The sequence below is a fragment of the Lycium ferocissimum genome, chromosome 9 (assembly GCF_029784015.1).
Source record: "Lycium ferocissimum isolate CSIRO_LF1 chromosome 9, AGI_CSIRO_Lferr_CH_V1, whole genome shotgun sequence".
Lineage (NCBI taxonomy): Eukaryota > Viridiplantae > Streptophyta > Magnoliopsida > Solanales > Solanaceae > Lycium > Lycium ferocissimum.
This window is the reverse complement of record NC_081350.1, coordinates 48,386,354-48,458,442: the sequence shown is the minus strand read 5'-3', so window position 1 is coordinate 48,458,442 and position 72,089 is coordinate 48,386,354. Positions and strand designations below refer to the sequence as shown.

General features: G+C 37.4%; 2 protein-coding genes and 1 long non-coding RNA gene across 7 annotated transcripts; 2 read left to right on the top strand and 1 right to left on the bottom strand.

Annotated features, from left to right (window-relative positions):
- Nucleotides 1-48,117: 48,117 nt before the first annotated feature.
- On the top strand, nucleotides 48,118-55,841 carry LOC132031146 (probable disease resistance protein At4g27220). 5 transcript variants are annotated; one of them, XM_059421016.1, is made up of 5 exons: nucleotides 48,118-48,338; nucleotides 50,917-53,934; nucleotides 54,186-54,272; nucleotides 54,850-55,211; nucleotides 55,341-55,841. In XM_059421016.1, the coding sequence occupies exon 2, from the start codon at nucleotides 50,928-50,930 to the stop codon at nucleotides 53,922-53,924; it is 2,997 nt and encodes a 998-aa protein (XP_059276999.1). In that variant the 5' UTR covers nucleotides 48,118-48,338; nucleotides 50,917-50,927; the 3' UTR covers nucleotides 53,925-53,934; nucleotides 54,186-54,272; nucleotides 54,850-55,211; nucleotides 55,341-55,841. The 5 variants fall into 5 exon arrangements, with proteins under 5 accessions (XP_059276999.1, XP_059276998.1, XP_059276996.1 ...); XM_059421015.1 differs by lacking the exon at nucleotides 54,186-54,272; XM_059421013.1 differs by having other exon boundaries at nucleotides 54,186-55,211.
- A 6,828-nt stretch (nucleotides 55,842-62,669) lies between these two features.
- On the bottom strand, nucleotides 62,670-63,107 carry LOC132031149 (uncharacterized). Its single transcript, XR_009408176.1, has 2 exons — nucleotides 62,875-63,107; nucleotides 62,670-62,844 (listed from the first exon to the last, which is right to left on the bottom strand). It is a non-coding gene; the product is annotated as an uncharacterized LOC132031149 (long non-coding RNA).
- A 7,624-nt stretch (nucleotides 63,108-70,731) lies between these two features.
- LOC132032001 (probable E3 ubiquitin-protein ligase HIP1) lies at nucleotides 70,732-71,404 on the top strand. The gene has a single exon (XM_059421834.1). It carries the CDS (start codon nucleotides 70,838-70,840, stop codon nucleotides 71,402-71,404), a length of 567 nt encoding a protein of 188 aa, XP_059277817.1. The 5' UTR covers nucleotides 70,732-70,837.
- Nucleotides 71,405-72,089: the final 685 nt, after the last annotated feature.

The window sequence follows — 72,089 nt, the reverse complement described above, 5'->3', positions numbered from 1 at the left end:
ATCATCTTACATTCACCATAACACATACACATATACATCTTATAGTACCGTATCTGTTTATACTCGTCTAGCCATTATCCGTATTCGGCCACGTAGTGGCTCGACAGTATACATGCACGTCTGCCGTACCCGGCCCTGACGAGGCTCGGTACATGTCTTATCATCATCACTATAGTTACATACACCTTACAAACGTATCATAACATTTTTATTAATGCATACATTGAAGTTTAAAGACAATTTATGAAAAACCATATCATACTCGTAGCGTGAATTTCGTATGTGTATCGTATGACAGTTTTTATAACCTTTAGGCCTAAACTCATCATTACCATTATCATTTCCCTAACCTATCCCTTGCCTTTATCTCATATGGAACCCCTTTATGAACATAGACTCACTATTTGCGTAACATTGGTCATATAGCATACATTCAAGTTTAAGGATAGCCTAAAACAATGTCGGGGTGACGTAAGGTCGAGAACCTCTGATTCCTTTATGGAGTATTCATAAACGTTATGCCTCACCTTGAAGGAATTAGCACATAAGGTGAGTGTGGTCAACGAACAACATCAAGGATCTATGGATGCCTTCATTAGCTTTATAGGAACATCATATCATGGGCGATAGTTTCTTCAATCTTAACTTAGCATCATCGATATCGTGCTTGTCTCATATCTATTATCTCGTATGGCGTATTCACGAATAAGGACTCATAGCTTCTTTGGGAATAGGAAATTCATGAAGAAGGAGAAAAATCATGCCTTAGGATTCATGCCTTTGAAGGAAGGGATAAACCTTACATACCTTCGACGTTTACTATTCTTATCGCTTGCTCGTTCTCCTTTAATGCGCTTGTATATACCTTCAAGAGAATTCATGTCGTCGTTAGCTAAGCAATCATAAGAACGGCTACTATTTCTAGGGAAAATCGGGCAGCATTCCTTTTGTTTCTACTACATTTCCCATATTCTATTTCATCTCCCAAACTATTTCTAGGGAAAATCGGGCAGCATTCCCTTTTTTTCTACTACATTTCCCATATTCTATTTCATCTCCCAAACATTCGCAACAGTAATCACGATATATAAAATCAACAATATTCATTTATATACATTTAGCAAAATCCACCAATTTCCTCCAATTTCTCCATATTTAATGGTTTTAACTTATCATCACATTTTCTCATACGTCACACTTATTCCATGGTCTAAACGTTATTTATAATGTATTCATGATTTCCATCCAACTACCATTCAATAGTGACACTACTCATCCTTTCAAAACTCAATTTCCATGCTTTTCTACAATCCAAGCATCTTAGCTTTCCAATACCTTAAACAACATAATACAATCATGAAACATACCTTAGATGATGGTGGAACAAGTCTTGAATGGAGTTACTCCTCTAGCACCAAAACCTTACTTCACTTCCTTTGGGTTTTCTTGAGATAGATGAACTTTTACTAAGTTTCACACACTTGTTTTCATGGATTTGAAGTGGTTGACCTTGGATTTCCTTTGATTTTTCTTGCGGATGAAGAGTGGAGGGATATTCTAGAGGTTTCTTGGCCAAAAATGGTGAAAATATGTGTTTGGGGTCGAGTTTGATATATATATAGTGGTCCAGAAAATTCTGGACCGACACAACATGCGACACACTTTGCTAGACGCAAAGCGTGCTCTGCGAGCCGCATGTTGTGTCGCAAAGCTTGCCAGCTAACCAAATTTCACTGTCACACTTTGCTGCGCAACTACGTGGCCGCATGTCATGTTTGCTGGATGCTTGTTATGCCGCAAAATGTCCCAGAACGTGAAATTCTACCAAACTTCCCCTGAAACTTATCTCCGATGATCTGACGAGTCTTAAACCTTTCCGAAGCTTACTAAACATGTTTTTTCTCCATTATATACCCAAGATGGACATATCTATTCCCATGACCTCGAAAAATTTATCCTGCTTCCCAAGGCTAGGACAATTAGCATTCGGTGAAACTCAACATATGAAAATGAGAGGTGTAACATTCTTCCCCCCTTTTGGAACATTCGTCCTCGAATGTTAAAATACTCGAGAATTCTAGAAAAATTTTGCCAGAGTTTCCCCTGTAACATGGCACTACCAACCTGTCACAAGAGCCCACAATATCATTGCCTCATAGGGCTACAGTATAGTATCAACATATCTATGGCCACACACGACCAAAAAGGTAAAAAGTAAGCATGCATACCTTAAGATCTCGGCGTATCATCATGAACTTCTTCTGGAGATTTGAATAGGTGCGGGTATTTGGCTTCCATATTCTCTTCTGCTTTCCAAGTCGTTTCTTCCCAGCTATTGTTTTACCACCAAACTTTGACTTAATCTACCACCTTATTTCGAAGTCTTCGCACTTATCTATCTAATGTGGCAATGGGTACCTTTTCATGGATCCACTTCCCTGTCATTTGAGCGCCACTTGGGACCTCAAGGGACACAACGTCTCACCGATCGGCCCCATACTTCACTAAAAATTTATCTAGGATTTGTAACTTAGAGGAATGAGGAGATAATATAATCTTGAAGAACTGTGGGTCCATCCCTACCTGTCGTCTGTGTTTTACCATCTTTGCCGACTCACGGCTCTTCTTCTTCTTCTTGCTTTTGGATGTCACCTTACTCTACAACTTTTAGTCAATACACTCCCGTAAGGTTCATCATTTCAACCTTCACACCGGTATCCTCTCTATTCGCTTCCCCCTCTTTTAAGGGTTTTACTTGTACCTTTAAATCTTGAATTCACGTACTCCTGAATACACTACGTCTTACTCATACCGTTCCCTATAATCTATGGCTATAACAATTCATGTGTGAAGTCTTAGCGTACTCACCTTACGGTCTTGTAACAAAATAATGCACCCGATATAGCAATATGAGCAAAATTGTCTTTTACTTAGACCATCCAGTAGTTATGAGTCTACATCTGAATCTGCTCCAATTAACAACTTCCTGCCCCATAAGGATGCTTACATTAATAGTAGGTCTAACTATCCATGCCACCCATCTAATGCCACTTGCCCTCTTCGGCACTCAAAATTTGCTCGTAACACCATCTTCGTTTCTCTAGGACCTAAGTCTCTTACGCCACTAATACGCCCCATGACTCCTATTCTATTACTCTTGTTTACACTTGGCACCGATTTCATAACCGCATTTGTTATAGCCTGTACTTTGTACGTTCGGATATTTCGAAGTAGTCGTAGAATGTCGAGAGCAAGACCATTTACCAAAATTATTTTAACGTACGAGTAGGTTATGAATATTGGTTATGAATATTGTTAGTGTGGAAATATTGAGAAAGACTAAGGGCGAAACGGGAAATTCATGAAATGGTTATGGAAATATTAAAAAAGGCTAGGGGCAAAATGGTCATTTCACGAGTATTCAAGAAATTTCTTGGAAGAGGCAATGTGGCGAAAAAAAAAAAGAGAAAAAGAAAGGAATTGGTCATCTTGTGGGAAATTTGAAGAAAATTCTAGAAAAAAAAAAAAGAAGAAAAAAAAAAAGAAAACTCTAGAAAATGGAGGGAAAGGCATGTGCCCCTCACATGCTTGTATATATATATATATATATATATATATATATATATATATATATATATATATGGTCATCTTTTAATTGTGTGTGGTGTAATTGAGAGAGTGGAAGAGAAAGAAAGAACAAAAAAAAAAAAAAAAAAAAAAAAAAAAAAAAAAAGGGGGAGGATTAGGCCAACTCCCCAAAAATTTGGGTCCATGGAATTGGCCAAGAAAAATTATTTTCTTCCACTTTTCCTACCTAATGGAAGGTCCTCTACAACATGGAGTAAGTGTTGAAGCAAGAAGAACACTCCTTGGTGTCATGTACCAACCCTAAACCAAGTGGGAAGTTGAAGGAAAAGGTAAGGTTTCATCTTCTTTTGTATGTTGTGGATGGTTTGTATATGTTGTAGTATGGAAAATGGATGAAAAACATGGAACACATGCATATGGTAGAAGCCGTGTGGTGTATGTGGTGGTTGATTATGTATGTATCATGTTGGTTGTTGTTATGTCAAGAAATGAATGAAAATTTATGGAAGTGTGCATGCCAAGTTTGGCCGTGTGTTGTGTTGTGTGTTGTATTGTATGAGTTGGTCGTGTGTGTGTTGTGTTGCATGGGAAGAATGAATTAATTTTACTTAGTCTTATGTTGTGTTGGAATGTGTAGAGATGGAAGGAAATGCATGAAAATATGTAAAGAAGTGGTTGTGGCCGAATAGTAGGTGTTTTGGTAAGTTATGGTAAATTGATGTTATTTGACATTTTAGTTGTTGTCATTATGGATTATGTGATGTAGAATGAAGGGTGTTGTTGAAGTTAACGTATATGAATGATAATGAAATGTATGGTTGGTGTTGAATTTGAAGGTTTCGGATAAGGTAGTGTGTTGATTGAGTTGTTGTAACATTATGAATTGAATTGAATTGAATTGAATTGAATAGAATTGAATATTGAAGTGTTGCTAGAATGATTGCTAGTATTGTTGTTGGTTTGGCCGGGTTGAATTCTCGGATTATTGTTGATTAAAATTTGCCGAGTTAGATTCTCGGGGATGGTATATTTACAGAGGAGATCTTTGCCGAAATTTCGGCAGGATATAAATGAATTTGTTTAAAGGATTGAGATAAGTATATGGTGATGAGTCTAATGATTATATCAACTCTCTTGAATGTAGACTAACAAGTTTGGATGGATAAGCGTAGCTAGTAAGGCGCGGTACAGGTATGTTAAGGCTCGTCCCTTTTCTTTCCATGGCATGATTCATACGTGAGACGTTTTATAAAGCTTCCATAACGTTCTCATTTCAAACGTTAGAAGTAATGGTTCTAAGGCATGATTTCCTTCTTGAAAGTTTATAAATGTTTTCTAAAATATTCATTTTTCTCTAAAAACCAAGTTTTATGATTTTGAAAGTTTTTATGATTAAAACAACGACTATGATTTTATGATGACAATGATGATGCCAGATATGAGAAAATGTCTATGACGAATATGTCAAGGATATGTTCTTACCATGAATACGACGATATGAAATGTTAAGCTATTTTTGGATAATGACTATTTTAAAGGTTTCAAAGTATATGAAACGATATGTTATGATCCTGTTTTATGTTTCCCGTGAAGTTACTCTTCATTGATAGTCTCGCCTTATTGTCCTAGTTCCTTCAAGGTGAGGCAAAGCGCCCATGGTTATTCCATAACATCATCGGAGGTTACCGACCTTACGTCACTCCGATAGGTACATGACTTTCCTTGGGCTCTCATGCATGCTAAATATGTATATATGAGGGGGGGGGGAGAGGATAAGGGGATATGGGAAAGGGACACATGTTGCGTTTACGGGCGCGTTCCACATTGGTTCACCGGGCGTTATCATCCCGGACGCGGGTGGATGATTATTCCGGATTCCGGGATAATATGATCGGAGGGGACCGAGCCGACGTATTCCGATATGTTATGAGCCGACTTGTTCGGGCTCTTATGACATGATATGAAGATAAGCATGCATGGCATCCGCGCCTCGCAGGCATTCACGTGTAGGCGGGCTTTACATGATATGATCCAGTTTACATGATACAGCACGATCACTTTACATGATATGATCCATATGAGATGATTACCCTTTACATGATATGTTCCATACGTACATGTACTGATGATGTTATGTGACATGTGACATGTTCCATATGTATATTACTCCCTTACACATGATATGTCTCATATGTAGATTTGATACTCTCTCTCACATGATATGCTCTACATCTCCATATACCGTTGTTGCACATGATTACGTCTCTTTCTATGTTACCATCCATGCCTTGCATACTCGGTACATTGCTCGTACCGACGCCCCTTTTTGGGCGAAAAAAAAAAAGGAATTTGCGTTTCATGCCGCGCGGTATAGCCAAACGAGTAGAAGCCATTATAGAAGATGACCCGGCGATGTTGGCAAGCTCCATTTGCCCTGGAGAGATGCCGAGTCGCGTACATGTGCTATGATTTCTCGATCAGAAGTTAGAGACTTTGCGAGACGAGTCGTGGGTCTGGTAGGATTAGAGTGTCGGTTTTGAAAACGGCCCCACTAGCCGATATGTTTTTATTATACATTATGTTATAGAGTCCTTAGATCCTATCGTGTTTAATTTGAGAAACGACAAAAAGATTTTGAAAATTTTACTATGTATTTTACTTTCATTTGATTTAAGAATCCAAAGAGAATATGTGAGTAATAAGAGATAGCGGGTTCGCTCGGCTCCGAATATGGGGTCGGGTGCCCATCACACCCTAGTAAGATCGGGGTGTGACAAAGTGGTATCGAAGCAGGTCGGTCTAAGGGTTGTCCGCAAAGTCGTGTCCAGAAGAGTCCGTTTATGGGTGTGAAGCCGGCCACATTTATAAACGGGAGGTCGCGGGGCATCTAGGGATGGTTGACCTTCTTTCTATCTTAGATCGTGCGATAGAGCCAAGTCATAAGAAATAAGATTCCCTATATAAGTCCATACGTACGACGGAAGAAGGCGAGCGACGCTATGGAAGGTCATAAAGGTAAGCTCGACGTATTTGTTCGTTACCCGAAATAGGAAAAAGATGGATGGTGGAAGGTGTCATATGGTTGTATGTTATGAGGCGCTACCGATATTTATGATGAGGTTTGGGGAGGTAAGTAATGGTAAAGGAGGTTCACAGAATAGGTACCTATCGGGAAGAAGCGTGGAAAGGAAATACGTAAACGAAAGTAATGAGTTGTGCGTTGTTTAGAAAGGTTATGGAGTTGGCATAACGACGAAGGTGCGATCACTACCATCGAGAATGGAACCAAGACGGACGATAGTCATATACACGGGCGGAAGGCGAACATTGAGGATCAAAGGGATAAAATAGTAATTGCAAAAGAAAGGACGTGTTACGAAAATGTCTCGGGAATCCGTGAAGACCTCGACTCGCTCCGAACATGTAATAAAGGTCATACGAGGAAGTGGACGCGATTATATCGGCATTAAGGCACTAAATTCCGTCAAAGTTTCTAGGTTAAGCGTGCTCGGTGGGAGCAATTTTATGATGGGTGACCCCCGGGAAGTAGGCAAAAATTCTATATATTTGAGATATAAGAGACAAATGAAAAGTTAGGGTAGCCTAAGGAAAACTAGAGTATATGGGATGGTTGGAGACTATAAGAAGACGTGCAGGACGAGGCAAACTAGCTCGGTGAAGAGACAGAAAGTGCATTACAGCCCTGGAATTAGGATAGGCTTGAACAGCGTTTGGAAGTATTTTGTGGGCTAGTGATAATAAGAATATATATATATAAAGGGGTAGGATATCCCATATATGATTGTATCGGTGGACATGTGAGTCCCAGCAACCGAAGCTATGGTATAGAAGGCATTAATCAGGCAAGGAAAGCCGCCCAGTCGTGACGTCATAAATATGGTAAAAGTTCGATGAGCGAGAACAGAGAGAGCATAATCTATAAGGATTTTGCACTAAAAGCAAAGGTAGCAGGATGCTCGAGACAATATGGACGCACAGCTGTAACGCAAAGGTGTAGTTAAAGAAAACTTCGAGTGAGTGGGCTAAATTGATAAGAGGGACTAAAAGCGGATAAGAAGGTATGAGGATGTTGACAAGAATGATGATGTAAGCCCAAAATGAAAGGAAAAACCTATGGCAAGAAGTCTCGACATGCTATATACACGAGTTGGGAAGATGGACGAGGAACAAGGTAATTATCATAGGCGAAGGTGCAAAAAGACATGGCATATAAGAAACCCCTTATAAAGGGGGGAGACCATATAATATTAGGCCAAAAAGGGATCACGAAGTAGAGCGCCGAGGAAAGGAAGTTTATTAGCTCGGGACCGAGTTCGTAAATATATCGGCATATCGCAAGAATACACGAGAGAAGTAGAAACGAAATGACAATGAGTGTACCAAAGAAGAGACACGAGGATAAAGGAATAGCCTATAGCCGCATTGGATAGACAAGTGAAGATTTCGTACCAAGGCGTGACTTCTATTAAGGCATTGCGGCGAAACAATGACGGAGAGGAGAGATGACCGGGAAGGACAAGGATAATGAGATGGCGCGGTGAATTAGGAACCTATGACACAAAGTGAGGACTCATGGAACGGTCAAGGAGTTCGATTATAAAGAATAGGGTGGACGATAAGGAACGGGCATGAGGGAAAGAGCAGTCATAAAAGAGACCCTCCCGAAGTGTTATTACGCCCCATAAGATTAGTTGAACATTCGAGGACGAATGTTCTAAAGAGGGGGAGGATGTTATAGCCCGTACTTTGTACGTTTAGATATTTCGAAGTAGTCGTGGAATGTCGAGAGCAAGACCATTTACCAAAATTATTTTAACGTACGAGTAGGTTATGAATATTGGTTATGAATATTGTTAGTGTGGAAATATTGAGAAAGACTAAGGGCAAAACGGGAAATTCATGAAATGGTTATGGAAATATTAAAAAAGGCTAGGGGCAAAATGGTCATTTCACGAGTATTCAAGAAATTTCTTGGAAGAGGCCATGACAAAAAAAAAAGGAAAAGAGAAAAAGAAAGGAATTGGTCATCTTGTGGGAAATTTGAAGAAAATTCTAGAAAAAAAAAAAAGAAGAAGAAAAAGAAAAGAAAACTCTAGAAAATGGAGGGAAAGGCATGTACCCCTCACATGCTTGTAGAGCTATATATATATATATGTGTGTGTGTGTGTGTGTGTGTGAGAGTGGAAGAGAAGAGAAAGAACAAGCAAAAAAAAAAAAAAAAAAAAAAAAAAAAAAAAGAAGGGGGAGGATTCGGCCAACTCCCCAAAAATTTGGGTCCATGGAATTGCGCAAGAAAAATTATTTTCTTCCACTTTTCCTACCTAATGGAAGGTCCTCTATAACATGGAGTAAGTGTTGAAGCAAGAAGAATACTCCTTGGTGTCATGTACCAACCCTAAACCAAGTGGGAAGTTGAAGGAAAAGGTAAGGTTTCATCTTCTTTTGTATGTTGTGGATGGTTTGTATATGTTGTAGTATGGAAAATGGATGAAAAACATGGAACACATGCATATGGTAGAAGCCGTGTGGTGTATGTGGTGGTTGATTATGTATGTATCATGTTGGTTGTTGTTATGTCAAGAAATGAATGAAAATTTATGGAAGTGTGCATGCCAAGTTGTGTTGTGTGTTGTATTGTATGAGTTGGTCGTGTGTGTGTTGTGTTGCATGGGAAGAATGAATTAATTTTACTTAGTCTTGTGTTGTGTTGGAATGTGTAGAGATGGAAGGAAATGCATGAAAATATGTAAAGAAGTGGTTGTGGCCGAATAGTAGGTGTTTTGGTAAGTTATGGTAAATTGATGTTATTTGACATTTTAGTTGTTGTCATTATGGATTATGTGATGTAGAATGAAGGGTGTTGTTGAAGTTAACGTATATGAATGATAATGAAATGTATGGTTGGTGTTGAATTTGAAGGTTTCGGATAAGGTAGTGTGTTGATTGAGTTGTTGTAACATTATGCGAATTGAATTGAATTGAATTGAATTGAATTGAATAGAATAGAATATTGAAGTGTTGCTAGAATGATTGCTAGTATTGTTATTGGTTTGGCCGAGTTCCATTCTCGGGTTTGTTGATTAAAATTTGCCGAGTTAGATTCTCGGGGATGGTATATTTACAGGAGAGATGCTGCCGAAATTTCGGCAGAATATAAGTGAATCTATTTGAGAGGTTAAGACAAGTGAATGACAATGAATCTAATGGTTATGTCAACTCTCTTGAATGTAGATTAACAAGTTTGGACAAATAAGCGTAGCTAATAAGGCGTGGCGCAGGTATGTTAAGGCTCGTCCCTTTTCTTTCTATGGCATGATTCATATGTAAGATTTTATAATGCTTCCATAACGTTCTCATTTTCAAAAGTTAGAAGTAATGGTTCCAAGGTATAATTTCCTTCTTAAAAGTTTATAAATGTTTTCCAAAATATTCATTTTTCTCCAAAATCCAAGTTTTACGATTTTGAAAGTTTTTATGACTAAAACAACGACTATGATTTTATGATGACAATGATGATGCCAGATATGAGAAAATGTCTATGACGAATATGTCAAGGATATGTTCTTACCATGAATACGACGATATGAAATGTTAAACTATTTTTGGATAATGACTATTTTAAAGGTTTCAAAGTATATGAAATGATATGTTATGATCCTGTTTTATGTTTTCCCGTGATGTTATCCTTGATTGATAGTCTTGCCTTATAATTGTTCCTTCAAGGTGAGGCGCCATAGAGCCGGTGGTGGGGCAAACCCAATGGTGGGGCAAACCCAGTGGTGGGGCAAACCTCAGCAAGAACGCTGAGTCCCAAGCGGGGGATGAGCGTAAGGCTTGTCTTAGGCGAATTCCACATTGGTTTAGGCGAATTCCACATTGGTTCAAGCAAATCCACATCGGTGGATGATTATTCCTATTCCATAATATGATCGGAGGGTACCGACCTTACGTCACTCCGATAAAGTTATAGCTTTGATTGGGCTCTTATGCATGCTTAAGTTATGACAGTCACACCGCGCCTAGTTGGCCGGGCATGTCACCGCTAAGGCGGGCTGCTATGTTTACACCGAGCCTAGAGGGTTGGGCACGATCACCACTAGTGGGCGGCATGAGATGATTACCCCGGACGCGGGAGGCCCGGACGCGAGCTAATGATGTTATGTGATTCAGACAGGTTATGTATGTATATAAAAGTAACGATATGTGATTCCGCCTTAGATATAAAAGTAACGATGGCATGCATGATTCCGCCTTAAGAAGGCAAGCGATTCTGATCGTACTTTTCTTATATCTTCCATATGTTCCATACTATGATGTTGTTCACGTTACTGTCTATTTTAGTATGTTATCATTTATGCCTTACATACTCGGTACATTGCTCATACTTGACCCTCTTCTTCGGGGCTGCGTTTCATGCCGCGCAGGTACACCCGAACGCGGTAGAAGCTATTAAAGAGGATGTTCCTGCGAAGTTGGCAAGCTCCATTTGCTCTGGAGTGTTGCCGAGTCAGAGTTCTACGCTATGATGTCAGGTCCAGAGTTAGAGGCTTTGCAGACAGAGTCGTGAGTCCAGAGTGTCAGTGTTGTAATCGGCTCCACCAGCCGATATGTTATTATGTTTCATGTCACGAGTTTCATATAACGTCAGATCCTACTTGAATCGATTACAAAGAAAAATGAATGTCTTTTGAATGCTTTATTATGTTTTTCATTTCTTATTGATGTAAGCGTTAAGAGATTAGATATGTAATAAGAGATAGCGGGTTCGCTCGGCTCCGAATGTGGGGTCGGGTGCCCATCACACCCTAGTAAGGTCGGGGTGTGACAGCATTGTACCACTATCGTTATTAATTATAACTCTACTCTATCGCTTCATTGTCGTACAGTAAACTCATAACTCATGATCATCCTTTCCTCTTCAACTCGTTACTTCATTTACTTCGCTCGTTCTAACTTGATATAGGACATTCATAGGAAATACATTCTCCTTTAATTACCACGTCACTATTCCTTAGGCATGCGTACTTCGTATACTTCCTTTTCGCTATATTCTCGCTCTTATTCCTTCCTACTCGACTTATCTTATTTCCTCCCATTTTATAATCGATCCTTGACTCTTCGTATGAGGAACCATATTCTTAACTTAGTACCGCCTTGTCCTTTAGGATATACCACCTTTGTCAATCCATCCCTTGCTGCCAAAACTGATTCTGTTCGTTCTGATCATCCCCTCTCACTCCTATCCCGTTAACCCTCCTCCTACTAATTGTCCTATTTTCGTTATTCATCTTTACTGTAGTCTTGGTCTTTTACACTCAACTAAAGATATCATTCATACTCTTAATTATACCAATCACAGCTACTGCTACTTCGTTATATCACTTTTCTCTGATTCTTTCTCAGGTTTACTTCTCCCTTTTTGTTGGCTATTATCTCGGTCATTGAGGAATCCCTGCGCTAAACTTTCCCCAACAAGGTCTTTCAAGTTTTCTCATCTCTTTGCTCTCTGGTTCTCTTGTTGGTTTCATCCTCGTATTCATATAGAGCTTGGCATACCCTTAGGCATCTCCTCGCTATACTTTACATTATAATTCTTGTTACGTGCTCATTATATCCAGATCATAATCTACCCTATGGAGTGACACTTTTTGATCTCGTTCACAAGCCTGCTTATAACATAAGATAGCCTCATGAAGCAGGTATACTCAACCCGTTATTCTCTTTAGTCAGTCACATTATACTTACCATATTATTTGCCCATGTATTCACATTAATCATAAAAGGGTGCTAACAATATGCCTGGAGCAATATCAGGGGAAGACTCAAAATCCTGTCGCTCAATTAACGCATGGATATGATGCTGGGATCCACTTGGACTGGGCGTTCTTCGGTCTCTACCACTGCTTACTAGCATCTATGGCCCTGGCCTTGGAGGGCGTGCCAATGATGAAGAGCCAGCTGCCACTCCTGTAGTCCCAACCTTACCTTTACCACGTAGCGATGGACAATTACGCTTTAAATGTCCTGGCCGAGCACAGGCGTAACAAACATCCGAGCCCCAGCGACACGGTCTCCGATGTAACTTGCGACACTGAGTACAACGCGGCACCGAGGATCTCTTCTGACTAGAACTACTCCGAACCCAAGGGCGAGAAACTCTGAGACTCTGGGGTGACCTTGAATAAGTAGGTCCATCAAATCTGGGTCTAGGAAACTGCAGAGGAACACCTCTAAACTCCTGATCAGACTCTAAAGAATTAGCTCCCTTTCTCCAACCCCTGTTATCGTGACCCCCATCTCGCCCCTGAGCTTGAGCGGCTACCAACTGAGTCAATAACAGAATAGCCTGTCTCATTTCTTGGACCGAGGCATCTGGTGGAGGGACGGGAGGTGCTGGAGCTAAGGTCGAGGCTCCCCTCTGATCCTCAAAAATGGGAAAAGTATGGGAAAACCAAGGTGGGGCCTTATTCTGGGGTTCGTCCTCCTCCATATCCATAGACGGCTCTCAATCAAGCCCTTCTTCAGCCACCATTTTGTCTTTCTGGGCCGCCGTAGCTTTTCCTTTCATCAGCTTTACTGAAATTATAACGCACCACTAGGGGAGGAATAATCTTATAACACAGCTCTATCGCACGATCTATTCAGAAGAAGGATGGTCATCTTTCCTAAATGCCCGGTAGTCTCATGTTTATAGATGTGGTGCACAACACACCGATATACAAGACTTTACTAGACACGGCTCGTAGACACTTTCTACGACTAACTGCTCTGATACCACTTCTGTCACGACCCAACTAGGGGCCGCGACGGGTACCCGGTGCTAACCACCGAGCACCGTTCGTCTTTATCATCCCCTTAGCCCATTCAACAATCGTCCATTGATTTCCTGTTAACTTTAAAGAAAAGACCTACTGTTTCATTACAGAATATAATGCTTTAATACAAGAATATATTTCAAGACACTTATACACATGTATACTACCCACGTTGTGGAACCACATAACCCACATCGAGTGACTACGAGCCTCTATGGAATGACATATACAAACATACACATAAGCATCATCATAAACACCTCCGGGAGATGGAGTGCTCCTCAAGTTAACTGGTGGCTGCTACAAGTCTGGGTCGCCCCTCTATTTACCTGTGGGCATGAACACAGCGTCTAAAGAAAATGGACGTCAGTACGAATATTGTACTGAGTATGTAAAGCAAGAATGAAATAAACATGATAGAGAGTTATAAGTCATAAGGCGAAAGCAAACCTACGCGACCCTTAAGAATGAACACATCTCATACATATATCACATATACATAATCGTCATACACAAATCATCATAGCGTATAAATCATCATGTCACATAACTCATCATCATAGCACTGTACTTCCTCATACATGTCCAACATAGTTATGATGCAGTACAACCACATGCCCGGCTATATAGGCTCGGTATCTTCTGTACTCGGCCCTCTCGGGACTCGATAATGTCCGTACTCGGCCCTTGCGGGACTCAATAATATCCGTACTCGGCCCTTGTGGGACTCGATAATATCCGTACTCGGCCCTTGTGGGACTCGATAATATCCGTACTCGGCCCTTGCGGGACTCGATAATATCCCCAACTGATTAGTGGGATGCAATGCATACACACATACATATATACATACAAGCATGCATAGAAATACATAAACGAAACCAGCATCATCTTACATTCACCATAACACACACACATATACATCTTATAGTACCGTATCTATTTATATAAATACTAGCCATTATCCGTATTCGGCCACGTAGTGGCTCGACAGTATCGCATGCATGTCTTCCATACCCGGCCCTGACGAGGCGCGGTACATGTCTTATCATTATCACTATCGTTACATACACCTTACAAATGTATCATAACATTTTTATTAATGCATACATTGAAGTATAAAGACAATTTATGAAAAACCATATCATACTCATAGCGTGAATTTCGTATGTGTATCGTATGACAGTTTTAATAACCTTTAGGCCTAGCTCATCATTACCATTATCATTTCCCTAACCTATCTCTTGCCTTTATCTCATATGGAACCCCTTTATGAACATAGACTCACTATTTGCGTAACATTGGTCATATAGCATACATTCAAGATTAGGGATAGCCTAAAACAATGTCAGGGTGACGTAAGGTCGAGAACCCCCGATTCCTTTATAGAGTATTCATAAACGTTATGCCTCACCTTGAAGGAATTAGCACATAAGGTGAGTGTGGTCAACGAACAACATCAAGGATCTATGGATGCCTTCATTAGCTTTATAGGAACATCATATTATGGGCGATAGTTTCTTCAATCTTAACTTAGCATCATCGATATCGTGCTTGTCTCATATCTATTATCTCGTATGGCGTATTCACGAATAAGGACTCATAGCTTCTTTGGGAATAGGAAATTCATGAAGAAGGAGAAAAATCATGCCTTAGGATTCATGCCTTTGAAGGAAGGGATAAACCTTACATACCTTCGACGTTTACTATTCTTATCGCTTGCTCGTTCTCCTTTAATGCGCTTGTATATACCTTCAAGAGAATTCATGTCGTCGTTAGCTAAGCAATCATAAGAACGGCTACTATTTCTAGGGAAAATCGGGCAGCATTCCCTTTGTTTCTACTACATTTCCCATATTCTATTTCGGCTCCCAAACATTCGCAACAGTAATCACGGTATATAAAATCAACAATCTTCATTTATATACATTTAGCAAAATCCACCAATTTTCTCCAATTTGTCCACATTTAATGGTTTTAACTTATCATCACATTTTCTCATACGTCACACTTATTCCATGGTCTAAATGTTATTTATAATGTATTCATGATCACAACATGTCAACATTCATGATTTCCATCCAACTACCATTCAATAGTGACACTACTCATCCTTTCAAAACTCAATTTCCATGCTTTTCTACAATCCAAGCATCTTAACTTTCCAATACCTTAAACAACATAATAAAGCCATGAAATTTACCTTAGAAGATGGTTGAACAAGCTTTGAATGGAATTCCTCCTCTAGCACCAAAACCTTACTTCACTTCCTTTGGGTTTTCTTGAGATAGATGAACTTTTACTAAGTTTTACACACTTGTTTTCATGGATTTGAAGTGGTTGAACTTGGATTTCCTTTGATTTTTCTTTTGGATGAAGAGTGGAGGGATATTCTAGAGGTTTCTTGGCCAAAAATGGTGAAAATATGTGTTTGGGGTCGATATATATATATATATATATATATATAGTGGTCCAGAAAATTCGGGACCGACACAACATGCGGCACACTTTGCTAGACGCAAAGTGTGCTCTGCGAGTTGCATGTTGTGTCGCAAAGCTTTCCAGCTGACCAAATTTCACTGTCACACTTTGTTGCGCAACTGCGTGGCCGTATGTCATGTTTACTGGACGCATGTTGTGCCGTAAAGTGTGCCAGAACGTGAAATTCTACCAAACTTCCCCTGAAACTTATCTCCGATGATCTGACAAGTCTTAAACCTTCCCGAAGCTTACTAAACATGATTTTTGTCCATTATATACCCAAGATGGACATATCTATTCCCATGACCTCGAAAAATTTATCCTACTTCCCAAGGCTAGGACAATTAGCATTCGGTGAAACTCAACATATGAAAATGAGAGGTGTAACATTATGAGTATAACGAGAACCAGCGAGTTTGCTCAGCTCTAGGTAAGGGTCGGGTGCCCATCATGCCCTATCAGGATTGGGGTGTGACAATTATGATACAAACAATTAGTTAAGAGAAACTATGGGACACTATGAGCCAAATTAAGGAAAGGACGAATCGTGAGAATGAATGAGAGAGAGTATCGATTTTCTTGGTATGGTATAAACCCAACTTAGAATCGGGAACCAAGAGTAGAGGAATGTCAAGGGTACTGGTGAAATGATAGCTATGAAGGAAAATTGCGGCTGAAGGAGCATGGTATAGTCGGGCATTCTACAAGGAGCCTAACGAATTCCAATGTCACCATTGATTCATTAACCTTGGGAACTATTAGGCATGAAGGAAGGAAGTGATTTGAGTTGTGTCCAATATGTATGGATGGCTTGATACAAGAATCCAGTTAGCAAAAGAGAAATAAGTCAAACCAGGTGATAAAAGTAACTCCGACATTATATGGACAAGAAGAGTTGAAGGATCGCTAGGGTCGGCCAATTGACTACCAAAGACGGTCAATACTCGAATGTTACTGGTATATGAGGATATTCTTAGATGAATTAGAATATTCCCAAGTACAAAAGAAAGAAATGTACTAGCTTGAAGGAGTCGAAATTCGAGATGAACTAATATAGCAAGGATGTGCTAAAAAAAATAGAAATGGACTAAATGCATGTATATTATCAAACAGACATGGGAAAGGAGGCATGACAAGATAATGAAGGTTTAGAAAATCAAGGAAACAAAGTTTTGTCAATGCAGTACGTTGTGCTTCGGGCTATGATTCGAATCGGTCGTACCAGAGAAATTTTTAGTTACAATTAAATATGCAGCAAACGTACCCCAAAAAGGTAACAGAGGAAGTGAGAAGGCATACAAGTGACCAAGGATAAGTATCAGAGACAGACACGATTACTAAAGAAAAATCGCAGCGTTGGAAGAGATGAGAGTTTTAAAAGAGGAATATTTATAGGAATCTCAATGATCATCAAAAGAAAGAAAGACAATATGCCTATGGATAGCATGACAGCAGTACTACCTGAGATTAGAAAATAACTCCTGCGTCGGGAAATTATAAGTCACCGTTTATATCAAATCGTGAGAGTATATGTCATAGGACCATATAAATAATCGTCCTGATAAAATGGCTAGTAAAATAGTGTGGGGACAACAATAAATATTTGAAGAAGAATGGAAGCTAGTTAAGTCTCAATTAGCCGCTGGTATAGGAGAGCCAAGGACTTAAATAGGAAAGCATACTCGTATTGAAAGGAAGTTGTGATTAAGTAAGATCTTATTTTAGTCTCATGCTTATGAGTTGTGTTGTAATGATGTTAAGAATTGAGGAGAGGAAATTAGAGGAAAGATTCAACCATGAATTTGAAGATATTTTGAATAGTAGATTAGCTGGAGATATGATCATTAGTATGTTGTAAGTATAATCTTGTTATGAGGGATAACAATGATGACAAGAAAATGTTGTATACAAGTGTATAAAGAATGGTGCTGAGGTTGTTGTATGGGTTGAATTGAGTCCCATTTGAATATAAATCCCTTGGCTATGATATTTTTGACGCATTGGATGAGTAATCTGAAGTAAAGTAATTAATAAGAATAATAAGCCCTTAGCAAGGAAATGCTATTGCAAACCATCTGGGCACTACCATAGATGGAACTATGATGACAATACAAGGAATTAAGCAGTTCGACTAAGGAATTAAAAAGGAGATGAGATGATATGTATGTAAAATCAATTAGTACTAAGAGGAATAATCTAAAGTAGCACTAGAGAAACAAGCAAGAAAAAATGCCACAGCCAAATAAGAAAGTTATCCACTAGTAGAGAAATAGAGGGCTGCAAAACATGAGGGACTAAGTCAACGGAAGGTGAAATCATGGAAGTAGATGGAGATAAGGTCGCAGGAAAAGAATTCAAGGATATAAATAAAGGAGATGGACATTTAAGGAATTAAGAGATCCGCTTGATTGATAAACCGAAATGACAGATAATTGCGTCAAACAATGGGAAAGACTTATTAAGTGATAATCGGGCAAAGGTTAAAAGTAGAAGGAGAACCCCAAAGGAAATGATCAAATGATATTGCGTTTGATTAGATCAATCAAATGACAATGAAACCTCGTGGAACAAGCAGCATGATGGCTCTTATTGGAAAAGGAACAAATGAAGGTTACAGACAAAAGAAAGAATGAAAAGATTCAAATTCGTTGCATGACTATGAATCTTGGTTATTTTTCGACAAACTTCTGAATTCACCCCTAATTTATTAGCCGAACTAAGGATCAGAAACTTTAAGAGTAAATTGAAGGAAAGGAATCATTAAAGAAGAGATTTGAGATGTTTTTAATATAAGTACAATAATTACCATTGGTTAGCCAAGTTCCAGAAGTCCAATTGAAGGAAAGAGAAATTAAGCGAGACATTTCAGTGTTAAACTAGTTGAAAGATAAAGTACCGTTAGGATTAATTCGACTGCTATAGAAAGCAAAGGATGCTAAATGTGACGAGTCTTGAGGTTATCTTTAAGGGAGGAAGAATGAGAATAAGTAAACTCCTAGATGACAAAAGGCCTGGGACATCTGTAAAACGTAAGAAAGATACATGGAGATCGAAGAGAATAAGGATTTCTGAATAAAAAGAAGATGGGATAAAAAAATTGGATAAAAGTATGTGGTAAGTACTGGATGAAAAGAGCATATAAGAATGCAAACGACAGAGGCTAAAGAGACAATGAGAACGATAAAGCATAAAGAGTTAGTAGACAGATAGATAATAAGGAAAGGGATGACCTTGAGTACGAGCATAAATTTTGGCTACAAAAGAAGAAGGATAAACTGTGCAATTCGGATAAATTCAGTTTTAAATGAGAAAATAATACTACAAGTAAGTAAAGTAAATACCGACAAATATAGGTAAGAACATTGACATCTACCTCAGAGCGAGCTCTACCTCAACATTCGAGGACGAATGTTTTTGAAGGGGGGAGAATATTACACCCTGCACTTTCAGAGCATGAGCATACCACATATTTCACCCTAGCTATGGAGTATCGGAGACGTCCCATAAAGTTTTGGAAGGTACAAGTAATGGGAAGTACGTAACAATGAAGTGAAGGATGAATTACGATCTCGTAAGTCGTAATCGGGAAGGACAACCTTGAAACATGAGAACATGACCATTATCAAGTATAATAAATGATAAATAGCATGTAGGGGGAGTTTTTAAGGTGTTTCAAAAGCCTAAAATGAAGTTCGTCGAGTCTAGTTTTTAACGCATCAAACCGCTCGTCGATAGGAAATCGGAGTAGAGAACTATGAACATTACAAGTCAGCCGACGGACGAGAAATGCGTGCTACGATCGCTACGATGACCGACCCGCTACGATCTTTGCTATAGTAAAATGCTACAGTGAACCCTGTCACACCCTATTTTAACCGGGGTCAAAATAGTTTACAACATCCGGGTAATTCCGGGGTTATTTAAAGTTAGGAGTCGCCACCTAATTATTTACGGTGAATTAGGACACCTAAAGTTATTTAAAGTATTCATCTAAAGTTAACTCTGTTTAAAGGTCTGCGAAACTTAAAATTCTAGGTAAGGGTTCAATTAACCTAGAGGGAAGGTATTAGGCATCCTCTAAGTTCCATTAATAATGGTTAACCGACCGGACTTAAGATTAATTAGGCTTAAGTGTAAATATAATATTTTAAATATTTAAAAAAATATCTTTAAAGTATTGCTAAAGTTATAAATAGAAGTAGAATATTGTTTAAAGTAAAACTTGTAGAAAGTAGTGATTGCATAAAAAGAGTTTAGTTATAAATAAACTAAAAGAAACGGAATGTGTAATGTTCTTATGTATTTGGGGAAAAATGAATTAAGCCGGCTAGCAAATTAAAGTGTATTTGTAAAGTTATTGCGAGTTAATGTTTTAACAAAAGATGTATTTCAAGTGTTTTAAGATAATAAGAGAAAATTCTTAGACTCTTTTAGCTTAAAACATATAGTCATGCTAGTTTTAAAAAAAAAAAAATAAATAAATAAATAAGTTTTTCTAGAAGTAAATATTAAAAGCATTATAAATCATTTTGATGTAAAAGGAAAAATAAAGCTTGTAGAGTTAATTGATGGTTTGACTACCCATTATTAAACTAAAACCCTTTATGTCATCAAGGTCTACCTAAACTAACAAACAAACACTAAAAATGTTAGTCATATAATACACATTAAATGCATACAAACATAAAAATAGCTAAGTGGATAAGATCACCCACTTTCTTGACCTCGCGGAACCTCTTGTTGGGCTTTGGCCCAATTTTTGTGATGTTCCGCGGATGTTGACAATTTTTGTGGGGTACAGCGCGGATCCGATTGAAAGAATGTTTCGATGGGGCTGACTCGAGAGGAATTTCGTTGGGCTTTTAGCCCAACACCGAATGCGGGAGATGACGAGTCCTCGGACTCGTATGCGATGTGTCATGCATAAAAAAAATGAAAAGGATTAGTAAGGTGAGGATTTATAATAAAAGGACTTCGTACACAAGAACAAAGAAAAGGCAGCGGCCCGAACGAGAATGAACAAGGAAAACATCACGTAAATAATGGTAGTCCAAACAAAGCTCACTGCCTTCCGAGTCGATGACATAGAGAACTTAATTAAAATGGGCGTAAGGCCCCACACCAACAAACAATTATAGGAAAACAAGTCCAGGCCTTTAATCATGGAGCACAGTTAGTATGTTTGCTATCCCGGCAACATCCCATGGCTTTATTAAATTTAACATGATGTGGACGAACATTTTCAGATATTAAAACGGATTTAAGACCCTTTTAAGAGCCTTCATAGCATGCTCGATGAATTTTACCGGAATGGCAAACGCAAGAGGAACAATAAATTAACTTAACTAAAGTAGAACCATAGTCATGCTTAAAACATTCATTATCCGAACACACAAAAAAATAAAATTATCCACACGGATTTTCCTAAATAAGCAAAGACACTATATACGGAGGGAGTAAATGAACTAAAATAGAGTCGGATTTACCTTTTGTGGGTGCAGAGGAACAAGGGCTTTGAGGTCCTCTTCGATCTACTCCTTTGTTATGAATAAATTTGAAACTTGACCCAAATGAATTCAAATCTCTTGTCACATACTAAAGTCCCCGAGACAGAGAGAACAACTCTAGAAATTAAGGGTTCGCCAATTTTAATATGTGCGAGAGAATGTATTTGATATGGTAGTGTTTCAAGATGTTTTAAAAAAATCCCCTCCATGTTGAGTCAAAATCCACCTCTTATAGAAAAAAAATATGACGAGAGAGGAGCGTATGAAAGAGGGCATACGGACGAAGGAGCGGGGGAAGGGGGAGTAGAAGGAGCAATTTAGGGAAAAGGAGTCAAAAAAGGAGGAAACATGTGGAGCCCCAAAAAGAAAAGAAGGAAAAGAAATCAGATTGTGGGAGATGTGTAACGTGAGATGAGGAGAAAAAAAAAAGATAGCTTTCCTTTTTTCTTTCTTTTTTTTCTTTTTTTTCTTTTTGGGGTAGATAGCTATTATCAAGAATCTACCCCTTGTAAAATAATATTTTGATGAAATAAAAATTATAATAAGTTGTTTTAAAATATGAGCTTCAAAATGAGTCCAATATTGATATACTTCCGAGCAATTGTTTATGAGGTGAAAATTGTTGATCCTTTCTCCTCTATTTAATTAATCTTGGGGTTCTAATTTAATAACTAGTACAATATATATCATGCGAAGATAATTAATAGTAAAAAAAAAAAAAGGTTTTTTATCAAAATGTTGTCTTGTAATTAATTTAACGAGTCCGAACCCGAAAATGAAACGATGACTAACCATCTAAAATTTGCAGTAAAGTAATGCTCATAATGTTGAAAATAAAAGTAGCGATATTAATAGTAGTATCAATAAAAAATAAAATAGTAAAAAATAAAGTATTTAGCTCGTTAGTAAATTTAGACGCCCGAGTGAATAAAATTAAATAAATGAGGGACAAAATTGGGTGTCAACAAACCCGACCCGAATTTGACCCCTATAAAAAGGGTAAGAACCCTCTTTTTCACCAGATTTTAGCCCAGATTTGCCCAGAAAATTCTAGAAAATTTGAAGAGGGAGTGAGGAAATCAAAAAGTAAGTAATTTTCAAGTGACGGAGTATTAATCGAAGCTCGGATAAATGCATAGATGTGATTCTAGTATGGTTTTGTGGTGGATTCAAGGTGGATAGTGAAGATATCGCTGTTTTAACAAAAATAAGGTATGAATCTCTCCTTATTAATATTACTTTTGGTTTATTTACGAAGATAGAGTGATAAAATGGTTGTATAATAAAGTTGTTGGTTGAGAAATTGGACAAACATCGTGTGGGATGTTTTATAGAATATTTTGGTATTGATGATGATGTTGTTGATGTTGGTGCTATCGTAGTTGTTGTTTTGTTGGTATTGTGATTTCGGGCTAGGCATATAAATAGGGAAGGTCTTTGCTCGAATTTCGGCAGATTATAAATGGATTTATTTGAAGGACTAAGACAAGCGTATAACGATGAGTCTAACGATTGTGTGAATCCTCTTAAATGTAGACTCACGAATTCGGACGAATAAGTGTGGATAACTGGAGGCTGAACAGGTATGTTAAGGCTAGACTCTTTCTTTCCAAAGGCATGATTCCTTTCTTGTGAACCCATACATGTTTCCTAAAATGTCCTTGTTCTCAAAAGCTAGAGATTCATGATTCTTAGACTTCTTATGAGGCTAAAGATAAGTACGTTTTATGATGGCAATGATCATATTTCTAGAAACTCCTATGTTATAATCCCCTACATATATTTCATAACCTCCTTACTTCCAAAAGTTAAAGTTCATGATTCAAAGGTATGACTTCTTTCTTGATAATCCATAAATGTTTTCTAAAATGTCCCTATTTTCCGAGTCAAAGATTTATGATTCTATAAGCTTTTACGACAACAACAACGGACATGTTTTTACAATGTTAATGACGTTGCTAAAGATGAGAATGTTTCTATGATGATTACGACGATGATGATGGTTTCATGTTTAAAAGTCCCAAACTTATGATTTCAATGTGAATGTGAGAATGTTGAGTTATTTCGTGATTTTCTTGATTTTTATTCATTGTTGTTGAACTCGCCTTATAATAATTGTTCCTTCAAGGTGAGATAGAGCGATGATGATTATTCCATAATATAATCGGAGGTTACCGACCTTACGTCACTCCGATGTATTTATAGCTTTTATTTGGCTCTCATGCATGCTTTATATATATATGTATGTATTTTCTCACACCGCGCCGCGCTATAGTTGGTCGGGCATGGCACGTAGATGTGCACACCACTGCAGTGGGCATGTTATGATATTGCCCCGGACGCGGGCTAATGATGATAACACCGAGCCTCAATGGCCGGGCATGATACTATATACATGACACCGAGCCTTAATGGTCGGGCATGATATTATATATATGACACCGAGCCTTAATGGCCGGGCATGGTACTATGTATTTGTATAAAATGTTTTTTTAAGGCTAAGCATGCATGGTATCCGCCTTATGAGGCATCCAAATGTACAGGTTATCTCTCATACTCCATGTTACCTTTCATATCTATATTATGTTGTTATTCATGCCTTACATACTCAGTACATTATTCGTACTGACATCCCTTCTCGTTTATTCGCGCTCATGCCGCGAGGTAGGCAGGGAGACGGATCAAACCCGTAGGTCTTCTATCAGCGGATTCTCAGGAGCACTCCACTTTCTTCGGAGCTGCAGTCTATTTGGTATTGTCCTTATGATCATTTGTATTCCATGTAGAGGCTCGTAGACGTGTGTGTATAGTTAGATGTTTTATAGCTCCACCGGTTTATATTATTGTATAATATATTGGTGGCCTTGTCTGCCTTATTTTGAGCTCTTGATACTTTACTGTTAGCCTTGCCGGCTTTATGAAATACATTATGTTGTGGCGACCTTGTCGGTCTGCATATGTACATATGTGCTGAATGAGCGGATATTCCTATGTTGGGCCTTTTCTGCGTGCAGGTATTCTTTGAGTTATGGTTTATAATGTTCAAAGTCACGGATGAGTCAGGTGGTTCCGGGCCTATGGATCAGAGCCCGTCATACTCCTGGTAGGGGTGTGACAACTATAATTCGAATTATGAACTCTTAACAGTTAAACAGTTCTGCTTAAAACATATTCTTACTTCATTTAACTAGAGTAGCTGCTTTTAGATAAGGTATATATTCCCCCCATTCACTTTTACTTGTCCACTTTGGACTTTTCATGTTGTTTAAGAAATAATAAATGAAGTGCATAATTTACCAATGTACCCATATTAATTGGTGCATATTTTTATTGGAGTTGAAAAATGATTTGAAGTAAGTAATTAATACTATGGGTAAAACAGGAAAAAATAAATTGCCTTTTCTTGATATGCTAAGAGTGACAAGTAAAAGTGACCTCCCTCCGTTCACTTTTACTTGTTTATTATACTAAAAATAAATTTTTACTTTTACTTGTCCACTTTAGCATATTAAGAGAAAGACAAACTTCTTTTTTTGTTTTACCCTTAACATTAATTACTCATTTTCAAATATATATATTGAGACTATACACCAATTGTGAGCATTATGGTAAAATACATACTTGTTTTATTAATTCTTAAGGGACGTACAAAATAAAAAATGGACAAGTAAAAGAGAACGGAGGAAGTGTTTCTTTGTACCTGCATGATATCGGATTAATTTTATCTTCTTTTTCGTTTTTGTTTTGAAGGGGACATAGGGAAGGGAAAAAAAGGGGTTGGGTAAGAATCAAAATTTAGATTACACCTATTGAATGCAAGGTAATAATTTTTAGGTAATAAGTTACCACTCAATTCTTGTGTATCATTAAAAAAAATTTGACCTTTAGTTGATTGAATGTGTACTTTTATCCTTTTGCTTGTCTTCGCAAAATTTAATGTATTATTAACTACTAAACAAATTAATTACCCATGTACTCTTTCCATTCACTTTTAATTACTTGTCCACTATACCAAAAATATATTTTCAAATAATAACATATATTTTTTTCATGTTTTACCTTAACATTAATTACTTATTCCCCAAATTATTTCTCTAAACCTAAGACTAAACATCAATTACTATGGATATTGTGGTAAAATAGTCATATCAATTATTGTTTCTTAAAGGATGTGCAAATCCAAACTGGACAAATAAAAGTGAATGGACGAAGTATTATGTTACTCAATATTTGAGGTTAATATAGTTCCAAAGTTAACTTAAATATATCATATTTCTTATGTGAAAGGGCCAAAACATCTTGAAATAAAAAATTCCAAATTCCCAACCTTGAGGGATGCAATATCCCCTGATGAAATTAGTAAGTAATCAAGCCTGCTAAGTAATTCTGTACTATCTCTCCTTTTGACATTAGATAATCCTACTATATGTGTTATCTGTAAATGTGGCTGAAACACGTTCATGTAAAGGTTATTAGATGTAACTTCTAGCTCTTGCTTTCACATGCTATTTTTGTTGCAGAATGTGTGTTGTAAGCTAGGAAAAGAGAAGGATAAAACTACGGAGGAACAGACATGAGAGTAACTATGTGATAAAAACTAGAGAGAAATATTAACTTAGCTATCGATTATTAAAAGAATTTATTTTAACAAGAAATTTCATTTTCGTTATTTCTTATATTTCCCCTCTTTAATTACATCCGATGCTTTTCTTAGTGAACTCTGCTTGGCCTGCCTCCTCATTCTATTTCCTCTTCCTGTCTTAGGGTGATAGGATACGTCCTTTGAGGAATATGCTTTTGACTATATACATATAGATCCATTAATGGTGGCGTATATGTCGAAAAGAATTAAAAGCCATTATCATGATGTAAGATACATATCTTCTCAGGAAGGCACTTCCTCAAAGCAAGTTCGATCACCGGTAAACACAATCAACATATTCATTATTTAAGTCGTCGTCATGCTAATGACAATGTTGCATGTTATTTGAATACCGAGTTTTTGCTCATTTAGTCCTAATATTTTCCTCCAGAGAGTGAAGGATGAAGGGCTAAAAGGAGTTTACAGCATTACGATGGGATACATTGACTACGTCAAAATTAGTTATTACTCCCACAATATACTACACTACATTTACTTGATTCCGTGAGAAGAGACTTTCAACTTCTTCCTTTACGGAGATCATTTGCATACGCTCTATTAGAAGTGGTTTGTTAAGTTTAGCTCATAAACTAACTTATTTATATAATGCTTGAATTACAACAACAACACCATACCAATCTAATCCCACAAAGCAGGATCTGGGGAGGGGAGGGTAGAGTGTAGGCAGACCGTACCTTATAGACTCCTTTTTAAAGGTTGAATGATGGTCAAATTCCTTCATTTCTTTTTTCCCGTCCATTCCTTTAGGTATCTTTCTGTTGAAAGCTGTGATGCAAGCAAAATAAGGTAGAAAGCTGTCCATTTCTACTTTGTATCTTAGATGTGTTTGCCTCCTTTCTTTTGTTTTTTTTTAGGGGATCCATAATAGTTTAATCATTTTTTTAGCAGATTAACGTTTGCACATTCTAACAGTTCAATGATTTGTATGTTTATCTTTTATAATTTCTCAAACTGCCTTTCTTAGTTATCCATCCCGTTTCAAATTTTAGTCCATGCCATAAACTTGACCTATTAAGTATTAGAGAAGTGAAGAAAGATTTGTAGGCTTTCAAAGTTTTTTTTTTAAATATGGAATAGTATTAGTTCTTCTACATTTGTTCTCCAAAGCAACATTCTACTATTGTTTACAGAGGTCTGTTTCATTTAGAATAATTGTGCATTCGATAAGGATTTAACCAAACCTTGCAAGGGTTCTCTCGTATATGTTGAACTACTCTATACTTTGAGCTTATTCATCTAAATGCTTACACATAGTTAAAAAATAACGTTGAATTACAAAGCGGACAGAGAGAAAGAGAGTGTGCGAACGCGCGTGTTTATGAAAAATGCAAGATTTGACAAACATGGGAATTTTTATCTTGTCAAAGGAGAATCTGCCTCAACTCCTCAATCTCGGTACAACTTATGACAATCATGAGAATTCTCTTGTTCGGTATTTTATCAGTTCATGATTTTTATGTTTATCTTTTGTATTATCTGAATTTCCGACTTATCAAATCTTTCGATACAGTGTGATTTACTTGGAGGTGGACATAGAAGGCATTTAAAGGCCGCTGCATACTCTGTTAGTATCGTATCAGTGTACACATCTGCGCTTTTTTTTTTCCCCCTTTCCCTTAATGCTTTTGGCATTTTGCTCTTACCCTTCTTGGTGGTAATGCCCTTGTAGTTTCATTTGGCACTTCCTGGTTACTATATTAATAGCTTACAACAGGTTGTTCTTGGGCATCAGACCCAGCCATCACTTGCTCCAAGATTTTGGTTGCCTCATTCTCACGATTTCTGGGCTAATCTAACAAAAGGGAATACACAGGACTTGAAGGGTCTTTTCGCCCAATTCTTCTCTTGAGGCTCAGATCTGTGATAAACAAACAACCGCCATGGCTGCGGACACATATTGGGCTTTTGCGAGTCTCAAGTTGAGTGATGTAATTCATATATAATCCACTATATATTTTATCCTAAAATACCAACATGGGTTAGTTTAAACTATATGGCGTCGCGAGTCTCAAGTTGATGGACTGTTTGCTACTCCTTGCGTATTCTTTGGCTGAAACCTTCTTCCTCATCGAATTATTGGGAATTTTCAAGTTCTACTACACCGACAAATACGGAGCCAAAGTTGTATGTAAGAGAGATTGGCTTTGGGAGCAAGAAGGTAAATTGTTCTACGCATATTATATAGCTTTGTTTTATTCTGTTGTAATGGCGTTCCAATGAAAAAATTACCTTTTTTGTTTGTTCTTACAAGATTGCAGTGAATCAGAGTCCGAAGAGGCTGAAATTGCAGTAGACCGTTAGCCTATCTTTATAAACTTGGTTCGCATTGATAGGTAATGTTGTGTAGAAATAATTGTGGCTAGCTTATATAATGCGTTGCTGCACTCTGTTTATTTTAAATTTCAAGGGTACGTAGTAACTGAAATGGTTCTTGGTTTTTTAATTACACTAGTGAAGTTAACCGCGCTTCGCGCAGGCATAAAAAACTTCAATCATTTAATTTTTTAAGTGATATTTTTTATTTTTTTAAGAAAGAAAAAAATTAAAAAGAATCATGTAACCTTGATCATGTTTTACTAATTTAAATTATTCTATCTTTTTTTTTTCTTTCACTTATTATAAATTAGGCTTCAATATACATTCCTTTCACGTTTAGGAGAAATTTAAAAAAAAAAAAAAAAAAAGTAAAAATGAACCTACTTTAATTTGTTACTTGAGCCAAATTTTACTCAGATTTCTCTCACATCTATCTTAAAGACGAAATTTATGGCGAAGAGCACAATATATTCCATATTGACAAAAATGCCTAGTTTTATATTTCAAATAATAGGAAGCTGATCTTTTCTCTTTGTCGATCAAAACTATTCAATTAGACAATCAATTTATTTTCAAGGGATAAAAAATTCTCTAATTTATTTTAAAAAAAATGATTGATACTCAATATGAATGCTAGATGGCCTTAGGTATGTAGAGAGTTGAATTGGAAAAAAAAAGTTGAAATTTAATAAATGCATATTAAAATATTAAAGCACCATTAAAAATAAATTACCCTAACAACAATTGACATGTAAATCATTCTTAAAACCATAAAATGCTTACACTTGTGATAATTAAAGTTATTTCATGAGATAAAATTCAGAATGTTTTTCCTACTACCTTGGTTTTTAGAAGTTGTAGTAAATATGTATAAGATAATGTTTCAAAATCAAGTTTGCACCACATTCTAAGGCATTAGTATGTAAACATTGTTTCATTTCTCTCGATTATTACAAATCAGCCATAGCAAAAAAGACGAAAAAGTGTGAAATTGAGAATACAAGAATGGAGATTACGGACGTTAAGGTTCTTATCCTCGATCTTCTGTTCCCTTCATAGCTATTGTTATCTTCCTGCAACTCCTTTCTTCATATCACTGACTATTTGTTTGCTCCATCATACTTATTTCTTCACCGTATCATAATATATATAGTTTGCAAGATTACTATTATTTTCTCTCGAATAAAAACTACAAACAAAATATTAAAAATATGTGTACAAATCAATCATAGCAAAAAAGACGAAAAAGTGAGAAATTGAGAATACAAGATAATGGAGATTAAGAACGTTAAGGTTCTTATCATGAAACCTTGGCTGCTTCTGGTCCCTTCATAGCTATTGCTATCTTCCTGCAACTCCTTTCTTCATATCACTGACTATTGGTTGCTCCATCATACTCATTTCTTCACCATATCATAATATATATAATTTGCAAGATTACTATTATTTTCTCTCGAATAAAAACTACAAACAAAATATTAAAAATATGTGTTACAAATCAACCATAGAAAAAAGACGGAAAAGTGAGAAATTGAGAATACAGATTAAGGACGTTAAGGTTCTTATCCTGGATCCTTGGCTGCTTCTAGTCCCTTCATAGCTATTGTTATCTTCCTACAACTCCTTTCTTTATATTACTGACTATTGTCAGCTCCATCATACTCATTTCTTCACCGTATCATAATATATATAGTTTGCAAGATCACTATTAAAAAAAAAAAAAAAAAAAAAAAAAAAAAAGAAGAGAGGCTTTGTAAATGAAAGGTTTTAGAAACTAAAATATATTATTGGATTTACAAAATTTGCTGTTATTTTGGCTTTTGTAAGGGAAGTTGAAAGAATGAAGGGAAAATGGATCATGTCAGCTAAGTTATACCACCTTATATATGGAAGTTTCATTTCTAAAGTTTAATTGCATATTAACTATACCGGTAATTATTAGCATTAACAAAGCATTAGTGGGGAATACCAACGTCAGTGTTTTAGTTAAAATATGCTTGTTGGTCTTCTTTTGGGAAGGCTAACGGACTGCAGTAGTAATAAAAGGCCTAATAAAAATTGAATCTCTTATTAAGCTTGTTATTATATGGAATGGGAAAGGTTGGGGAGTAATAGTTCAGATTTTTTGTTACAATAAAATGAATTAAAATAGGTGAGAAAGGCAAAAAAAGGAGGAAAAAGATAAATGCCAATAGAAGTCATAGAGAGGTGCCACATAGGATTGTCAATGCCTGGCTTTATATTATATATAGATTGGTGAAAAAAATGCGTGCATAGCGAGCATAATATTTTGATAAAATCATTTAGGATGGCAAGGAATAGATATAACAAACATCCGGAATCTGTGTTTCATCGCCAATTCCTATCGGACAAGACAAAGGATGGCCGACGATACAATATACCTACAACTTCGGAAGTTGTGGGATTAATAATTGGTTATCATACTGATAAAAACTTCCAGTAAGATGTTATTTTAGAACATCGGAAAAGTGAACTTCAAAGAATCACGGACTTGCATCAAGTTTCATTTCTATGACTTACATATTTATACACCCTTATGGAGGAGATGAATATAGGCTTGGAATTCTCTTGGCAAATGTAATCAACTAAAGTTACATGAAATTTATCGATGAGACAATTCTACTGCTTCAGGATGCAGCGAAAAGGAGGGCCACACTCTTTTACAGGCCGATAGACTATTGCAGCAGTACATAATGTATGTTTACGTGACAACTGACGAAGAAATAATTCGATATTTTCATAAGAATAAAAAGCTCAGGCTGATCTTTTTCTGGATGCTATTATATGAGGTGATTCTGATTGTTCAATGGTACGAAAAACTATTAAATTGCCTTCATCATACACCGAGAGACCTCGGTATGAGCACAAGATTATGAAGATGCAATACCAATTTGTAGGTGGGCCGAATATCCTGATTTATATAAATCACAAGATTATAATTCATTGGACTCAAGTACTCTTAACTATAACAACAACTAATCAGAATAAAAACTTTTGTAACGTCATCTTATATGATTATCTGGGTTTCAACAAACTGGCCAACAACATAGACAAACTTGAATACATGTAGCATGTCTAAAATGCAACTGTCTGAAATGTGACAAGAAATAAGAAAAATAAAATTGGATGTTACGTGTCAAAAGAGGTTATTCACGTTAATTACCTAGTGTATATATATAAAGGAGAGACATAGGCCCGGTGACGTGGCGCTCTCTATGAGGAAATGCATTTATCTATTTTTTCAATTTTTTGGTATTTCTCTCTCATTCTTTTCATTTACTAATTCATTTAAAAAAAAAAAAAAAAAAAAGACACAACCTATGGAAATAATCGTTTCTTCACTTATCCCTCATTTATTATTATTTAATTCATTTCTCTTCAAAGGCCAAAAGTCACACCCTTCCAGTTGAAACCGTTTTCAACTAGAATAAAATGTCTCCGTGACAATTTGTCTATCGTGCATTATATCAGTACTCGGTATATAACTTTGGACTATGTTTTCATTGGCAATGGTTATCATCGACTACCAACTCAGACGGTCAGACCCATATATGTTAAAAGTTACTATGTTACATTCCCTGCAAATATTGTGAAACCGTGTATTTCTTGTCAAAAATTTCTGAAAAGAAAGACAATAGTGTCGGTGAAATATCCATTATTGAGACGTCGGTAGAAGCGGCAGCATGCGGAGGTGGCGGTGCGACTCCTTCCAATGGAAGTAACAGAGAGAGAGAGAGAGAAGGGTTGAAATCGATCTTTCAAGGATCTTTTAGCCACTTAGTTGGTAACCATGATACCATTCTGACTAAATTGCTCTTTTAATATTTATTTCTATTCCTAACATAGATGACACAACAATGTTGTAACATTATGATATTTCATTTCATGATTTCAGTGGGATTACACTAATTATGTTGTTATTTGTTGTTTTCTTGTGGGCAACTACCATGGAAGAAGTTGAAAGAAATGTCTTACGTATTGCTTTTAAATTTACAGTAAAACATTTCTTTTGAATGGGATAGGGTCTTTTCTAAAATATGTTTGAAGTGGTAAAAGGAATTACTATTTGACGAAAGAGTTACTAAGAATTTTAAAATTGAAATAAGATAGGAGACTAAAACTTACTTTCGTGCTTTAAGAGGAAGATAGACTTCAATAAATAACGACACTATAGAAGCAAAGAAAGATAACAAGAAAGGGAAGAAGAAAGATAGGAACGAGAAAGCTCTTCAAAAGCGGATTTAGAGGATGAGGAGGAGAGATCTCAGAATGACATAAATATCAGCGACTTTAATGCATATAAAGCAGCCGGAATCTTGTAGGTTAATCTAAATTCCTCTTTAGTATGATATTCTACTATCTTGACTTGTAACTATAGATAGCAGCATGCTCCTTTTCTATATTTCAAATATATTACTACTAATTAATTATTGGACTCACTATGTAATTATTTGTCTAAAGCCTAAGCAATAAGGGAAGAGAAATTAATGGATAAGACTAAACAAATGCCCAAAAGAGCGTTACTAGCGTCCCAAAATACTTTAAGGATATTACATCCCAAAATCATTAATTCTACAATTACAAATATAATGTTAAATGAGAATCAATAGAAATATCTTAGTAATTATTTCATTATTGAAAGTAAAAATAATCATTGAGCATGCTGTGTGTAATATTAGTTCTTAGAGCTAAGATTATATGCCATAGTTAAGTTATCAACAATTAAAACAGAATTAGTATGTTAGTTAAAATTCTTATACGAGAAACCCTTTGGTTGTTTATCGACATCTCACATAAATCAATTGGTTATTTTCTTTATCATTTCTTTTATCATTTTTTCATATATTAACAAAGTTATATGAGATAAATAGTTATACATAATGCAGAGACACGAGGAACATATTCAATTTTAACGTTATTTTGTATCAAAATTTATTTCATTTGATCAATTTCAGATTTTTTATCAAAAAGTTCTTGCTGATCTATACATTAATAGGTCACTTTTTTCATTATATTTAATTTTAGTCGTCTTATGATTATTATATTGAGTCTATAATTAAATAAGGAAGAGCAGAATGACTTGCTTATATCTTTAAGACTGCGCGAAGTGCAGATAATTTCTCTACTATCTATATAAAGCCAGGCTGCCAGGACAAGGACCTACTTATGTGCATGCCTAACTGAGCATGAAACCTATTTATATTTTCTCTCAAATTTCTGGTCATATTTCTTTCTTTCTTTCTTTTTTGTTAATAAATTTTCCGCCAAAAAGAAAAAAAAAAAAAAGAAGAAGAGACGCGTCTTTAATTAAAAGAAAAACAAAAGATGAACAGTTACGTCTTCAGTGTTGTGTATTGGCTCCGTCTCTTCCTCTTCTTTCTTCCAGGCGAAGATTGCTCTTCCTTCTTTCACGCTTCATATCTATGGACCATGTATTCTTTACTGCTATAACCTGCGTAGCAAAGCTAAAGTGAGCGTTCCATGAGGCAAATTTATTTATTATTTATTATTTATTTTTATAATCAAAACCTTCAGAAGGCAAAGCTTTTTCTTCGTTTTGTTAAAATACAAATTATCTCTTGATTGAGTAGCAATTTACTTTGGTTGACTTACTATAGATGGGGAATATAGTATGTTTTATATCAATTCCTCTCTATTTAGACCCACATTTTATATGTAACAATCTGTCTTTAAAAAAAGAAAAAGAACATGTGCTTCGTTAAGTCATTCCACTAAACTAATCTTTATTGATTGAGCTTTTCCAGTCTAGGTTTGAAAACCTTAACAGTCCAGTTTGCATAGTTCATAGTCATTGCTAGAGGAAAGAATTTGTGTTTACATGGATTCATTAACTGTAGATCTGAAAATTCATAAGAGTTGTGTATCAAGATACTTATTAATAAAAAGTTATCTATCGAGGTATCGGTTCCTGACTTACCCTTATTTCGGATAAGTTCCTGACTTTCCTATGACGGGCTGTCTCTTTGATCACATTTTTTTTCCCTGAACTTTGTATACATTATGTTACTGCACTAGAAGAATTTTACACTCTGGATTGGCTTTATCCAATAAAAATTTGTAATATTTTAGTCTCTTTACTACCACACTAAATGGTACAACTGCAAACATCATTAGTTTCATCTCCAAGTAGGTGAAATGTTGTGCTGCCAAACTCAGAAGGTTTAGGTTGGTCATGTGTTAATACTTTGTTGAATTTGGAGAATTTTGGATTTTAAATTTTCAGATGGTCACTATTTAGATTTATTTATGTTTGATTGGAAAAGAAAAATTGTAGAAGAGTTATCTTCCTTTTCAGGGCCATTCGGGTATATCAGTAGATGATACATTGAAGATCATAACCTGCCGGTTAGATGACTTTATTTAATTTCTATCCTAATTTTGAGAGAATTTCTCCTCATATAGAAATTTTATAATGGGATTATACAGGTTGATGATTCTTTTGCTAGGGAACAACAGATGAGGCTAGCTGCACTTCACATGGAACCTAGCAAAGCCAGCCAGAAAAAAGTTTTGTACCTAAGTATCCAATGGATAATCATGAGAAGGATTCAAAAAAAAACTTCTAGCTATTGTAGGTATCTCTACAAATTGTGGCAACAAGAAAAATAGAGATTCGATTTTGGAAAGCATGGATGCCTACTGGTTTGGCTCTCTTTTCCCCTCCCCTTTTTCTTAATTTCTTTTGTTAGGCCTTGTGAAGATAAAATTCAAGCAACTCCACTAAGATGCTGAATATATACTTTAGCTCACTTTGTTGATGCAATCATTGTCTGTTGAACACATTTAGCCTTGATTGTTGTTGAATTTCCTAGCAACATCATTCGTCTTGTCTTAATCAGAAGTATCTGCAGTATAACTGCAATAATGATGAATTAACTTTTGAATAACTGATTTCATTCTAAATCTATAAGCTATTTTTCTAGGTGTTGCGCTTAAAAAATTAGAGGAGGAGAAAGGTATCATAATACAGATGAATCATTTCATTTAGATGAAGCTACAAGTAATATATCTTATGTTTTGACTTTCAGTTTAAAGTGAATAAAGATGCAAATTTAACTAATATACATTGATAGTGTAAAAGATTTTTCGTTGTCAGTGTAGTTTTGCTAGATGTATTAGATAATTTACCCGTTATAATAGTTTATGGTGGAATCATGAAGAAATTTTAAATACTAAAGATTGCTTTTGTGTTCCAAATTATTTTGACATATCTTTGTTTTCTTTATCAGTGTGAATTGGAAAACTCTTTAATTAGCCCTAATCTAGATATTTATATAAAGTTGATCTATAGCCTAGGTTACATGGCACTTCGACAAATCAGAAAACTAATTTATCCTTTTTTTCTTTTGTTTTGTTATTTGTTTGCTTATTGTTTTGTGCTTTTCCCGGATTCCTTATTTATCATTGCAATAGAGATTGTCAATAAGAAGTTGTGAGTGTTAAAATAAACAATCGTATCCATTATGATTCTCAAGTTCTGGTGATAGTGGTGGATTAATTTTGAGGTTAATTGTCATCTTTTCCCTCCCCATTAAGCTTTAAGCACCATTTCTTTGTGATACAAAAACGGATAGAGGAACAAAGAAACTAACTAGGAATTCAAAAGGGACAAGGAAATTAAAGGATAAATAAGTTGACACAAAGAGAAATACCAATTGGCAACCAAGGTTCTATATAACCAAGACCTCCAATTGAGTAATCACAAGCACCAAACTTCTTAAGGAAACCAAAAGGGATTGATTTCCCAATTAACCACCTTCTCAATAATTCAAACAACCAAAAGCTTCACAAGCTCTCAAACACTCAATTCTAGAGTTTACAAGTTTTCAATATCTCTCATAAAAATAATCTAAGTCTTCCATGAAGAAGAAGAGAACTATTTATACTATGCTAGAAATAAAAGATAGCAAAATGACATAAATACCCTTAATGAGACAAGGGCCTTGTTTGGCTATTCTTCTTCCTTCAAAATCTTGAAATCTCCTTTGCAAGAATAGCCAACTCTTCATCTTTTAGCCATTGTGGTGACTTCCCATTTCCTCTTCTTCTCCCCAAGCAATCTTCATCAACAAATGGATTTGGGATCTAAGGTGCTCATCAAAAGTATACTCAAGAGCCTCCCGCTTCATGAATAGGCTTTGCAAGTGTTGTAGTTTCGGGCTTGGCTCTTTGTAAATGGCCTTCGAGTAAGTAGGCTTGCATCATTCTCCCCATCTTGAAGAGAATTTGTCCTCAAATTTGATGGCTCATCACTTTCCATTACCATGGGAGATAGGTCACAAATGTCACACCCCTACCAGGAGTATGACGGGCTCTGACCCGTAGGCCGGGAACCACCTGACTCATCCGTGACTTTGAACATTATAAACCATAACTCAAAGAATATTTGCACGCAGAAAAGGCCCATAGGAATATCCGCTCATTCAGCACATATGTACATATGCGGACGACAAGGTCGCCACAACATAATGTATTTTATAAAGCCTAAGCAAGGCTAACGGTAAAGTATCAAAAAGCTCAAAATAAGGCCCGACAAGGCCAATATATTATACAACAATATGAACGGTGGAGCTATAAAACATCTAACTATACACACACCGTCTACGAGCCTACACATAGAATACAAATGATCATAAGAACAATACTAAATAGCTAGACTCAAAGTAAGTGGAGTGCTCCGAGAATCCGCCGATAGAACACTGCGGGTCGATCCGTCTTCCTACCTACACCGGGCATGGCGCCGGCGTCCCACGAAGGGACGTCGGTACGAATAATGTGCGAGTATGTAAGGCATGAATAACAACATAATATAGACATGAAAGGTAACATGGAATAAAAAGATAAACCTGTACATCCGGATGCCTCAAGGCGGATGCCATGCATGCGTCGCCTTTAAAAAAATATTTTTATACATATACATAGTACCATGCCCGGCCATTAAGGCTCGGTGTCATATATATAGTATCATGCCCGGCCATTAAGGCTCGGTGTCATATATATAGTATCATGCTCGGCCATTAAGGCTCGGTGTCATATATATAGTATCATGCCCGGCCATTAAGGCTTGGTGTTATCATCATTGCCCGCGTCCGGGGGCAATATCATAACATGCCCTTTGCGGTAGTATGCACATCTACGTGCCATGCCCGGCCGACTATAGCGCGGCGCGGTATGAGAAAATACATACATATATATATAAAGCATGCATGAGAGCCAAATAAGAGCTATAAATACATCGGAGTGACGTAAGGTCGGTAACCTCCGATTATATTATGGAATAATCATCATCGTTCTATCTCACCTTGAAGGAACAATTATTATAAGGCGAGATCAACAACAATGAATAAAAATCAAGAAAATCACAAAAATAACTCAACATTCTCATATTTACATTGAAATCATAAGCTTGGGACTTTTAAATACGAAATCATCATCATCGTCGTAATCATCATAGAAACATTCTCATCTTTAGCATCGTCATTAACATTGTAAAAACATATCCGTTGTTGTTGTCATAAAAGCTTATAGAATCATAAATCTTTGACTCGGAAATAGGGACATTTTGGAAAACATTTATGGATTATCAAGAAAAAAGTCATACCTATGAATCATGAACTCTAACTTTTGGAAGTAAGGAGGTTATGAAACATATGTAGGGAATTATAACATAGGAGTTTCTAGAAGGACCATCGTCATCATAAAACATATTTATCTTTAACGGATAAGAACTACTATGAATCATGAATCTCTATCTTTTGAGAATAAGAATGTTCTTGGAGAGAACGGTTATGGATTCACAGAAAGGGATCATGGGACATTTGGAAAACACCTATTGGATTCATAAGAAAGGAATCATGCCTTTAGAAGAAGAAGAGGAATAGCTTTAACATACCTGGAAGATAATTTCTCGACTTCCAACTTACTTGTTCTTGCAATTCCCTTAAGATCATTCGTAGCCTCGTAATCTACATATACGACCATCCATATTATTGTTAGGCATCGTCATATGCTATGCTCGTCTTAAACCCTTAAATAAAATCCATTTAGAATCGTCGAAATTTTAAAGATCTCCCTTATGTTTATATGCCTAGCCCGAAATCACAATCCAATAACCAACAACAACAACAACAACAATACCAACATCACAACAACATTATCAACACCAATAGGCTCCATAAAACATTCCATACGATGTTTCCAAGTTTCTCAACTATTCAACTTATTATATGACTATTTAATAACTTTATCTCCGTAAATAAACTAAAATTAATATTAATAAGGAGAGATTCAAACCTTATTCTTGCTAGAGCAGCAATATCTTCAATGTTTACTTTGAATCCAAGTCAATTCCAATGCAAGACAAAACAATAATCGCGACTACACGTTGTCCGGACCTTGATTAATACGCCGTAACTTGAAATTTACTCAAAATCCTCATCTTTTATGTGATCTAAGAGCTCTTTTGCTTGCTGAATTTTCTAGAAATTTTTAGAAGATTATGATGGAGAAAAATGGGGTTTTTAACCCTTTTGTAGTGGCTAAAAGTCAGCAGTACGTAGCGGTCATGTGGGTTCTTCTTTTTAGTTTATTGATTAACTTGTAACGTCCATAATTCTCTATTCCGACGTCGTATCGATGAGCGGTTTATTGCGTTGAAAATTAGATTCGACGAACTTTATTTAAGCTTTTGAAACACCTTAAAACTCCTCATATGCCTGGAGATATGCCCTTCCAAAGTTGACCCAAAATTCTGCCCTTAATTCTGCCAACTTTTTTTTTTTTTTTTTCAAATTTTCAACAAACTTATTTTCTTGGTCCCAAAATCTTTCAAAACTCCCCTTACATGCTATTTATCATTTATTATACTTGGTAATGGTCATGTTCTCGTGTTTCAAGGTTGTCCTTCCCGGTTACGACTTACGAGATCGTAATTCATCCTTTATTCTATTGTCACGTACTTCCCATGACTTGTACCGTCCAAACTTCATGGACGTCTCCAATGCTCCATTACAACGGTGAAGTACGTGATATACTCATTGTAACACCTCGTATCTTAGAACTCATGTTGGACTCGTAACGTTAGAGTTTTAGTGGGAAAAAAAAGGGGGTTTGAACGTTTTGCGAAAATGGTTGATAGGCCTACTTCGGGCAGCGATAACTCCTTGATCAGTTTGAAATTTGGGAAAGTAACCTCAATGAAAGTTATAGTATGTAGAAATACCTTTCTAACGATATAAGGACCAAGCCAATCAGAGATAGGATCAAGGAGATATGATCATCTCAATATGGCTAATAGTAAAGCACTTGAAATCCTATAGAATCGGCTAAGTTTTCGATACGTCTGACTTCCAGCCAAATTTAGTGCCAATCCGTTGGGAATTTGAGGAACCTTCCTCAATGAAAGTTGTAGATCTTTGAAATAGCTTTCCAACGGTAGGTCGCCCAGCCCAAACGGAGTTACGTACAAGAAGTTATGTCCGTTTTACCGAATACTATGCAAAACCGACACCGGTCACTTCTCGGGGCGCGTGAGGGCGCGTGAGAGAGCGCGCGATGGCCCCGCTTCGCGGAGAGATCGTGCAACTCTGAGTTTTTAGCTTCAGAATGTTGCGCGATGCACCCGCATCGCGGAACCATCGCGAAAAGGTCAATTTCAGGTCAGAATTCGGGTTTACGCGTTTTAAGTTATATTTAAGGTTTGGGGTTTATTTCCCTAGCACCCCATTCACGAAAAAATTAACCTAAAGTCAAGAAGAACAAGTCCCAAGCCTCAAGAACCCTACAAGGTAAGTTTTATCATGATTTTAGGTTGAATTCAGGTCCCTAATCTCTTTCTTCAGAGTAAACCCATCTCAAGGTTCAAGAATTCAAGATTTTGGAAATCCTCTTCCAAGTTAGAGTCTTTAATTCAAGTTTGAGGCATTACCAGGTATGTAGAGATACTATCTACGTGTGGGAACATCATTGTTTCTTCCCACGCCTCATAACCCATAAATTATGATTCTCTCTAAAACTAGGGTTTTATACCATGCTCATGATAACCCTAGGTCCATGTCCATGATTATATTATGTATGAATTGTTATAATTCCATCATTGAGTTCTTAATATTTCTTTATGATTATTGAGAATCCGTCCGTAATCCATGAAAACCCATATCTTGTATTCCATGGGCTCTTGCATGCATGTTTTTAAATAAGATGATTATTTCATGAATATCTACATATCTACAAGTTTTCATGCAACTGTATTATATAATTACTTTCATGCTATGATACAAGATACATACATACTAAAATACAATTTATTTCATGAAACCATATTTACAAGCTATTTCATGAAACCATGTTTACAAGTTATTTCGTGAAATCATGATTACAAGACAAGTACAAGTTAATTCACGAAAATCATGGGCTTCTTAGCCAACTATATTATGTTCATGTTTTTGGGAGTTGCACAAAGTGCAGAAGGCTCGGATAGCCCGAAACTACGTAGCCACCGTAGGACAAGGATCGTTCGCCCGGATAGGACGATACCTTAATTTTCTTCGAATGGATCCATCGGCACGATACCATCTTATACTACGGCAAGGTATGAGGGCTCTGCCGGTCGCGGCGAGACCCGGACTCCACGTACCCACGTGGTGATATTATATTGTCGGTTATGAAATGCTCTCCCTACCTACCATGTTTTACTCATGCTTTATATTATGTATGTATTCGTATTCACGTCATAACCAGGTTTCGGTTTCACGTTCGATTCTTATCTTTGTTACTTTATGTCCCATGTTATTTCATTCGGTTGCTTTACATACAGTACATTCAATGTCTTTGACGTCCCCTTTTATTGCCGGGGGCTGCATTTCACGATGCGGTACGTATTTACGGACGCCGCGTACGCTCGTAGGATTTGCTCGTATCGCTTATTGGTGAGCCCCATCTCATTCGGGGTTTAGTCGGTTATCTTTATTTTACTAGTCATGCATTTATAGGTATCTTGGGGGCCTTGTCGACAAGTACGTTTTTTCAGTCAAGATTCATGATTAGAGGTTTCATAGACTAGTCAGTTTAGTTATGTTAGACATGCAAGGTGTTTAGCCATCTTTGGCTCATTCATGTTATTTCCGCACTTATGTTTAAACAAGTATTTTTATTAAGCATTATGACTTACTACGTTTTATAAAGGCTCATTATGCATTCACGTTATATTCCGCTCATGTATGCCTCATGATGATTCAGCAAGCCATGTGGTTCGCTCGGTCACATGCAGTATGGCACCGAGTGCCGTGTTTCGCCCAGGCCATGGTTCGGGGCGTGACACTCATGCTCTGAAACTTCGGGGTGTAACAACAAATGTTGAAGATGTTGTGAACTTGATATTCCGGAGGGAGATCAATTTTGTAGGCATTATCATTAAGCCTCTCAAGGACTTCAAAGGGACCAACCCCACGCGGCATCAACTTTGTCTTCCTCTTGTTTGGGAACCTTTCTTTTCGGAAGTGCACCCACACCCAATCTCCCGGTTCAAGGACCACCCTTTTTCTCCCTTGGTTTGCCCTTTTCGCCATCTTTTGATTCTTCTTTTCAAGTTGGAGCCTTGCCTTTTCATGGATATTTTTCATAGCTTCGGCTCTCTTGTTACCATCTATACTTAATACCACATCTTGAGACAAAGGCGTTAGATCAAAGGGGGTTAGGGGGTTAAAACCATGCAACACCTCAAAGGGTGACAAGCCAATAGTGTATAAGTAACTCTATTATATGCAAATTCTACTAAAGGCAATTGGTCTTCCCAAGAGGCTAGCTTCCTTTTTACCATGGCCCGAAGCATAGAACCTAAAGTCCTCTTGACAACTTCAGTTTGGCCATTGGTTTATGGGTGGCAAGAGATGGAAAACAACAACTTCGTTCCAAGCCTAACCCACAATTCTTTCCAAAAGTGGCTAAGGAACTTGGGATCCCTATCACTCACAATTGTCTTGGGAATGCCATGCAATTTAACTACATTTTCAACAAGCAAGGAAGCAATATGGGGAGCATCATCAACCTTATGGCAAGCAATGAAATGGGCCATTTTCAAAAAACGATCAACAACAACAAAGATGCTATCTTTCCCCCTTTTTATCCTAGGCAATCCCATCACAAAGTCCATGGAAATGTCAAACCAAGGTTGTTGAGGGATGGGGAGGGGAGTGTACAAGCCACGGGGTTGGAGCCTAGATTTAGCTTTTCGGCATTCAAGGCATTGGCCATAAATTCGGGCCACATCCCGCAGCATATGAGGCCAATAGAATTGCTCCTCAAGAATGCCCATTGTCTTGTCAATCCCAAAGTGTGCCATCAATCCCCCATTGTGTGCCTCCCTCACAAATAACTCCCTCCAAGAGCTCATGGGCACACATAGTCGCTTGTTCTTGAACAAGAAACCATCAAACTTAGAATAGGGAGTAGAAGATCTATCCCTAAGCCACCTTTCCCTTTCCCATTCTTCGCATTCTAGAAAGATTTGTGCAAAGACGGGGTCCTCGGGATACAGTGTCTTCAAGCTCTCAAAACCCATCAATTTGGAAGACAAAGTATTGATCAAAACATGTTTTGATCAATACTTCAGAATTGGTGTTTCTTTTGATGATAATTTAGAGGTCTTAGTTTTATATAACTTTGGTTGCTAAATTGAATCTTAAGTTGTGTCAAACTATTTATCTTTTCTTTTCCTTTTGTTTGTCTTCTTAATTTCTCGTTTTCGCGTATCCGTTATTGTATCAATTTGGGATGCATATTATCACAACATTGAGCATTTATAAGTTTCCTATTGTAATTCTCAGACTCTCAAGTTCAAGAATAAACAAATAGCTTACAGGTGCAAGTGAAAATGCTATAATTTTGGAAGTCCACCAGAATAATGTTATTGATTGAAGATGAACGGAGGTCCAAGAATTCTAGGTTGAGAAGTAAGAAGCACAGGCGATGCCAATGTGATGCCCAGGTGCAAGTCAAAATGCTATAATTTTGGAAGTCCACCAGAAATAATGTTACTGATTGAAGATGAACAGAGGTCCAAGCATTCTAGGTTGAGAAGTAAGCAGCACAGACGATGCCAATGTGTTGCCCAAGATAGTACTTCATTACATAGAATATATCGTTGCACCTTATCCGACAACATTAACTTTCTTTATAGCAGACATATTTTTAAGGGTATAGTTCAACCATTGTCCTCTGTTACTAAGTTGGCTTTAGATTCAAAGACATAGCTATACCTTTTTATTGGTCAACAACATAACTGTACTTAATTCTTGCTCTTATTGATATTGTCTCTGTAAAACTTATGTTCAATACCATATACCAGAGTCCGGAAAAATATGAGTGATGGGCTCGAGGCTATTAAGAGTGTTCATGCAATGATCTATTAAGTGATCAATGTTGGGGTTAGTCCTAATAATGCTTTCATAAGTGAATTTAGTTAAGGAGGTTTCTCCCTCCTCTTAGTCCTAATAATTCTTTCGTAAGTGAATTTAGTTACGGAGGTTTCTCCCTCCTCTTTGTCTCTTAGACAAGTTTATGCATAACTATACTTAAATTATAGGTTCCTTGATGTTAGTAGATGTTCTTCTATAACAAACACTCCATGAGGAGGTATCGTGTTTAGTGGGTGGTTCCAGTTAAATGATTCTATATTAAAGCAACAAACTCGGAAGCTAAAGTGGTAGAGTAATTGTCTAGATACTAAGTTCTCTGAGCCTCAAAGGTTTATGTTTGAAGCATATGCTATTATTTCTCTTAAGTTGGTTATTTTATGTGGAGGGCATTGGTTTCAAAAGGCTTTTTAATATGATCCCTGATTTGCTAATTGTTTCATTGTATAAGACGTTTATATAAACACTATGATACAACACAATAAGAAAGAATTTAGCTTAAGATCCTGATGTTTGTATCCCTTTAGTAAAAGAGGAAATAGCAAAAAGGTATAGTACCAATTTAAAAAAACAAAAAGGTGAGAAATATATTTTTTGGAAAATCTTAACAAAGTGATTGGGAAGTTACCCAATATTTTTTTTTTTTTTTTTTTATCTTTTACTGCCATATCAAAGCCTTTAGTGTGTCCAGTTTTACTGTTGGTGCCCGCCCCTACCTTGGCTGGTGAGACTTTTAATCCATTTACAAAAAATACTATTCTCAGATTGAAGTCTTTCAAAGAACTTCATTTAAGGTTTTTGCCCTTATTTTCTGTAAATAGGTAAATTAACCAGTTGTAATTGTTTTCCTTATCAAAAGAAACAAAAAAAAGCATGTTGTAATGTTCATACTAGAATTATGATTTGATCATAAAAATTAATTTGTTTTTACAAAAATTAAAATATGAACTACTCAGCAATAATTCGATACTTCTACCGCGCGAAACGCGGGTAGATTGACTAATTCTGGTATTAAAGAGGAAAAGGAATAATGACTCCAAAATCATTGTCTTGGGTTTAATGTTATAAAAAGGCCAAAAGGACTTGTTTGAATATGCCTAATAATAAAACAAATATAGAAAGCAAAAGCATGAAAAAGTGGAGCCTCACTTGTCTGCCACAAAGTCTAAAAGGAAAAAAGAAAAGAAAGCAGTAACAGAGATGAATAATTAGGTTTAGTTTAATTTAATTAGAAAGCTAATCAAAATTTCTCATAGGAACAATGCTCTGTTCACTTTAAATTACTTTTTCCGTTTAATTTTATTTGGCACTATTTTCATAGTAGCCCGTTCAGATAATAATGGCATTCTTATAATTTCTTAATTAAAAGTTTTTATAGCCATACACATACTATGACATGTTCAAGATCACAAATTTTATAATCACACAAATGTTTCAAAAGTTACTTTCTTAATTAAGCTTTGTGCAAAGTCAGAGTATAACAAACAAAATGAAATAGAGAAATACTTGTTTGACCATGTATAATTGCGTACGGAGCGGGCGAGATGACAACAACGAGAAACCCTTCAAAAGAAAATTGATGGTCAAAAACACACAAGAACTATCATTTTTTCGTGTGTTTCACGCGCCAACTATCAGTTATTCCTTTTTCCTATCTAAACTATCATCGTATATGTACTTAAAAAAAAATACCTCAAAGTTGATTAGGCCAACTATCAGTTGTTCCCTTTTCCTATCTGAACTAGCTTTGAGGTGTGTTTTGATACATATATGGTGATAGTTCAGATAGGCAAAAAAAACAGTTAATAATGAAAAAGTGATAGTTCAGGTGTGCTTTTGACTATTATCTCAAAAAAATGATATAATTTGTGTATTTTTTTCCCGCCTTTCACCAACCATGAAGAGGCAACCATTAACACCTTTGCATACTTTATATGTACGTTGTGGGATTCAGCACAAAAGACAAGCCAAGGGGGGGGGGGGAAGGAAGCATAAAGGATGTGTTTGGTAAGAAGGAAATATATATATTCCTACAAAGTAAGAGCCTATTTGTACATAAATTATACGTTAATTATACATTTATTATACACATATTATACAATAATGATATGATATTTATTTTTAACATATACAGTAGTGATATATATTATATACCACAATGATACGGTTTCTATGATACATTTTTATACGTACTATACACTTTCTATACAAGACTGATATAGTTTATATACACATACTGGAATTATATATACACTTTCTATATAAAAATGATACATATTATATACAAAAATGATACAATTTTCTATTCTATAATACACATTATATACACAAATGATACATATTATATACAAACATAATACATACCTTAGTGATTCATATTTTATACAATTTCTATACATTACAGATAGGTACTGATACATATTTTTATACACAAATGATACATATTATATACAAAAATCGCCTCAGAGTTTTTTGGGATATTTTTTACTAAATATACACATATTATCCATGTTTTGGGATATTTAACCTTTAGTGGCGACTTTTTTAATTGCCATTAAAAAGCCTAATTTTTCTGTAACAGCCCTTTAGTGGCGACTTTTAGTCGCCACAAAAAGTCTGACTTTTTTTTTTAAAGCGACAGGGCTGTTGGACGGGCCAACCTTTAGTGGCGACTTTGTAAATCTTAAGTCGCCACAAAAGGCTTGCTACAGATTTTGGCTACCGGATGGGAATAGTTTATGAGCTAATTTTTGGGTTTGGGAATAGATGGGCCAGCGCATGGGATTATTTATGGCCCAGGGGCCATTTGTGTCCTTTCCCCTTGAAATTAACAGAAAATATAAGGGATAAAAGCATAAAGTTGTTGGTCAAATCAAAATGGCTTGTAAGCCAGAAAAAAAAAGTTGGGGTTGAGCAACTTCTTGGTTTTGGCTTATTTTAAGCACTTTTTAACTTAATTTAAGATATTTTTTATTTTACCAAAGATCCAAATAAGTTTAAAAATGGCTTATAAGTTTGTTTGATTAACTTATAAGCCAATCCAAACGGGCTGTAAGTGATATACTTATTTTTCGAAGTTGGATAAGTAAAAAAATATTGTACCAAAAATATTTTTGAATAATCTAGACATATAATTAATCTAACCTACAGAATTCCTATGATCTGAGATCTGTCAATAATCTAACTATTAGTAAGCCAATTAGAAGCAGAGTTGGAAGGAATTTAGCCAATTATTATACAAGTAAACTGTGGAAAATGAGAAGAAAAAAATACCACAGCAACAACAACAAATGCTCATCTACTCAATTTCTAATTAATATTGACAAATAGTTCAACTGAGACTTTTATTAAACATTATTTGGCGATTGCATACAGAAATTGTGTAAGAAGGAAGAAGAACATGTTCTTCTCTTGCCAATTTGGTAGACTTCCTTTTTTTTTTTGACTTGATGAGTAGATAGTTCAAAGTATGAGAATGCTTGAATGGGGTTAATAGCACTTTTTAAGGTTTTTGTCCCTATTTTCTGTAAATAGGTAAATTAAGCTATTGTAAATTAACAGCTTACCGAGGACATGACCTTAGATAGGAGGGTTTGGAGGACCCACATTAGGGTAAAAGGCTAGTAGATAGTCTCGTTATCCTTTCTTATTAGTAGGCGCATTATCGCAGTATAATTTCTTGTGCTTTGATTTCTGCTATTATCTGTTATTTCCTGTACTTTGATTATCTTATTTAATCTGTGTCACTTTCGTTATTTGCATTTCCATATCGCTTTGAATTTCTTAGCCTTATATGACCTCTTTTTTTATGCTTTTTATTGAGCCGAGGGTCTTTCGGAAACAGCCGTCCTACCTTGGTAGGAGTAAGGTCTGCGTACACTCTACCCTCCCCAGACCCCACGTTGTGAGATTTCACTGGGTTGTTGTTGTTGTAACCTGTTGTAAAAAAAAAAAAAAAAAAAATGAAGGCCTGTTGTGATTGTTCATACTAGAATTATGGTTTGATCATAAAAATTAATTTCTTTTTACAAAAATTAAAACATGAACTACTCAGCAATAATTCAATACTTTACCGCGCGAAGCGCGGGTGAATTCACTAGTATTATATAAAATGAAGCCCAAACTTAATTCGAAATATCTAGTCTTATCCCATCAAATTTCGGATTATTTTATCCCACCTTTCAGACAGGATAAAATAGCCTCAGAATTATAATCCCGGCATAATTTACTCCGCGTACCAAACGACCACTGACAAATTCAGCAGCCATTTGTGGGAGTGAAAGCCTAATGTGGGGCTGGAAAATGACATATGAAGCTTCTCTGTTCATACTTAACGATTGACTTGGGGTCAACTCATAGCTGGCCTTGACTTTCATTACCTCAATGAATTACAGGGCAATTATCTTAATTCTATATTCACACTCCTTAAACATATTGATAATTTTTCACAGAAGTTTAAGGAGCCACCCTCAAGTGTACTAGAGAAATTAAAGTGGTTAGTATCACTCTTACTTCAAATTCTGTTCATCTTTTTGCATGTTAATTTGGTGATTTTTTACTGTCTGCTTTTAAATATGAAAATCTGTTAATTTTGCTATGATGAATTCTTAATTGAAGTTTGGATAATGATTACTGAGTTCTTCAGAGAACAACCAAGAAACCCAAAGAATTTTAGTTCTGTATCAATTGGTATTCTGAGGAATGTTTATACCTACTGCCTATTTTTTCTACCAACTATACTCAGTATAGACAGAGCCGAAGCCAGGATTTTTGTTTTTTTGGGTTCTAGACTTTAGCTGAGGACATGCGTTGTAGTCTCTTGGTCCTCAACATTCTGCACCTCATAATCTAGCTCTTAGGTTTGGGTTAAGTTCTATGTCTTTTTCTTAACAATTAGTTTAGATGAGGAGTCCGGAACCTAAATGACCCAAAAAAAAAAAAAAAAATGAACCAAAATACCCTAAGAAAAAAAAGTGATACAAAAGTACCTTTAACGCAATTTTTTTATGCGTTATATAAAAGTGAGTTAACGTCCCCCGTTAAAATCCGTTACCCGAATTTTCTTTAAAAAAAAAAAAAAAAAAAAAAACTAAATTACATAACTCACTATTTTAGTGCGCTATGTAACCAAATTGGCCGTGTCATCTATAATTAGTGTATCCATTCATTACTATGCAAAAGTTTCCATTTCTAAAATATATATATTTTTTGGTAAGCAAATCAAACTTCCTAAAATATTTATAACATTAATTTTTTCTAAAATATTTATAATACTAATTTAATGTTCTGATACCATAAGAACCTTTTAACAAATTTTTATTCTCTTATCTTTGATATTTATGAAAGTACTTATTCTTATAAAAAATATTTATTCTCTTATTTTTTGATAATTATATTTTTTAACAATTTTTTTAACCTCTTGTTCATTGACTTGGTGCTCCCTTTTCTTAGTTAGTGTTTGTTAGCTAACTCTAAAAACAATCGAGTCTATGATCTTTTTACCACCGACAAAAGTAAACAATTTTCTATTATAATTGAGGGTTAATTATTTAAATACTCATGCAATAAAAATTAATTCGAGATACACCCCTTGTATTTAAAAATCGAATATTTACACCATTTATACTATGAGAATCATGCACATACACTCTCTATGGGGTATAGTCGTAACTAAATGTATTTATTAAAAGATAAATTAAAATTATAAATAACACAAATTACTTAATAAAATATACCAACTATTGTTATTAACTTTCTCGCACATTAAGCAGCAAGTTATTTTAGTTATATTGAGTTATAATATTTTATTAAATAAGAATTCCTCATCTTTAATTTATTTATTCTTCCGCTTTAAAATTATTTAAAAATTATTTATTCCGATAAATTGTCATTTCCGTAATATTTCTTAAGAAATTAAGTTTTTTGTTTGAAAATTAGGAATACATCACTATAATTAAGATTTTTTAGATTTTTTTTTTTTTGGCCAAATACGCTAAAATTCTAGTTATCTTTCTATTAAATACTCATGTAATAAGAATTAATTCGAGATACACCCTTGTATTTTAAAATCAAAGGTAGGATTTTCACAGTATAAGTGGTGTAAATGTTCGATTTTAAAATACAAGGTATGTACCTCGAATTAATTCTTATTTACATTAATATTTACTGTAATTAATCGTCACTTATAATCAAATTATTTATTTTTATCGGTAAATAGATCTTAGACTTAGATTGTTTTTAGAACTACCTAAACGAACGTTAATTAAGGAAAAAAAACCAACGAGCCAATGAACGAGAGGATAAATAATTTGTTAAAAGATAATTATTAAAAAGTAAGAGAATAAATAATTTCTATAAAAATAAATGTTTTTCATAAATATCAAGAGATAAGAGAATACATACTTTGGTAACAACTTGTTAAAAGATTCTTATAGTATTAGAAGATGAATTAATACTCCCTCCGTTCACTTTTACTTGTCCAGAACTTTGCACATTCCTTAAGAAATAATAAATGAAATGCATAATTTATCACGATATTCATATTAATTGATGTAAATTTTTAATGGACTTGAAAATGATTTAAAATGAGTAATTACTACTATGGGTAAAATAGGGAAAAAGTTATCTTCTCTTAATATGCTAAAAATGACAAGTAAAAGTGAAAATGTAATTTTAGAATCTTTGGACAAGTAAAAGTGAACGGAGGAGTATTATAAATATTTTAAAAGATGGAAACTTTTGCATAGTTTTTGAAATGGATACACAGTTGGATGTTGGATTAGTTAAGTAAATTCACGGCCTCCATAGCGCACTAAAATAGTGTGTTATGTAATTTAGTTTTTTTTTTTTAAAAAAAAAAAAAGAAAATTCGGGTAACGGATTTCAACAGGGGATGTTAGCTCACCTTTATGTAACGCATAAAAAAGCTGTGTTAAAGGTACTTTCGTACCACTTTTTTTTTCTTAGGGTATTTTGGTTCATCTCTTCTTTTTTTGGATCATTTAGGTTCTGGACTCTTAGATGAGCCCCTCATAGTTGGTTTTTATTTATTTTTACCTTCTGTTGTTTTGCAGACATACTTGCCATGGAAATTGTTGGTGCAGTGGTAAGCATGATGCAGTGTTTTTGTGGAGAGACCTGTTCTCATCAATCCATTTCCAAAACATGTGCATATCTGAGAAAGCCTCATGCATTAGCAAATAGACTTGATGAAAAGATGGAATTGCTCAAAGCTCGAGAAGAGGATATTAAAAGGAAGTTACATGTGGAAAATTTATGGCGCGGAATGGAGCCAAAGGCTGAGGTGCATATGTGGCTTACCAATGTAGAAAAGATTAGAAGTGGTATTGCTAGCATTCAAGATAAAATTACTAAAGACGAGGGGTGTTTAAACGGATGTTTGCCAAATTATGTGTCTCGATTTAAGCAGGGGAAATGCATTAATAAGAAAATTAAAGAGGTCGACAGGCTCCTGGGCCAGAGCATATTTCCAGATGCTTCATTGGTCGATATGATGCCTCAAAGGGGGAAAATATTGCCAACAACCTCACTTGTGGGAAAAACTGCTCAAAGAAGTTTGGAAGTAGTGTGGAAGTATTTGAATGATGGACACACGGGGATAATTGGTATTTATGGAATGGGGGGAGTGGGCAAGACATCCATCCTCTTAGCAATTAATAATCAACTTTTGAGGGAGAGCACAGTTTTTGATAATGTCATTTGGGTCACGGCATCCAACGATTCAAATGTCCAAAAATTGCAAAAGGATATTGCTAGAGCAGTAGGTTTATCTTTTGACAATGAAGATGACGAAATGACAAGAGCAGCTCAATTACACGAAGCCTTGCTGCGAAGAAGTAGATTTCTTTTAATTATAGATGACTTGTGGGAAGCATTTCCTTTGGAGGTTATAGGAATCCCATCTCCAGGTTACGGACATGAATGCAAGTTGATAATAACTACTAGATCCATGATGGTTTGTCGTGGCATGGAAACAACGAGAGAGGTCGAAGTTAGTGTGCTTTCTGAGGAAGAAGCGTGGGACCTCTTTAAACAAAAGGTCGGTGACGAGGTGCTAGCATCTCCGAGATTAAAAGTTGTTGCCAAGGATGTTTCGAAGGAGTGTGGAGGTCTCCCACTAGCTATTGTAACAGTTGGTCGGGCTTTAAGAAGAGAAAATGATCTGAGGCAATGGATAATTGCATTAAGCCAGCTGAAAAGTGCAACGGGAAGAATAGAAGGAATGGAGAATCGAGTCTTTGCACGTCTGAGATTTAGCTATGAAAGACTGAAAGACAATGTGACTAAGTCATGTTTCCTTTATTGTGCGTTGTATCCAGAGGATCATCATATAGAGACTGAAGAACTGATAAAATACTGGATATGGGAAGGCCTGTTGGATTATCTTGGGTATGGAGAATCCAAGATGCTGCAGGGGAAGATGATACTAGATGAACTAAAAAATGCGTGCCTGCTAGAGATCGGATGTCAAGAAGGTAGTTTGAATGAATATGTCAAGATGCATGACCTCATTAGGGATATGGCGATAGCAGTTACAAGAGTGAGTCCGCTGTTTATGATCCGAGCAGGACATGAGATTCGTGTCCCACCAGTTGAGAGTGAATGGCTCGAAGGCCTTGAAAGAATCTCATTAATGAGAAATGATTTGTGCTCTTTGAATTTTGAACCGAGATGTCCACAGCTAACTACCTTGTTGTTGCAGTATAATTCATTGTCCAAGGGCATACTTCCTTCTTTCTTTAACCATCTACAAAATCTCAAAGTTCTGGACTTATCTTACACAGGCATCGATCTGTTGCCTGATTCACTTTCTAATCTGGAAAACCTCCGTGCTTTGCTTCTACGTAGTTGTTGGAACTTGCGTGAAGTGCCAACAATGGAAAGGCTCAAGGAGCTGAGGTTTTTGGATCTCTCTTCCACATCAATTGTGTGCCCACAGGGGATGGAAATGTTACTCAATTTGAAGCATCTGGATCTCTCCAACGCTAAAGTTTATGGATTTGATAGTCAAATTCTAGGAACATACAGATTTCTGGAGAATCTCTTAATGCTCGGTTTGGATTTTGTTGATGTTGTGGAACACTGTACCAACTTGACAAACCTCGAAGCCAATTTCAGCAACTTGCAGGACTTCAATTATTATGTTTTGTCAGGTCACTGGAAGACACTCGAGAGTTTCAAATTTTGCATAGGCTATCCCCAATCCTCTAAACTACCCGGAAAAAATAGTGTAGGATTCTTTGGGATTCACATTGTTGAAAGGGAATCCCCTTCTTGGTTGCCCGGGATACTTGAGTTGGACATTCATGAATGTTCTGGCATCACTCAGTTACCAATGTTTATCATGAATGCCTCTTCCAATCTAAAACGCTGCAAGATAAAGTACTGTGATGAGATGGAATGGATTATAACTCCCGAGTGGGTCGCCTTTCCCAATTTAGAGTTGCTAGAGATCGAGGGTCTGAGCGGATTGCAAAATATGTGTAAGGGGATTCCGCCAGCGGGCACTCTTACAAACCTTAAGGTGTTGAATGTTATTGCTTGTAATAGTCTCATGACTCTGTTGCCACTTGAGTTAGTGCAGCAACTCAAAAACCTTGAAGAGCTCGAGTTGGAAAGCTGTTCGATGCTGGAGGAGATAGTTACTGAAGCAGAAAATGAAGAGGTCATTCAAGAGAACAACGGTGAATTGGTCCTCCCATGTTTGCGAAAATTAAGATTAGTTTCTATACCAAGACTGAGAAGCATATGCAGAGGTCCAATGGTTTGCGATTCCTTAATGACGATCGAAGTCATAGATTGCCCGCTGCTGGGAAGACTTCCCTTCTTTCTGGAAATAAGGCAGCAACTAGTTGACTCTCTTAAACAGATAAAAGGAAGCAGAAGGTGGTGGTGGACATTGGAGCGGAACCACCCTACTGCGACGTCCCTCCTTGCTCCACTAGTTAGACCTGAAAGGGAGCAGCATTGTTCTGCTTCTAATGAAGATATTATAGTTGAAATTAACAATATATGTAGCAGTGGTGGCAGCTCTGGAAATTCTTCTTTCGGACCACGATAACATTCTTACTGTAAGTAACAAGCTTGCAGTTTCTGAGGGATTTTAAATTGTTCCTTAATCAACACGGACTTAAAATCCCATCTTTTGAATTTTTTGGATCATATTTTTTCATCAACACAAAAGAGAACAGATATAGAGCATTGATTGAGTAGGAAAAATATCTGAAAATTGCGTTATGCATAATGACTATTTCTGGCAGGAATCCCGAAAACCCAAAAACTGGATTTTAATAGAAAGACTTATGCCTTATCTTGATTACAGTTTTATGGACCGGACTTATTTCCCTGCTACAGTATGATGGTCTCAAGTTTGGGTCTTTGGCAAAACTTGACTTCGTTCCTTCTCACAGTAATGCATTTTCTCTTTTATCTTATAGAGCAGTACTAATCTTATATTATATTGAATTCTACTGTCTTTGTTTAACAGTTTACTATTGAGATGACGTAGTTGTTCTTTGTGTCTTCCTCATCTGTCTTGTTTAACTGGCTTAAACTATGGATTCTCATGTTGGAGTCAACTATTTTTTCAACTAGTCCGTGAAAGTATTAGCAAGGATTCTTGCTGGGGAATGCTAAATGGAACTGTCCTATAACCGCATTTATGAAATCACTATAGAAGTTCGGCATACTAATAAACAAGTAAAGAGAGATGTGAAGTGATGTCTCAAACATTAGAAAAGCTTTCCATGAAAACGGGATTATCGTGCTAATGAAGCTCCAATGTATGAACATCCTGCAATTCTCTTTTGTATCCCATTCAAATAGCATTTGGTATGAAAATGAGGAGGGTCCTAGTTGAGTTTTTAACTTTTTTCTATTAACTGACACAGAAACCAAGATTTATTAGCTGTAAGTCTAGTTTTTAATGATGAATTGGTCTAAATTAGCAGAGTCTATTTTCATTTATCTTCCAATAATCATTTCAGGAGAAGATCAGTAAGAGTACCCTTTCTCCAAGTCCAGACCTTCTTCGGATGCCAGTGTCTCAATGTGGTTCGGGACACAATCAGCTCCAATTTAGTTTGGCTCCAGTCGAATGCAGCTAAGAGATCCATGGATATGATTGTAATGTTGTACGTAGTTAACAATGGACGAGTTCCAATCATCGCTATACCTCTGGCTTGAGTCACCACTTCTGGACCTTCATCCGGTTTCATTGTAATTTGCTCTGGTTGAGCCCATTCTGCCCACTGGATGCCCTTGAAGTTAGGGCGGCAATAGCCCAGCTCCCGCCTGATGGTGTCCAGAGCTTTCCTTGTCGTGTGAGTAGCAGCATATTGATAAAATGGTACTGAATACATTTTCATTAATTTTTAATTTAAATGGTGCTGATAATGTGTTAAGAGTCGAGGCCATTTCAAGTAGAAAACTCTGTTCTGATCTTGAAACTGATTTCAATCTGCTGCAACTTTTTTAGCAAGCCAGCAGCTTCATCAAGTGAAAGCCTTGTAGTGGATGAATGGCAATGTCATGCACAACATTGAGGTGAGGGTGAGCACCCGAGTGCTGCTCAACGTTTATGTCTCCATTGGTAGCACCACACATGTCTAGCACAGTTTGATGCAAAGAGCTGTAAATGGGGCAGCTACAAGAGTGTAGGTAAATCTATTGGAATCGTGATCTTGAGATATGTTCGCGAGGATAGTTTCTGCATTGATTTTAGCAGCGCATTCAATGGATTCCAGAGCTTGTTTGTGTGATTCAGATATAAATAGAACTTGCGACATAACAACTTTGTATTGGTTGTATTACAATTTTCTTCTTGACCTTGCACATTAGCAAGACAGAGATTCAACATCAATTCAAGGTGATGTTGAGCTTTATACATCTTGCAGACACACTTTTTTACATGCAGATATATGTAAACATCTTACTATACGTACTCAAATAGAGAAAAATGAGAAAACTGATTCCTTAAGTTTTGTAGCAGGTTCAAAGTAGTCCCTTTAGTATCACCTAAGCAATTTTGGTCCTTGAAGCTTTTCAAAAGTGAGCATTTTTTGTCTCTGTTAGATATTTACCAAATTTTGATTGTTAAATTTAACTGGAGTGAGAATAGAAAATATTTAACGCAAACTCCCATATGGAAATAACTGAAGTTATTATTACATTTTATTGTAAGATAGACATCTTACCATTGTTTTTAAAGCTGAGAAAGAGTATAATTTTTAAAACAAAGTTAGGGACTGATTTTTGCCTCAAGAAAAACTATACTCCCTGCGTATCAATTTATTTGTCACTTTTTTTTTCACACGCCCTTAAGAAATACTAATTAGAATGGGAATTTGATTATTTTACTCTTATTTATCTCTAAGTTATAATCTATCTCCTTTAAATGTTGACTTTATATTTATGTGCTCATCTCCTTTAATGACAACATTTTATTAAGGGTAAAATGATGAAAAAATAATTAATTATATCTTGAACTTCTAAAACGATAAATTATAGGAGAAAACTCTTTTTAGTAACCCCGATAAATAATTTGAGACGGAAATAGTATGTAGGTTTCTTAAAATGGGAATTTATTATCTTCAAAATAAAATGAATTATTTGTAAAGATGAGTAGTCTGAAAATTATTTACTGACAAAAACTCTGCGATAATTTCACTCGGAGAAAAAAAGAGATTTCCTGTTTAGGTACCGTGGGACTTCCTAACAGGTTGGGAAAAGGAAACGTGGGGAGAAAGCCAGAAAAAAAAGAAAGTTACCAAAAAATAAATCCCAAACTCATTCCCAATCATACACGGAAGTAATTCTTTTTTTTTTATTGTTACGTCCCGTATTTTTATACTTTGGGACAACCCGGATTAACCATGATAAGTTAGGGCCAAGACTATTCCGGGATTTGAAGTCGAGACTTTTGACTTGTGATTTTTTTTTTTTTGAGACATAAGTTATATATGAAATTGTTGGCATTGAACACTTAGGAAAAATTGGGACCACAATTCATAAATTTGGAATTTAAAAATCTTGCACAAATAGGGCCCCTAGCCGTGTGGCTTTGGAAATGGTCCCACACATGTTGTGGCCAATTTTAATTGGTCCAACACATGTGTGGACCATAGAGACATATAGATATTTTGGGGGACTTAAAAGATGAAGTCTTAAGTCATCTTTTCTCATTCACCACACTTAGAAAAAAATCAAGAACTTGGAGAGCACAACTCCCCCATAGCTCACGGCCAAGAGGAGAAAAACCCAAGTCCCATTTCATCCCTTCCAAAATTCTTTCTTTGGTACAAATCAACTATTTTGAGGTCCCTAAGTAGCGTGGAAGTGTTATTTGGGTCGTCCAACCGTTCGTTGTGGCCATTTGCAAACCCTAGCCTAATTGTGGAGTAAAGAAGAAAGGTAAGAATTTCTCTTGTTTTATGGGTTATAAATGTTTTATGCATATTGTAGTATGTTAATATGGATGAAAATCATGAAATATAGTATGTTGGAAGCGGGTTGTGTAATGGGTGTGTGAGTGTGTGGGGTATGTGGGCGTGCATATGGGTGTTGAAAATTGAATTGATGAATCAATTCTTGTATCATGTTGGATTATTGTAGAGTGGAGAAGAGAATAAAAATTTTCAATATATGTATATATGTGGGTATGTGGCCGTGTATAGCCCCAATGTATGTCGAAGATCGCATTAATATCGCTTCGCGTCTTAGTTGTTGTCGTTATGAATTCTAGTTGGAAATAAGCGTTTAATGACTTAAGAAAGATGTTGAAATTGTGTGGGCTGATTTGAGGGTTATTGTGCGTTGATGTAATTTGTATATTTTATGAGAATGATATCGTTATATTGCGGATTGTGATACAAATCATGACATGAAAATGAGGAATGTGTATAGGGGCTGCTCTCGGTTTAGGGGAAAGTTTGTTTTCGGCCTAATTTGGAAAAAATTATTGGATTGTTGGAAATATTATGTGAATTGTTTAGGATGTTCTTGAATATTGTTGGTAAGGATTCGGGTTGGAAATTGAATGTATAAGCGATAATGTGGCTTGAATGTAAGCCGTCGAATTAATTATTATGAATGTTGTTGAATGATGAAAAAGAGAGTATTAATGTAATATTGCCTTCCGGATTGGTTATCGGAGTTGCTAGGTTGGTTATTGTTGTTGTTGTTGTTGATTTTGGACGAGTTAAATTCTCGGGTTGGCCTATTTACAGGGGAAATGCTGCCCAAATTTCTGTAGAATTTAGAATTAGTTTGGGATAAATGGCTTAAGTACCTATGGCTAATGTTTGATATTCATTGGCGTATTTGTAGACCTTGGGAGCCGAGGCGTAGATTGGGATTAACTTTAGATTGGCTAGCTTGGAGTGCGTACGAGGTATGTAAAGCTCCACCCTTCGTTCTTTTGGCATGCCTTAGTTTTCAATAGGCTATATCCCGAGCCTCGAGTAAAATTCTAAATTTGAAATCCGAGTACGTTATGATTCTTATATCTATTTCTTGGCATTCTTATGTATGATGTGATGAAATATGAACCATTATGTCTCCCAAAAGAATTGATTTCCAAACTTTGTACAAAAAGTTGTTTTAAAGAATTCCGTAATTATGAATATCGTATCCTTCACGGAAAGGCTCGGGTTGTTCCGATATTTTTTTTTGTAAGAATGTGTATGGCATATGATAAGTATGTTTTCCATAGGCGGGCCCGACTCGGGTCAATACCCGTCCGCGGGTCCCGCGACTTTCCTTTATGTAAATTGGACGACTTTTGAAAGAATTTGGTGTGATTTTCATTTCGAATTTCAAGTATGGTCATTTACTTATATTTGGGTCTATGATAATGATTTTATGCATATGGTTACTCATGACTCCGCTCGTGCGTTCTGTTATATCTTTCGCCGGTTCCCGGGCCGGTTCTGTTGTCGTGCGCACTTTGATATACTCCGGAGTTATGTTGTGTTTATGATTCATCGAGCCACTCGTTAGAGGGCTATGTTCCACTTACTGTAACACCTCGTAGCTTCGGGCGAAGGTTTGACTCATAAGATGATAATATAATGGAACCAACATGAGGATTATAGGAAGTGTTTTAAAAACCAAACAAGTCATAAGAAATGTCTTTGGGCAAAGCAAAGTTGAAAGCCACTTCACGGGTCATGTTTGCAAGTGAGTTTGTAGAAGGTCTTTCTTCCTACGACCATAACCCCTTTAAACATTTATAATTTGGGAAAACTTCCTTAATGGAAGTTGTAGAGCTTTGAAATAGCTTTCCAACGGTAGGTCGCCCATCCCAAACGGAGCTACGTGCAAAAAGTTATGCTCATTTTACTGAAGCCTGTCTTCACTGGAAATTTAGTGAATTCGACGGGAACGTCGGTATAATCGACGTTTCGTCGATCTAAACGACGTTTTGTCGATCTGATCGACGATCCGTCGAATGAACCGTCGATTGGGAAGAAAGGAGAGGTGGCTCACTGGAAATTTGGCCAATTCGACGGAGAAGATCGACGTTTCGTCGATCTGATCGACGCTCCGTCGAATGAGCCGTCGATTGGAAGTACGTTTTCGGGTGATCTAACTTCGGGAGGCCATAACCCTATTATAAGTTGGGAATTTGGAAAAACGTATAACATTAAAGTTGTAGATAATTGAAATAGATTTCCAACGGTATATTATGGGCCTCCAGGGGACATCGGGTTAGGGAGATATAGACGTTTTAAGACAGAAAGGTCAAGCTGGACAGTGGACTTGGTCCAACCCGAACTCAAGTCGGGTCAGACCCATTTCCACTTAATATTTAAGGGAAATGTCCAACCCTAGCAGCCTCCTTCCCTCATATTTTCAGATTTTAGAGAGAGAGAGAGAAAGAGAGAGAGAGAGAGAGAGAGAGAGAGAAAGTATAGTTAGAGAGAGAAAGGAGAGGATCCATCAAGTTGAAGGCCTCAAATCCCAAGGCTCGTGAAGGATAAAGTGTAGTACAAGTTCTTGTCGTCGTTCTAAGCTAAAAATCAAACTTGGGGGTGTTGATTTCGTGGTGGCTGCTCATAAAGGTAATGTTTCTACTCCCTAATCATTTATAGTTGTGAATTGATGAATTCTTGGGAGGATAACAAATGGGTTTGATAAAGAGAATTATATGAACTATGCTAGAGTTTTTGGATTGTTGACTTGGGATTGTTGTGTTCATGTGGGTGATGAAGAATGATGTTAATTACATCTAATTGAGATTGTAGAATCATCTAGAAATGATAGAATGGGGATTGGGTGAAGAAACACCATTAATGAAGGTTGTGGAGCTTCATGCCCACCAAGTGTTTGAATAAATGCTTAGATGATCGAAGCATGGATATTGTTGCTAATATAGAATCCCTATAACCTGTATTGTTATAGATTAAAGTTGAAGGGATTGCAAGACATTGTGATACACTCAAAAACAGGGAGTCAAGGTATGTAGACGCTATCCACGTGTGGGAACATCCTTGTTCTTCCCCACGTTTCAGTATTCCATGATTACACACCAAGTTTTAGGATTCTAGGTATATTCATGTTAAACCCTAGACACTTGAACCATGATGTATATTATATGGTCAGTTACAATTCCGTTGATTAGTCTTAATTTACTATTTTGGTAATTGAGACTCAGTCCATAATCTATGAAAAACCCATAACTTGCATCCCATGGGTTCTATAACACAGGATATGAGATATTATGCTTATTTTCATGAAAAACCTTTATATATGTATTTATTGTCATGTCTTCATGTACCCATGTTCATGTCAAGATTCAGAAATCATATTTTCAGTTATTTTCATGTTCGGGAGTTGTATTAATACCGAGAAGGCTCGGATAGCACGAAACTACGTATGCCAACGTAGGATAAGGATCGCTCCGCCCAGTTAGGACGATTCCTTCATATTTTCCCCATTGAGGGATTTTGGATCCATTCATGTCATGCTCATGTCTCATGCCCCGGCAAGGTACAAGATGGCTTAGCTGATCGGGCAGAGATCAGACTCCACGTTCCTTCCCGTGGTGGTTCATGTCGGTATTACAGATTATTACAGATTATTACAGATTATTACAGATTATCTCATGCTTACAATACTCATGTTTATGCCCAGTTTCGATACTCAATTTCAGTTCCAATTTCATGTTTACATACTCATACTCATGCTCATGTTCATGTTCAGGTTTCAGTTCTTATCATGTTACTCCCTGTCCCATGTTATTTCTTTCGGTCATTTTACATACCAGTACATTCAATGTCTTTGACGTCCCCTTTTTATTTGCCTTGGGGGCCTGCATTTCACGATGCAGGTACTGATATACAGGACGACACACCTGCTTAGTAGGACAGCATTCGGATCAGCTTATTGGTGAGCCCCATCTCATTCGGGGTTTAGTCAACTTTTGGTTTTACGATTAGTTATGCATCTAAGGTATGCTGGGTGCCTTGTCCCAGCAAGTATGTTTTCCAGTCAGACTCATGATAGAGGTTTCATAGACTAGACAAGTCAGTTATGTCATGTTAGACATTCGGAGTCATATAGCTATTTTGGCTCATTGATGTTATTATCGCACTCATGTTTAAACAAGTATTTTATTAAGTATTATGACTTACTATGCTTTATAAAGGCTCATCATGCATTCACGATATATTCCGCTTATGTTACGTGTCATGATAATTCAGCAAGCCATGTGGTTCGCTCGGTCACATGCAGTCAGGCACCGAGTGCCGTGTTACGACCAGGCTATGGTTCGGGGCGTGACACTTACACTTGGTGTTATGCTGTGTATGGTGTTATCTTTGCGTTATGATATGTGACGGGTAATATGGAGATTTGAAACTTTTACGGTGTTATGCTGTGTTATGGCGCCATTGACGGGCGGGCGACCATATTCTTTTGTACCCTATGCATGACTTATATTTTGTTAAATTAAACATTTTGCTATATGGGATTTGTACTTGTTTCCTGTACTACCATTTTGTTTATGCCTCAGATTTGTTTCTGTAGCTTCTGCTTTGCATACTCAGTACATATTTTGTACTGACCCCCCTTTCTCGGGGGTTGCGTTTCATGCCGCCAGGTACAGACGCACGGTTGGTGATCCACCGCCTTAGGACACCTCTTTTCGTTCGGAGTGCTCTTCTCATTTCGCAGCCTACATTTTGGTATATATGTTCGTTTGTTACATATGTATATATTTGGTTCGGGGGTACGGCGGGGCCCGTCCCGCCACATGTTTCGTGGTCCTGTTTGAGGTACGTAGACGTATTTGTGGGCGTGTGTGCCTCACTTTGTTCGATGTGTTTGTATGATCCTATTCGCTATATGGCCTTGTCGGCATGCATTCGTATATGTTTTGGGGCCGTTGTGCCATTTGACAGCCTTGTCGGCTTTTGATATATATATATATATATATATGTATATGGTTGTGTTGGAATGCGGTTGAGACAGTTTGACATAATTTAAGGCAGCGTGTGGCAATTGTGCCAGTATATGCCATCTGTATGTGATTCGAATTGGATAAGTATGTTCGGGTGCCCAATTCGGACACTAGTCACGGCCTACGGGGCTGGGTCGTGACAGAAGTGGTATCAGAGCGGTTTGTCCTTGGAATGTCTACAGACCGTGTCTAGTAGAGTCTTGTTTATCGGTGTGTTGTGCACCACGTCGATAAACAGGAGGCTACAGGACATTTAGGGTGCTCATTTCTTTGAATCTTAGATCGTGCGATAGAGCTGTGCTATTAGGATGATTCTGTTCTAATCCGCTGTTGTAATTTTTTTCAGTGATGCCTCCAAAAAAGGCGGCAGCTGCCCAGAAGGGCAAGTCAGTAGCGGCCGGAGAGACTAGCCGGGCTCAGAAGGGTACTCGGACCCTTGCTCAGATGATGCGTGATATTGCGTCCCGGCCAACAGACTCTGCTACGTCTTCATCATCAGAGGAGTCTGGATCACCAGCCGCTGCCACTATGGATCAAGGGGCGGCTTCACCATTAGCTCCAGAGGCTCCAGCGGCCGCGCCTCCAGCTCCTCAGCCAGGGGCGGAGGATGGGACGTTGAGGGAGGCCGTACAGCTATTGACTACCTTGGTAGCGGGACAGGTTCGCAGGCGCGGGCTGAGAGATGATGATGATGATGACAGGCGTGATAGCCTGAGGGTTCGTGATTTTCTGACATACCGTCCCCCAGAGTTTTTCGGGTCTAGGCCCGAGGAGGACCCCCACGACTTCATTCGGGGGGTGAGGCGCTCATTAGATCTGGTCAGGGCTTCAGAGACCGAGTCCGTTGAGTTGGCCTCGCACAGATTACGGGATGTTGCGCTGGTGGTATGAGTCTGGGAGCGTTCGGGGGGTGAGTGCTTCTCACTACTTGGGATGAGTTTGTGATTTGCGTTTCTCGCTCACTTTTTGCCCCCGGAGTTACGGCGGGCGCGGGTTGATAGATTTTTACAGTTGCAGCAGAGAGGCCGCAGTGTTCGCGAGTATAATTTGGAGTTTGATTCTTTGGCTCGATATGCCCCTGCTAAAGTAGCGGATATGGCTGACTGTATGCACCGGTATGTAATAGGATTGGACCGCTACTTGATTGACAGTTGCATGGCGATGGCGTCACAGACAGATATGGATATCGCCCGGTTATAGGCCCACGCTCAGGGTATGGAGGACCGACATAGGGCCGTGTCTCGGGACAAGGATCGAGACAGTGAGGCCGCCCAAGAGGGCTGTGTCCGCGGGGGTATTCCAGAGATGCTCGAGGCGAACGGCCTCGGCCCCGGCCGGCCGTCGGCCGTATATTTTCCTCACGTCGAGACGGGGTACACGGTCGGCCGACAACGATTTGACGGTGCAGACCATACGGGGCCGGCCGAGTTCTAGAGCATCGAGTTCACAGACGACGAGAGGTTCCGGCCCGGTCCGAGACCACCGAGCCCCGTTGTTCTTATGCCGCTGAAATCGCACCCGGGGGAGTGTGAGTGCGTGAGCCACACGGGGCCTACTTTTCTTGCGGCCGTCGGGGCCACGAAAAACAGGGCGTGATTGTCCGATGGCGAGTGATTCTCGGAGTAGCCGTTCGGACGACGGATCGGCCGCGCAGGTTCATCTTCTACTCCCTCAGCTGTACGCCCTGCGGGGCGAGGTATGCCGGCACAGGTGGGCCGCGGTCGAGGCCGTGGCAGTGGTTCAGGTTCTAGCGGTCCATCGAACCGCATATATGCATTAGCTAGCCGCCAGGATCAGGAGGCTTCGCCGAATGTTGTTACAGGTACCTTACTGGTTTTCTCCCGATCTGTATATGCACTGATTGATCCTGGTTCTACTTTATCATATATCGCTCCACTTGTTGCTAATGAAATTGGGATAGAACTCGAGCCGATAGAGCCTTTTGAGGTAGCTACACCGTGAGGGGATCTCGTTATAGCTTTGAACGGGTTTATCGAGATTGTTCTGTTAGCATATATGATCGTTGCACTAAAGCTGATTTGGTAAAGTTAGATATGCTGGAGTTTGATGTCATTATGGGTATGGACTGGTTAGCTTCCTGTTATGCTAATGTTGACTGCCAGAAAAAGGTAGTTCGTTTTCAGTTTCCAGGGGAACCAGTCATAGAGTGGTCAGGGAGTACAGCGTCGCCGAGGGGTAAGTTTATTTCATACCTCAAGGCTAAGAAGATGATTCAGAAGGGTTATATTTATCACTTGGTCCGTGTGCACGATACTACAGCCGAGACCTCTACTCTGCAGTCAGTTCCGGTTGTCAATGAATTCGCAGATGTATTCCCAGATGAGCTTCCGGGTCTTCCGCCTGAGCGAGAGATAGACTTCGCTATTGATTTGTTGCCAGATACGCGGCCCCATATCTATTCTCCGCACGGCGTAATGGCGCACCGCAGAACTAAAAGAATTGAAGGAGGTTGAAAGACCTATTAGACAAAGGTTTCATCGGACCCATTACATCGCCACGGGGAGCCCCGTATTATTTGTGAGAAAGAAAGATGGGTCACTGCGGATGTATATTGACTACAGGCAATTAAATAAGGTGACTATCAAGAATAAATATCCCCTTCCCCGGATTGATGATTTGTTTGATCAGTTGCAGGGTGCCAAATATTTTTCGAAGATAGATTTGCGTTCGGGCTACCACCGAATGCCATTTAGAGACGGATATTAGAAGGCTGCTTTCGGGACCGGCGGCATTATGAATTCAGAGTGATGTCTTTTGGGCTTACTAATGCTCCAGCGATATTTATGGATTTGATGAATCGGGTATTCCGGCATTTCCTTGATATGTTCGTGATAGTGTTTATTGATGATATTTTGGTTTATTCACGATCAGCGGAGGAGCATTCGGATCATTTGAGAACAGTGCTTGGCACTCTTCGGCAGCAGCAATTGTATGCTAAATTTTCCAAATGTGAGTTCTGGTTAACTTCTATGGCGTTCTTGGGGCATATTGTCGGGTCAAATGGTATTCAGGTTGATACGCAGAAGATTGAAGCTGTACAGAATTGGCCTAGGCCTACTACACCGACAGAGGTACGCAGTTTTCTAGGCTTGGCCGGTTATTACAGGAGGTTCGTAGAGAATTTTTCTTCTATGGCGGCACCATTAACAAAGTTAACTCAGAAGGCAGCAAAGTTTCAGTGGACTGAGGCCTGTGAACGCAGTTTTCAGATGTTGAAGGAAAAATTAATTACAGCTCCAGTTTTAGCTCTTCCAGAAGGGTCCGACGGGTATGTGGTTTATTGTGATGCCTCTGGTATGGGTTTGGGTTGTGTGTTGATGCAGCACGGTCGAGTCATAGCCTACGCTTCCCGGCAGCTCAGACCGCACGAGAAGAATTATCCCACACATGATTTGGAATTAGCTGCGGTGATTCATGCTTTGAAGATTTGGCGGCACTACTTATATGGGGTCCACGTTGATATTTATACGGACCATAAGAGCCTCCAGTATATTTTCGTAAAGAAAGAGCGAATTTGCGGGAGCGGTGGTTAGAGTTGCTGAAAGATTATGATGTTGATATTCTATACCATCCAGGGAAAGCTAATGTCGTGGCAGATGCACTCAGCCGTAAGTCAATGGGCAGTTTAGCGGGCACACCTTCAGACAAGAAAGAAATAGTTCGTGATATCCAGCAGCTGGCTAGTCTTGGAGTCCGCTTAGCCGATTCTGGAGATGCTGGGATTTTATCGAGGAGTGGCCGAATCCTCTATTCTCGGTGAGATAAAGCGGCGTCAGTACGAGGATCCTGTTCTGATACAGTACAGAGACGCAGCCCGTGAAAAGGAGAAGACCCCGTTTGAGATTTCATCCGATGGAGTATTATTATACAGGGGCAGATTATGTGTACCCGATGTTGCGGGACTGCGGCGACAGGTTATGGGCGAGGCACATTATGCCAAATATTCTGTTCATCCAGGGTCGATGAAGATGTATCATGATCTTAGATGTTTGTATTGGTGGGACGGTATGAAAAAAGACATAGCAGAGTTCGTTGCCCAGTGCCCAAATTGTCAGCAGGTGAAAATCGAACATCAGAAGCCCGGTGGGTTATTGCAGGAGATGGAGATTCCGACGTGGAAGTGGGAAATAATTAATATGGATTTTATTGTAGGGTTGCCTCGCACTCCACGGAGGTATGACTCCATATGGGTTATCATTGATCGGCTGACAAAATCTGCCCATTTTCTTCCAGTTCGGACTACATACTCAACTGAAGATTATGCCAGGCTATATATTAAGGAGATTGTGAGACTTCACGGAGTTCCAGTGTCTGTTATATCCGACAGAGGTGCCCAGTTTACAGCTAAGTTCTGGAGATCATTTCAGGAGGGATTGGGGACCCAGGTGAGTCTGAGTACAACATTTCATCCTCAGTCCGACGGACAGGCCGAGCGCACTATTCAGACATTGGAAGATATGTTGCGGGCCTGTGTTATTAATTTTAGAGGCAGCTGGGATGATCATTTGCCGCTGGTTGAATTTGCTTACAACAACAGTTAACACTCCAGTATACAGATGGCACCATATGAGGCGTTGTATGGCAGGAAATGCAGATCTCCGATCGGTTGGTTTGACGTGGGTGAGATTCAGTTAATTGGTCCAGATGTGGTCCAGCAGGCAGTCGATAAAGTGAAACTGATTCGAGAGCGACTATTAGCGGCCCAGAGTCGACAGAAATCTTATGCTGATAAACGACGTCGACCGTTAGAGTTCCAGATTGGCGATTGGGTGTTCCTGAAAGTGTCACCTATGAAAGGGGTTATGAGATTTGGCAAGAAAGGAAAGCTCAGTCCGAGATATATTGGTCCGTATCAGATTATTCGTACAATAGGCAAAGTGGCCTATGAATTGGATCTGCCAGCTGATTTGGGAGCGGTACACCCGGTATTCCATGTTTCTATGCTTCGTAAATGCATTGGTGACCCTTCCAGAATCTTTCCTACAGGAGTTATACAGGTCACCGAGGAGCTATCTTATGAGAAGCAGCCTATAGCCATATTGGATCGTCAGGTAAGAAAATTACGGAATAAAGATGTGGCTTCTGTTAAGGTACTGTGGCAGAATAATAACCGAGAAGAAATGACCTGGGAAGCTGAGGAGCAGATGAAGAAGAGATATCCTCACCTATTTCCAGTACCTATAGGTAATCCAAATCCTTTACTTGACTATGTTGATGGTGTATGACTTATATGTGATGGCTAAAGAAGAAACTCCCCCGAATATCATATAAGACCCGTAGGATTAATCCAACATTCGAGGACGAATGTTCTTAAGGGGGGGAGGATGTTACGTCCCGTATTTTTTTATATACATTGGGACAACCCGGATTAACCATGATAAGTTAGGGCCAAGACTATTCCGGGATTTGAAGTCGAGACTTTTGACTTGTGATTTTTTTTTTTTTTTGAGACATAAGTTATATATGAAATTGTTGGCATTGAACACTTAGGAAAAATTGGGACCACAATTCATAAATTTGGAATTTAAAAATCTTGCACAAATAGGGCCCCTAGCCGTGTGGCTTTGGAAATGGTCCCACACATATTTGTGGCAATTTTAATTGGTCCAACACATGTGTGGACCATAGAGACATATAGATATTTTGGGGGACTTAAAAGATGAAGTCTTAAGTCATCTTTTCTCATTCACCACACTTAGAAAAAAATCAAGAACTTGGAGAGCACTGACTCCCCCATAGCTCACGGCCAAGAGGAGAAAAACCCAAGTCCCATTTCATCCCTTCCAAAATTCTTTCTTTGGTACAAATCAACTATTTTGAGGTCCCTAAGTAGCGTGGAAGTGTTATTTGGGTCGTCCAACCGTTCGTTGTGGCCATTTGCAAACCCTAGCCTAATTGTGGAGTAAAGAAGAAAGGTAAGAATTTCTCTTGTTTTATGGGTTATAAATGTTTTATGCATATTGTAGTATGTTAATATGGATGAAAATCATGAAATATAGTATGTTGGAAGCGGGTTGTGTAATGGGTGTGTGAGCCGTGTGTGGGGTATGTGGGCGTGCATATGGGTGTTGAAAATTGAATTGATGAATCAATTCTTGTATCATGTTGGATTATTGTAGAGTGGAGAAGAGAATAAAAATTTTCAATATATGTATATATGTGGGTATGTGGCCGTGTATAGTCCCAATGTATGTCGAAGATCGCATTAATATCGCTTCGCGTCTTAGTTGTTGTCGTTATGAATTCTAGTTGGAAATAAGCGTTTAATGACTTAAGAAAGATGTTGAAATTGTGTGGGCTGATTTGAGGGTTATTGTGCGTTGATGTAATTTGTATATTTTATGAGAATGATATCGTTATATTGCGTATTGTGATACAAATCATGACATGAAAATGAGGAATGTGTATAGGGCTGCTCTCGGTTTAGGGGGCTGTTTTCGGCCTAACTTGGAGAAAATTATTGGATTGTTGGAAATATTATGTGAATTGTTTAGGATGTTCTTGAATATTGTTGGTAAGGATTCGGGTTGGAAATTGAATGTATAAGCGATAATGTGGCTTGAATGTAAGCCGTCGAATTAATTATTATGAATGTTGTTGAATGATGAAAAAGAGAGTATTAATGTAATATTGCCTTCGGGATTGGTTATCGGAGTTGCTAGGTTGGTTATTGTTGTTGTTGTTGTTGATTTTGGACGAGTTAAATTCTCGGGTTGGCCTATTTACAGGGGAAATGCTGCCCAAATTTCTGTAGAATTTAGAATTAGTTTGGGATAAATGGCTTAAGTACCTATGGCTAATGTTTGATATTCATTGGCGTATTTGTAGACCTTGGGGAGCCCGAGGCGTAGATTGGGATTAACTTTAGATTGGCTATCTTGGAGTGCGTACGAGGTATATAAAGCTCCACCCTTCGTTCTTTTGGCATGCCTTAGTTTTCAATAGGCTATATCCCGAGCCTCGAGTAAAATTCTAAATTTGAAATCCGAGTACGTTATGATTCTTATATCAATTTCTTGGCATTCTTATGTATGATGTGATGAAATATGAACCATTATGTCTCCCAAAAGAATTGATTTCCAAACTTTGTACAAAAAGTTGTTTTAAAGAATTCCGTAATTATGAATATCGTATCCTTCACGGAAAGGCTCGGGTTGTTCCGATATTTTTTTTTGTAAGAATGTGTATGGCATATGATAAGTATGTTTTCCATAGGCGGGCCCGACTCGGGTCAATACCCGTCCGCGGGTCCCGCGACTTTCCTTTATGTAAATTGGACGACTTTTGAAAGAATTTGGTGTGATTTTCATTTCGAATTTCAAGTATGGTCATTTACTTATATTTGGGTCTATGATAATGATTTTATGCATATGGTTACTCATGACTCCGCTCGTGCGTTCTGTTATATCTTTCGCCGGTTCCCGGGCCGGTTCTGTTGTCGTGCGCACTTTGATATACTCCGGAGTTATCTTTGTGTTTATGATTCATCGAGCCACTCGTTAGAGGGCTATGTTCCACTTACACTTGGTGTTATGCTGTGTATGGTGTTATGCTGCGTTATGATATGTGACGGGGAATATGGAGATTTGAAACTTTCTGGTGTTATGCTGTGTTATGGCGCCATTGACGGGCGGGCGACCATATTCTTCTGTACCCTATGCATGACTTATATTTTGTTAAATTAAACATTTTGCTATATGGGATTTGTACTTGTTTCCTGTACTACCATTTTGTTTATGCCTCAGATTTGTTTCTGTAGCTTCTGCTTTGCATACTCAGTACATATTTCGTACTGACCCCCTTTCTCCGGGGGGCTGCGTTTCATGCCCGCAGTACGGTACGCACGTTTGGTGATCCACCGGTTTAGGACACCCTCTTTTGCTGTTCGGAGTGCTCTTCTCATTTCAGAGCCTACATTTTGGTATATATGTTCGTTTGTTACATATGTATATATTTGGTTCAGGGGTACGGCGGGGCCCTGTCCCGCCACATGTTTCTGTGGTCTGTTTAGAGGTCTGTAGACGTATTTGTGGGTGTGTGTGCCTACTTCTGTTCAGATGTGTTTGTATGATCCTATTCGCTATGGCAGCCTTGTCGGCATGCATTCGTATATGTTTTGGGGCTGTTGAGCCATTTGACAGCCTTGTCGGCTTTTGATATATATATATATATATATATATATATATATATATATATATATATATATATATATATATGTATATGGTTGTGTTGGAATGCGGTTGAGACAGTTTGACATAATTTAAGGCAGCGTGTGGCAATTGTGCCAGTATATGCCATCTGTATGTGATTCGAATTGGATAAGTATGTTCGGGTGCCCAATTCGGGCACTAGTCACGGCCTACGGGGCTGGGTCGTGACATTTATCCTATAAATAGGTTGCATTAACGTAGTGGAGTATCATTGAACTCCCAATTTCTATCAACTTCATTCTATAAATTCCTTTCTCAAAACCTACGAACCCCCACCAGAGAATGTCTTTTTTTCTTCTAGAAAATAACACAATGTCTCAAATTCAAGAATGTCCTACATTAATATTACCACATCAAACAAGTGAAAGAATTAATAATGAAGTACCTCCTAGACGGGTAACTGCTCGAATGAGTGTGCGTTATAGTCCTCCTCGTTACGATACTTCCCAGTGGATTCGTGATGCAAATTTAAATAGTATTACTTATAGTTACTATGGAGTTGACGAAGACGAAGAAACAGACGACGAAGAATATAATGATATGTATGATGAAGAAACTGATGAAGAAGAAGAAACAGACGAAGAAGATAATAGTAATGAGTTTGTGGACTATGATGTATCGGAGTATTTGGAAACAATAACATATCATGCTCCAGCGACTATGGATATAGATAATTTTGATGAACAAGAAGCATGTGCTATATGCTTGTTTGAATATAAAGATGAAGATGACATTGGCAAACTTCAATGTGGCCATGAGTTTCATGTAGACTGCATCAACAAGTGGCTGTTGAGGAAGGCATCGTGTCCTTTTTGTAGAGCTCAAGTTTTTTCCGAACATGAATGTTGATGTGACGTAAATAAAGATGGTCGATTTTCTTTAAAATACAAATGTTATTGCTCATTAATTTTTTATTTTTTATTGATCTTTTGAGTAACTCTGGCAATTTTCTTGAGCAAGCCCAAATTACAGACAAATGTGTGCTCAAAAGTGTAGACTAAAACAAGACATATGTGCCAAGTCTAGTAGGTATGTACTAATTCACTACTATTGTAACACAAATTAAGGCTCTTTTGTTTTTTGTTTTTTTCTATCAACAAGATAATTTGTGTGACTGCTAATAATACAAGAAGAAGAGTTCTCTTGAAACAAGGACTTATTTCAATATTTCTTAAATTAGATTTTCTCTATACATAATTTAAGTCCTACCTAGAAACAATAATATATAGATGCATGTGCACCAACGGAAAGAAAATGTAGGATTTAAACTTTAAAGTGGCGAGGAAGGTTTATCTCACGCGGTCGCATATTTCATATTTTTCTTTAATTAGATTTTCTCAAGGCATATTATAAGACCTACTTAGAAACATTATTTTGATGCATGCACCAATGGAAAGAAATGGGTAAATACTACCCACGTCGGATATTTACACCAAATCAATGCAATTTACAATGATTAAGTGATTTAATGAAGTGAATATATACATTAATTAATCATGGTTAAGTGAACTATATATATTCAAACACGTCATAA

Coding starts and splice junctions, on each gene's coding strand:
- LOC132031146 (XM_059421015.1), top strand. CDS start 50,928: ATGGAAATTGTTGGTGCAGTGGTAAGCATGATGCAGTGTTTTTGTGGA.
- LOC132032001 (XM_059421834.1), top strand. CDS start 70,838: ATGTCTTTTTTTCTTCTAGAAAATAACACAATGTCTCAAATTCAAGAA.